Consider the following 72089-nt stretch of genomic DNA (forward strand, 5'->3'; position numbering starts at 1 on the left):
CATAGTAATCAAATGGACAAAAATTAAAGACAAAGATAAATTATTAAAAACAACAAGGTAAAAAGACAACATATAAGGGAAAACCCATAAGACTGTCAACTGATTTTTCAACAGAAACTCAACAAATCAGAAAGGAATGGAACAATATATTCCAAGTTATGAAAGGGAAGAACCTACAACCAAGAATACTCTACCCAGCAAGACTGTCCTTCAGATTTGATGGAGAAATCAAAGGCTTTCCATATAAGCAAAAGATAATTCAGCACACTAAACCAGTTTTGCAACAAATGCTAAAAGAACTTCTCTAGGCAAGAAACACAAGAGAAGGAAAAGATCTGCAAAAAATAAATCCCAAACAATTAACAAAATGGTAATAGGATCATACATATCAATAATTACACATTTTGTCAAGTGCACATGGGACATTCTCTAGGGCTGACCACACGCTGGGCCACAAGGCAAGCCTTGATAAATTTAAGAAAGTCGAAATCTTATCAAGCAGCTTTTCTGATCATAACACTATGAGATTAGAAATAAACTTCAAAGAAAACTCTAAGAAACACATGGTGTCTAAACAATATGCTACTCAACAACCATTTGATTACTGAATAAATCAAAGAAGAAATTTAAAAAATACCTAGACACAAATAAAAATGAAAGTACAATGGTCCAAAACTTACTGGATGCAGCAAAAGCAGTTCTAAAAAAGAAGTTTATAGCTATACAATCTTACCTCCAAAAACAAGAAAAATTTCAAATAAACAACCTAACCTTACACCTAAAGCAACTATAGAAAGACAAACAAATCCTAAAGTTAGTAGAAGGAAGGAAATCATAAAGATCAGAACAGAAATAAATGAGAGACAAAACAATGACAAAGATCAATGAAACTAAAAGTTGGTTCTTTGAACAGATAAATGAGATTGATAAATCTTTAGCCAGACTCACCAAGAAAAAAAGGGAGAGGACTCAAATCAGTAAAATTAGAAATGAGGAGTTACAACTGACTCCACAGAAATACCAAGAATCATAAGAGACTACTATGAACAACTATATACCAATAAAATGGACAACATGGAAGAAATGGAAAAGGTACAGTCTTCCTAGACTAAACCAGGAAGAAATAGAAAATATGAACAGACCAATCATAAGACTATAGGGCTTATTTCTGGGTTTTCTATTCTGTTCCATTGATCTATATATTTTCATTTTTGTGCCAGTACCATACTGTTTTGATGACTTCAATGAGATATCACCTCACACCAGTCAGAATGGCAATCATCAAAAACTCCACAAACAACAAATGCTGGAGAGGGTGTGGAGAGAAGGGAACCCTCCTGCACTGTTGGTGGGAATGTAAATCGGTACAGCCACTATGGAGAACAGTATAGAGATTTCTTACAAAACTAAAAATAGAGCTACCATATGACTCTGCAAAAAACTGAAAATAGAGCCACCATATGACCCTGCAATCCCACTCCTGGGCATATATCCAGAGAAAAACATGGCCTGAAAAGATACATGCACCCCAATATTCATTGAAGCACTGTTTGCAATAGCTACGACATGGAAACAACCTAAATGTCCATTGACAGAGGAATGGATAAAGAAGATGCGGTACATGTATACAATGGAATATTACTCAGCCATTAAAAAGAATCAAATAAGGCCATTTGCATCAATATGGATGGACCTGGAGAGTGTTATACTGAATGAAGTATGTTAGAGAAGGAGAAATATCATATGACATCCTTTAAACGTCGAATCTAAAAAGAAATGATACAAATTAACTTACTTATGCAACAGGAAGAGACTCACAGACTTAGAAAAGGAACTCATGGTTGCCAGGGGGAAAGGATAGTTAAAGAATTTTGGAAGGCCATGTACACACTGCTATATTTTAAATGGATAAGCAACAAAAACCTATTGTATAGCACATAGAATTCTGCTCAATGTTATGTGCCAGCCTGGATGTGAAGGTGGTTTGGGGGAGAATGGATACATGAATATGTACAGCTGAGTCCCTTCACTGTTCACCTGAAACTATCACAACCATTGTTAATCGGCTATACCCCAATACAAAATGTTTTTGGTGTTAAAAAAATGAATAAATAAATAAATATTTCCTTACTGGAAAGGAAAACAAAACAAAAAACTTTACAGTGTGATCTCCTCAGAGGTGAAAATTGTTTATTTCCCCTCTCACTCCCAAAATAAAATAATATTCAGGTTGGAAATAATTATTTACAAAAAACAATATATAGAAATTAAAACATTTTAATATAATATAAACATTTACAGAATATAGACTGATTTTTTATCAGTACTTTTTGAGAGAACTCTTTAAAACTATATATCATCTACATTTATTATAGACTGTTTCATTTCCCACTTTCAGAACTAGAAAATACAAAAATACACTGCAAATTATATTTAACAAATGAACAAAAAATCAATCTAAATTGCTTCACGTATTTTCCTTGGAGAAAACCAAGAAACATAAACAAACATAACAGCAATAAAAAATACCACCAACACTAACACAACCCAAACAGAGGATGGATTCTGATGCCTGCTGATTTTCTCATTTAAAATTAATTTTCTCCCATAGGTAAATAATTCACTATCAGAGCAACTGGATGAACAGGAGCAGAGATAGCCTCATCAAGATAAATTACTTTATACGCAGGAAATATGTAATTTTTCTTTCATGTTAAGAAATGAGGAAAAATAACTTGAGGAAAAGGCATATTGAATACTCTTACTTCACTTGGCTTTTGTTAACGGTTAAAGTAACTGTTCACTTAGGGAAATTCAAATAACATGAATTTCATGAAACCAAACTCTTCAACTTATTTCATCAATTCAACCTTAAAGGAACACAACTGAAAAGTTCAAAATCCAAGAGAAGACTCGTCCTAAAGCACTGACATGTTTATCTTTTAACTGGCTTCCTTTTCTCTTATGTTCTGACTGTGTTCTTTTGTTCTTCTCTCTCAGAGGTGAGGTTTAGGCTTGTCTGTCTCTTCTTTCAAGTCAATTTCAATTTTTACACACAAAAAACTAAGCTTTCTTGAACTGACACTGACTGTACTCACCTCTCTTTTTCTTCATTGGATGTTTCTGTCTTTGTCTAAATTCCCCCATTCTATTTCTCTTGGGGTAAACAAGGCTAAAAGTTTAAAATCCAAGAATAGACTCATCCCAAAGCATTTCCTCTTCCGTCTTTTCTTCAACAGATTTTTTTTTCTCTTTCTTGTGCTTACGTTCTTCCTTCTCAGAGGGTACACCACGGCTTTTTTTCTTTTTTCGATGCTTAAGCCTTCCTGAACTGACTCTGAATTTATCTCCATCTCTTTTCCTTTCCCCAGTGCCCTTGTGCTTGTCTAGGTCTGTATCCGCATAACTCTTTTTTCTTTTATGCTTGGACTGCTCCTTCTCTGGCCTTTCTTCACCTTTCTCCATGTGCCTTCTTCTCTTCTGATGTTTCCGCTTATGACCTACTTGATGCTCACTGGTATCGTTTTCTGAGGAGAGGTGCTTATAAACTTCAGATTCTACACTGTATGTGCCAGAGTTATTATCCTGCTGACTAAGGCTCAGGGGTACTGGTTTTTCTGGGAAACAGTCTCTGGTGGGTTGACAGTAGGTCACAGAGTCTAATCTCTGTTTGCTGTCATGAGTTGGTAAAGGATGAGGTAACTGGTTTTCTTCTGCCTGTGAAATACTGTATGATCCTGGGTGAGCCTGGAAATGGAAAGTCTCAAATGGGAGTTTTTGCTCAAACATTCTAGGTCTGGGTCTGGAATCAACCATTTCTCTGTGCTTATGGGTTTCTACAGAGCTATCACTTATCTTTCTGAAAGAAGTCTTTGGCTCTAGTCCTCTGGCTTTCTGCACTTTGATATAATCCTCAAGTTCATCTTGGAAAGAGTTATATGTCCTCTTCGAAGGAGCTGGTAACCAGTGATATACTTGGCTTTCCACTGGTGAAATAGTGTATGGTCGTTGGTAGGTTTGAGAAGTCTCAAATGAATATCTTCGTTCACACATTCTTGGTCTGGGTCCAGAATAAATTTCTCTGTACCCATGGGTTTCCACAGAGCTCTCTCTTTCCTTTCTGAAACAAGTCTTTGGATCTAGTCCTCTGGCTTTCTGCACTTTGATATAATCTTCCAGTTCATCTTGAAAAGAGTCATATGTTTTCTTTGATTGAGCTGGTAAGCAATGAGGTAACTGGTTTTCCACTGTTTGTGGAGTATTATATGGTCCTGGATATGTCCAGAAAGTCTCACATGGGGATCTTTGTTCAAACATTCTATGTCTGGATCTGGAATCAACTGCTTCTCTGTACCCACGGGCTTCCAAAGAACTTTCTTCCATCTTTCTAAAACAAGTCTTTGGTTCTGATCCTCTGGCTTTCTGTACTTTGATGTAATCTGTAGATTCATCTTGGCAAGAGTCTGGTGGCTTCCTTGATTTCTTCACTAGATTGATAACAATGGATTCTCTGCAAATAAGACAGTAGAAAGTTCTTGTTACTAGATTATTTTATTTGGAATATTTGCTTTGCTTTCAAAAATACTAGTTTGAAAAAAACAAATACAACAGAAGCCCAAGCAAAATTTTAAAACCTACCTTAATATAAAAGCTATAAATCATGACTTTGTATGTGAAAGAGAAGAAGCAGGAATAGTGACATATCTCCTAGGCACCTCACAATTTTTTATACATAAAAAATTTTCACACTTGGGATGAAAGGGAAGATAGGTACAAAGAAGCAGACATATCTGATACTGTTGTAGTACTTAAAAATGTAAGGCATGTTGGGATGTGTGGGAAAGGACCAATAATATTTAATGCCCTAAAGGTGGTCTGATCTGCATGTCACATTGCTGTAAAAAGTTCTAATTATCAGTTCCTTGTATAGATCTATAAACGTGACAGCTATTTATTCTGGAACTCTGAAATTTTACGAAGAGTGTAAATGAAGGTTAATTTGGTTAGTTATACAATTTAGCTACCTAGTATTCAGACTCAATAATACAAATATTTTCTACCAGAATAATGTAAGTTATACTAAAAGCAACAAAATAAATATACAATTCTTAAGTTCCCCTCTGTCCCACTACTTGACTTATCCAGTCCCCAACTGTAGAGTCAATCTTCTCCTCCTTAAAATAACAGAACAAATTGGAATAAATGTGTACTAAGCTCCTACAATGGGACCTTACCCATATTTTTATACTTCATTATAACCACTTTATGTTAGGGCTGTCCAAAGTTACTTGGTAGAAAGATCTGGTATTCCAGTTTGGTTCTGTTTAACAGCAAGACCTTTTTTCTTAACCACTATACCTCACTGGAAGGATGACAAATGGATAGCTGAATCTCTGGAACTAGCCAACCTTCCAAGGATTACAGGGATTATTTGAATTATCTGGCTAGCCTGAGAATGATCCTTTAGCATCTTTCCAAAGATGTCTGGACAGGAGGGTTGCCTGTGAGCCAGCTCTTTCAGCACACTATCATGGCTAGAGAACTCCCTAGGAGATGGAACTAGCATACAGTATGTTACAAATACTACCAATCATACCCAGGATCAACTCTTAGGGAAATAAATGTCTAGAAAGTTTGTAAAATACATGTAAAGATACTTGACAAAACCCCTGTTTTTTTGGTATCATAGAAGCACTTTGGTAAGAAATTCTTACTTAAGTTGATGTTCACTTCCTTGCATATGAGACCGGAACATTTCTAAAGATGTAAAGGTGATATTACAAATACGACAATCGTAGGTTCTCATACTAAATGCTGGAAAAAACAGAGTTCAAGTTAAAAAGGTCAATAGGAATATACTTAGAATCACATAGCTGGACAGTTTACTAGAAATCATCTACTTGAACTTTCCCAATTTAAAGATAAGGCCTAGAGAAGGTAAATGATTTGATTGAAGTCAGAGTCAGTTAGTAACAGAGATAGCTTCTCAGAGCCCATGTCTCTTAAAGTCCAAAATTCTTCACACTACACCAGACTGCCGCTCCAGCCTTGGTCTCTTTAAGAAAATGCTATCTGTTTGTTTATTTCTGTTATGTGAAAGCACAACAGACACTTCAAATGTAGTGTGCCTAATCTATCTTTGCCTCTTAATCCCTTGACCAACCTCTTTTTGTTTGTCCCTAATTTTCTTTCTACCCAACTAAAACTTGAAACATCCCAAAATATTAAAGATGAATAAAGGCAAATGTTTACTCTCTTACCTGAAATCACTGTAATGCATTAGTTTACCAAAAGTGATTTTCATAGCCAGATTTTAGAGAGTTTCAGTGAGCCCCACTCTCAAGATAAATGCTGAAAGTAAAATTCTAAAATAAAACTTAGTTACCACTTCATAAGAGTCAAGAACTCTAGAATAGGTATGCTAGTTACCTCTCTATTCTGACTGATAGAACTGGAAGCAGGTGATAGGTTAAGTTTTATTTTCTTAATCTTATCATCCCTCCACTTTCTCTTCAGTCAGAAGATACAAATTAATAAATTTCATTATGCTAAATATAAAAACAATCTCACTCTAAAGAAGAGGCAATAAATTCATGGCTGCAGAGATTTTAGGGTCCAGCAAGGCTATCTTCTTTTAAATCAAACAGCAAATTGATAATTTAAAGGACACTAAATTAATCATTAATAGGTGTATTGGCCATGTCCAAGCAAAGATTATTCATAGAAACAGGAAACTACTGTCAAAGGGAAAGAAAGATCCTGACTTTGAAGCACATGAGGACTATGTTCACTATTGATGTATTCTCTGCGGTGGGCCCAGGAGAGCTCAGCCGGTTACATCAAAGTCTGAATAAATGATTCTTCAAAACTATCCTCTCTTCCTGTGCTGACTTTTGCATTTGCCAAGCCACTTCTGATTATAATTTGGTTTCCTATATTACTGATACCAAAAAGAGGATAATCTAAATGATTTTTTTTACAAACCTGGGAACTGAAATATCTATTTATGCTCCTACCATAAATCAATAACAGAAGACAGTGAATTAAATTGCAATGTTTCCCAGACTTCTCTGATAAGAATCAATTGGAGTGTGAGCTAAAAATATAGGCATTGAAACATGTATAATATCATATATGAAATGAGTCGCCATTCTAGGTTCGATGCATGATACTGGATGCTTGGGGCTGGTGCACTGGGACGACCCAGAGGGATGGTACGGGGAGGGAGGAGGGAGGGGTTTCAGGATGGGGAACACGTGTATACCTGTGGCGGATTCATGTTGATGTATGGCAAAACCAACACAATATTGTAAAGTAATTAACCTCCAATTGAATTAAATAAATTTATATTAAAAAATATATAGATCCCCAGACCCCTTCCTCTAGAGAATATGATACACTGGGACAGGGAATTTGTATTTTAACAACACCCCAGCTAATTATTGTCAAAGAATGGGTGGAAAAAACCTTAAAGGAGTGTCTTTCCAGTTCCTTCGTTATTTATCACCATCTTGCAATTTTGTTTTTGGTTTGGGAAGTCCTTCATTTAAGGCTAATCACCTTTGAAGATTCTGGCCTTCTTGCAAAGCTGAGAAGTGAATCCAGGACTCTGCATGCTTATAAAATCCCTTTCCAGAGATTATAGCTAACGTTATTTACAACTGGGAAAATTAAGGCTCAGATTCACTTGGATATGTATTCTGAGGGCACCCAAGTTATGCAAGATAAGTAGGACTCCTGGTTGCCCCTAGACTAGTGGTCCTTAATGTTAGTTACACATTAGAACCATGTGGAGAACTCTAAAAATATTCATGTTACAGCTCAACATAAAACCAATTTAATCAGAATCTCTAGGGGTAGAACTAGGCTTTCTTACTTTTTGAAAGCATTCTAGTTGATTTTTCTGTGCAGACACTGCTAAGCACCACTGCCTAGATGATCTCCAATGATTATAATCAGATTATATTTCAGAGGTTTTATACATTTGTCTAGTGCTTATAGAGTATATATAATGTTCTTTTCAGTTCCTCCTTGGTTTCTTCACAAGTTATATCAGAAGATTATAATACAGGCGATATAGTAGTATAGAGGAGCTTCAGGTCACATATGAAAGACCTAGAAGCAGTTCTGGAAAAGTATGGTCTTCTTCTATTACCTTAGCCCTTGTCTTTTTAACACATTGATATTCTTTTTCTAGGATACAGTCTTCTGAGAAGATAACATGTGAAAATGGTGTAAACCCTTTCTGTGAAGACACGAAGCCTATGTATTTGTCTCAAGATAAAAATTCCTGGTCTAACCCTACTGAAACCTGCCTCTACTATTTCTCATATAGTAGAGTCTGTTCCTTTGGCCTGTCAAATTTTGCTCCCCTCAGCCCTGCTAGGATTCCTTGTTTCTACTTCACCCAGAAACTCAAGTTTCTTTGTATCTGGTAACTTTCAAAATCATCCATAACCTAACACATGAGGGGTGGACTTTTCTCCTAATCACAGTCCTATCTTATAACTCCCTGGACTAATGTCTTTTATTTCAAAGGAGAGATTAGGGGAATGCATGTCTTTATAGTCTAACATTATGGTTCTCAATCTTGGCTCTATATTGTAATCACTTGGGGAGTTAATAAGAAAAAGAAAACACTAATGTAGTCCCAGGGATTCTAATTTAATTGATTTGAGGGATGGCCTGAGCATCGGGATTTCTAAAAGATCCCTACATGATTTTAGTATGTAGTCAAGAATAAGAATCATTGGTCTAATATCTTAAATGGGGAAAATCAATTGAGAGCTACATGTAAGCAAAAGTGCAACTTAACATGGCATTTAGCTTATGAAGAAAAATAGAAAATGTACAACTTATATGTTTTAAAATTATGACAGGGAAACAGTATTTTAAGAAAACTAACATTTGTTGAGGATCTATTCTGTGATGGGTATGGTACATACTGCTTCATTTCACCCTTTTTTCAATCCTGTGAAGTAGCTTTATTTTCATTTTATACCTGAGGAATCTAAGATACAACTGGGCAAGTGACTCAAACACCTCTCCAAATCTATGTTTATCCCACTACACGACTCTGCCTCTCAATAAACAACTATCAAATATTGAGGAAAAATATTCATTGGAGTATAAAGCACTGAGAAATATATTTCAGAATAAAATACAATCCCTATCTCAAGGGGCCAATTCAGTTAAGAGACTATAACACAACTGTCAATGAACAGTGAAGCCTATGAGAAATCAGAGGAAGGGGAGAACACCAAGAGTGAGAGCAGTGAGGGAAGGTGTGATGGACTTTGGAGGAAAAGGATTTGAATTATAGGGAAAGCAGGTAGGGCATTCTAGGGGATGAAAATAATATCAGATATGGGAGAGTCAGAAATGAGCATACAGGGACAGGAACGCCGCTCAGCCGTGTCCGACTCTGTGCGACCCCATGGGCTGCAGCCCACCAGGCTCCTCTGTCCATCGGATTCTCCAGGCAAGAGTACTGGAGTGGATTGCCATTTCCTTCTCCAGGGGATCTTCCTGACCAGGGATCAAACCCAGGTCTCCCGCATTGCAGACAGACGCTTTACCGTCTGAGCCACCGGGGAAATGAGCATGGTGTGCTAAATTCAAATAATCTGTTCAACAAACACTAAACACTAAACACCTCTGTGGCACCAAGTATCATGCTAGATGCTAGGGGTACAAGATGAACAAAATGGGCAGGTTGCTCACAAATTCAAATGAGAAACAGATACATGAACAGAGGGTTTCAATCTCATTTCATAAAAGAGAAGAGAAGTATGCTTAAGAGGTATGGGAATTCAAGGAAGCAGACACACTTAGTATAATACGGGAGTCTGAAGAGTGCTACTGAAGGAGATGAGGCCTTAGTTAAATTTGGAAAAATAGTTAATGGTGAAAGGAGTTGAAAAGAGCATAGAAGTATTTATAGGAACTTACTGAACTTTGGAATTGTAGAATAAAATAAAAGGGGACGGCATGGGAGAGGCAAGAACATGTCAGATCAGAGACTTCCATATTATGCTAAGGAGTCTAGCAGGTGGTGCAGTGGTAAAGAACTGCTTGCCAATGCAGGAGATATGAGCGAGCGGTTTTGGTCCCTGGGTTGGGCACATCCCCTGGAGTAGGAAATGGCAACCCATTCCAGTATTCTTGCCTGGAAGATTCCATGGACAGGGAAGCCTGGCGGGCTACAGTCCATTGGGTCGCAAAGAGTTGGACATGACTGAGCAACTGAGCACACAGAGCACAAGAGTTTAGACTTTTTATTCTGTGGCTGGGAACCCATCAGGTGGTTTAACCAGCATGTAACACGGTCAACTGTGTGTTTTAGAGAAATCTCTTCTCTAACTGCAGTATGGAAGGTAATTTTGAGAGGAGCAAGCCTGGAAGTAAGGAGACCACAGTTACATAAATATACCAGAGCAGGCAAGAGATAACGAGGCATGGGCTAGAAAGGTCACAGTAGGGACTGACAAGAGCAGAGATATTGGTGAAATATTTACCATTAAATCTAACAAAATTTAATGATTGATTAAATATGGGAGATAAAGGAGAAGGAGGAATCTAGAGAGGTCTAAAATAACTCAGCATAGTTTGATGACTGAGTGGGTGATGATCCTAACTGAACTGGAATTTCATAAGGAATACTGTTTAAGGACATGGGAGAATAATCAATGGTGAGTTTGAATTTGGACAGAGTCTGCTATATCTCTGAGATTTCCATATAAAGGTGTCCAACAGGCAGTTAGATATGGGAATTTGAAAGGGAAAGGATAGCTTAGAGTGATTTTGGAGAAATCTGAGGATAAAGGGTAGTTAACACAGAGTGGATAAGATCTCTTGAGGACAATGGGTGGGCACAGGAATAGCAACATAATGATAAAAACCCTGGATAGTGTCACTCTTTAAACTAGATGGTAGAGGAGGAGGGGGTCCGTGAAAAGTCAAGAAGTAAAGGACAGAGTTGCAAGGATGAACAGGAGAAAGTGATGTCAAAGGAGCTAAGGAAGTAGAGATTTTTAAAGATGAATGTTTAGTGAATGGAGCAAAGATGTCTATTGGATTTAGGCATTTAGAAGTCACAACAACCCTGCGAGGAACAGTTTCAGTGAAATAGTAGAGTGGTGGTGTGGAGGGCTGGGGGGATGTGTGGCAACAAATGGCAGTGAGTTGAGGAGCGAATATCAGTGAGGACAGTAAGAGCATATCTGAAAAATAAGGACACAACAACAAAAACCTTGGCTAAGATAACAAGGGGCAAGAATCATAGTGAAAGGGAAACTCAAGGTTAAAGGATTATTTGGTTAGGGTAAGATGCTTGGTATCCACATGTGATGATCACATTTTTCTTGATGGCATAAGGAATAAGCTTGTCTGAAGGATGTGAGGAGGGGGAGTGTTGAATAGTAGAAGAAAGTGTTGGAAGGTGGTGTAGGTTTAAAAACTACTGCTGAAAGGAAACTGAAGGAAAAGGAAAAGTACTAAGTAGGACTGAAAGGTCACAGAGATTGGATACTAAGACTCTATAGAAGTATCCAATCTCTGGCCTTATCTAATTTTCCACAGCATCACCAAGTATTCTGAATGTAAAAGTAGAACAGGTAGACTGTGGAATTGATCCTAGGTTGAAATCTTGCTACTAGGTAGTGAGAGAATAACAATGAGGTGTAAGGAAAGCCTTCTAGAAGGTGGTTACAGCATTAAAGTGATGGTAGTGAAAATGCAGTGGAAGGGTACAGGTAGGAGAAACAGTTCTAAGAAGACTTGATAAGACTGTGGATGGATAGGATACAGGGGAATTTTGTCAAAGATGCCCTCGAAGATTCAAGTGTAGGTGACTAAAAAATAGTGCTGCTACTGGCAAAAACAAAAAACTTGATAAATTCAAGACGGTTTTAGGGAAGATTATTAATTCAATGTTAGGTATGTTGAGTTACAGGTGAAGGTGAGAAAGTAAGTACAACAATGGGGCTATAAATTAATAAAATAAAACAAATACAATACATAAAAAATACAGACATACTTTAGCTCCATATTGTTATGGTAGCCATTCCTGTGCTAATAAGATCTGGGCTGGATGAAGGACATGAAGAGAGCAGTAAGAATGATGAAGAAACAGAGAAAGAGATTAGATAAGTAGAAACACATATAAACAATAGCAGACAGAAGGCAAAGACAGCAAGAAGGAAGAAAATAGGTGAAGGGTAAAAATAATTAAAGTGGCACATGTTAAACTGCTTTTGTCTTACTGCTTGCTCACTTATATGGGCTTCTGCTGTTGCTGTTCTTTGAAATTCTCATCAGCTAATTTAAATTCTCCAGCTAGTTTTTTTTTTAATTTTTTAAAAAATTGGAATATAATTGCTCTACAGTGTTGTTAGTTTCTGCTGTACAACAGTGCTCCAGCTATTTTTTAATCCTCAATGTTTACTGTAATCAAAATGAAATAGCCAAGGCAGGGTTGAAAATCTTTTGAGCTTCCAGCTTCAGAGGCTAATGTAAAATGACTTCAATGACTGGATTTAATTATGCTGATGATCAGCAGCCCCCCTCCCTGGCCAGATGAAAATTTCCTCTTTCTCTCATTCTAATAATCTTGCAACTTCAAAGTCTAAAATAACTCTCCTTTCAGAAGTGACCAGAGTACACATATCTCTCAGAGCTGACACACTTTTCAGTTCCAATTTACCCAATGCCGCTAAACTAGAAGCCACTTATTTCAGAGAACCCTCTGCATGGCAACAGGAAAAATAACCTATCAAGTCTGTCGTATCTTCTAACTTCCATGACTTTCAGGAGCCCTACCACTTCTATTTCTACATTTGTCTAAATCGACATTCTTTAAAATTCTAGATAAAAACACAGATTTCTATGTGACTTTTGGTGAGATGTTGAATCACAATAAGCAGCAAACTTAATAATACAAACACAGGGTTAGCATTCAATAAATAAAGGTTAATAGTTCACGGATTCATATATTAAACTAATCTCTATTGAGGTAGGCCTACTCTGTGCCACTTTCTATCTCTAGGAATGGAAATACAGATGAATTAGATGAAATCCCCTTCCTCAAAGACCTTACATTCTAATGGGAGATAGACACAGGAAGAGATAATTATATATGCAGGTTAAGGAAGCAGAGAAGACAAGCCTTGAAGGAAGTAAAAAGACTTACAGGGAAGTAGCGTGTTAAAGTATGAGTAAGAGTTGGGTCAAGAAAAGAGGGACATGAAGATGTTCCAGGCAAAATGGCAGCATGAAGAGCACAGAGACAAGAAATGGGGTAATCGTTTCTGGAAACTAAAAGCATTTTGCAGGTTCTAACCTACATAGATCACAGCAGGAAGTAGCAGGGAATAAGCCTGGAGGAGGAAAATGGGACAAGATGGTAGAGAACTATGAAGCTTATATTTTTATCCTTAGAAAATAGAAAAATAAGGATTTTTAAGCAGGGAAGTGACATAGAAAGATATGCACTTTAGGTGAAATACTCTAGTGGTTAAGTTGAGGGTGGATTTGGGGAGACAAAATTGATGGATGGAGAATAGTTAGGAGGCTGTGTCAATATTCTTGAACAATGCTTCTCAAAATTTATTGTGAGTACAAACCACCCAGGGAATCTTGTTAAAATGCATAAAATGCAGATTCAGATTCAGTAGCTCTGCAGTAAAGCCTGAGATTCTTTTTTGTAATAAGCTCTGAAGTGGTGCTGATGATGCTGACTACAAACCACACTTTGAATAGCAAAGCTCTATGAAAGATATTGAGAGCTTGAACTAGTATAAGAAAAGAAGAGCAGGAGATAAGGTAACAGTGATATTCAGAAGGTAAAACAGTCATGGCTTGGTGCTTCATTAGATACAGAAAGTGAAGTAGATGGTGTTGGGGGATTTAAAGTTAACTACAGGTTTCTACTTGGAATGACTGAGTGGATTTGAAATGGCTATGAGGTGTCCAGGTGAAGAGGTAGCTGCTCTTTGGATATATGAGTCTAAAGCTTTACAGAAAGGTCATAAGCATATAGATGAGATAAGAAATCAAGGGAATGGATTAGATTATTTTACACTTTAAGGTCAAGAATGGAATCATGGGAATGCCTACATTTAGGCAATAATATTTTAAAATTAATTAATTTTTAAGAATTTATTTATTTTAATTGGAGGCTAATTACTCCACAATATTGTAGTGGTTTTTGCCATACATTGACATGTAGGCAATACATTTTTAAAAGAGCCCCCAAATAAAACAGAAAAGAAAGAGAAACACAAGAAAAGAACACATGCATAAAGAATTACATAAAGCAGAATAGAGCTTCAAGGAGGGAGTAATGAACATTTTTGCATGAAGCAGAAAAGTCTAGTAAGGAAAGAATTGAAAAATAATAGTGAGCAGAGAAAAAGAAGTGGGTGGAAGAGAGAATATGAAAAGGGAATAAAATACACTAGTAGTGAGAATGTGCCTGTGGGGGATAAATGAAAAAAAAAAAAAAGGTTAGACAAGCAAGTGGATCACTCCAGTCAGGATCAGAATCTTTATTGTGCCGGAATTCTTGCCACTCTTCCTAAGTTCCTTTGTTCATCCTCTCTCCTTCCCACTTCTATCAATGCAAATCATACATTTCCTTTAAAAAGATTTTTTGAGTCATTTTATTTCACTCCTCTAGTTGTCAAAAATATGTACACAAAAATAAATGGCTGCAGCCTCTTGCAGTGAAGTGCTATTAACCCAAGTAGTTTATAGACTTGCCCTTATCAGGGAAAGTGGTGTATCTTCATTTGTATTCCCAAGAATGACTAGCCTAGCACCCAAGAGACACTTAAGCCATACTTAGTGATTGAATGAAATAACTATATAATACTAATTTAAAATACTTTCTGTAAGTACCTATAACATGAAACCATGGTAATTCCTATATTTGATAAATAAGAGTCATTTAAACCTTTCTGGGTCTCATTTTCCAGAAAACCACAAACCTACATGGACTCAAAAGTCCTTACTTACTGAAAATTCTATGATCCCATGAATATTATCAACCTCCTATTCAGTAAGAGTAAAATGGTATATATATATATGCCAGTATGTTTTATAAACTATAAATAAACTTCCTAAGAAAGAAATTTGGGATATTCTTACTGTTTACCATTTGGATCTGATTTTGCAGGAAGAGGTTTCTCTCTTATCTTGTCTACAAACTTCTTTCTAGCTTCATTTCTTTTGTGTTTTTTCCCAACATAATGTTGTTGGGCCATTAATGGACTATTAAAAGAAGCAGGACAGAGCTTGCAATACTTGTTTGGATTATTCAAATCCAAAGCACTGCTGGAAGAGGAAGGCATAATCTTGTCTTTAATCCCACCTGGAGGAGGCTTGACAGCAAGGGGCTTCAGAAAAGTTGACTCTGCAGAGGTAGTAATAGGCACACCTGCTGAAACAGTCATAATGAAAAGTGATCCACATGTTTTTATTATAAAGTATTAGAGAAAGTTAGAGTTCTTTTAAAACCTACTGTCTCTGGACTTTTTCCACACAGCACTGTTGGAGAAAGGTATTCAGGCTAAAAATTATTGAATATAAGTCTGTCACCAAGTGTGTCCAACAAAGATACAGGAAGCAATATTCAGCAATCAATGAAGGCATGAGAGCTGTATTAGGATGGCCCTTGAAATTAGTGAGGGTAAAAGAGACAGGTACCAACTTCTAAGTTGATGTCTTTCTTGAGTAGCATAGTAAGTAGATCATCTATTCAGTGACATTTGTATCAAAATACAGTTTATGCAGTTGTTCAAGGCTATACAATTATATGTTCCCACAATTACAGTTATTTCAGAGCTCTTGCATGTAGTCTCCTTTCTGAGTCCAAATTTATGAATTTGGGGGACTAAAGATAAGGCTTTACAAGATGCTTTCTTTTGTGTGGTACACTGATTCTGCCCCTCTTAACTGACAGCTGCTGCTGCTAAGTCACTTCAGTAGTGTCTGACTTTGTGCGACCCCATAGACGGCAGCCCACCAGGCTCCCTCATCCCTGGGATTCTCCAGGCAAGAACACTGGAGTGGGTTGCCATTTCCTTCTCCAATGCATGAAAGTGAAAAGTGAAAGGGAAGTCGCTCAGTCGTGTCCGACTGTTTGCGACCCCATGGACCGCAGCCCACCAGGCTCCTCCATCCATGGGATTTTCCAGGCAAGAGTACTGGAGTGGGTTGCCACTGACAGCAGAAAAACAAATATAAAAAATCAGAGAGACTAGAATAAATTTAAAAATAATTCATTTCATTTATTAAGAAAACAATGTTTTAATGCTGATGTGGCCTATGCTATGAGTTGGAAATTAATGTAGGTAAAATTGTGATGCCAGGCATGCTTTATTCCTAAAATGTTGAAGCTAGTGAGAATATGGTAAATTATTTACTCCAGAGGATTAATCTTTATTTTTTGTTCTAGCACACAACATTTTCAAAATACAGGCTGGAGCATACTCTGCCACTTCAGGCCAAAAGTGAGATCTGTGGGTCAGTTCTCTTATGAGCTGGTGGCCCAAAATCACTGGAAGGAGGACAGAGCAACATGTTATATAGTTCTCTGGATCTCTGGATCTAACATAAAGTAAGTTTTCAATAACTGCTGATTGATATAGCTAATGGTACTTTTTCTTTACATTCATGGGAAGAAAGGAATGAGCTATCAGGGTAGAAGAAGATTCCATACCACTTTTTTTTGTCTACAGTTAAAGTCAGAAAATGCTGCAACATAACTATATTATGGTGAAGACATTGGTCTGAACACACATTATGAGATAATGTTTTGCAAAGTACTAAAGCAAAAAAAAAAAAAAGAATGAGATAAATGCCAAGGGGAAGAAGTAAGAAGAAACTATGACTTAATAATTTTGATTAGAAACTGGAGAGCTCAGGTTGCTTATTGTTGTTTCTTTATAGCAAACATGTTTTTATTTGGATTTAATAAACTGAAAAGGAGAGGTCACAACATTTCTTAAAATTTAGCTAGCAATCATGATCTCTATATTAGATGTCAAGGGCACAGAAAGAGATTAACTGAGCAGAAGAACCAAGTTATTGTGGCAGAGTAAAATTCTCTCCAATAAAAAATGGATAGCAGAGATGGGAAAAAATTATAGAGAGACTCTGTATTGAAGCTAAAGAGGTGAATGTCATCTTACCCGTTGCTGGCTGAAATCTTGATGGAGATACCTGATCATGCTCCTCCATTAATTGCTTCAGTTTTTTAGAATGGACTTTCCCCACATAGTGAGACTGAGCAACAACTGAGGAGCTAAAAACCATGTGGCAGAGACCACAAAATTTGTTTCTGTCCACTACTTCACTTCTATGCTCCTGAAATAAGCACAATCTTGTTAGAAAGATTCAATAACTAAGTTTTGAATAACAACACCAACATAGGCCACTCACCTGAAAATTCCTCACATCCATCTTCATTTTCTTACCAGGCACTTCATTTTGTTCCCCAGGCATTTGAAAATAAAACCTAACATTTTGAGCATGTTTTTCACTCTGGAAAAAGATACAATATGACTTTGTTTATTCAACAACACAGGCACCTCAAATTTATACCTCTTTGACTCTGAGGACAGCACCTGTGACTTGGAATATATTTAGTGTGTACCTAGTTTATAAAAAGGTTTTGCATGCTTTCAAGGCCCTAAATCTCAGTTAAAATGAAAATAACACAACAATTTAGAGACCAATAACTTTTAGTTTTTGACAGAAACTCCTGCTGCTGCTGCAGCTAAGTCGCTTCAGTCGTGTCCAACTCTGTGCGACCCCGTAGATGGCAGCCCACCAGGCTCCTCCGTCCCTGGGATTCTCCAGGCAAGAACACTGGAGTGGGTTGCTATTTCCTTCTCCAATGCATGAAAGTGAAAAGTGAAAGGAAGTCGGTCAGTCGTGTCTGACTCTTCGTGACCCCATGGACTTCAGCCTACCAGGCTCCTCTGTCCATGGGATTTTCCAGGCAAGAGTACTGGAGTGGGGTGCCATTGCTTTCTCCACAGAAACTCCTAGTTTTTGTCTAATACCAAATTTTTCTTCTTCCTTAGTTACACATCTTAGGCAATACACCCAGCTAAAAGACTGCATATTCCAGCTTCCCTTTCAGCAAGATGTAACCATGTGACTATATTCTAGCCAATAAGATGTAATCTGAAATGTAGGGTAGAACTTCTGGAAGTCTCCTAACAGAATGGGGGATGAACTCGTCTCATCTTCTTCTCTCCTCCTTCTGGAATTAAGATGTAAAGGTCATCTAGGACAATGGGGGCTCTTGAGGACAGAGGCTAGTTCATCTGAGTAGAAAGACAGAAAATGCCTAGATCTCTGATAGTGTAATGAAGCTGTCACATCAGCCCTGTATTGCTTACCTCTCAAATTCTTTTCTGTGAGGAAATTAACCTTTCTAGGTTAAGCATATTAAAAAGAAATCTCTGAACACATATATAACAAAATACATAATAACCAAAACGTTGATGTCAATAGAAGGGACACATTAATATGCCTGAGCACATACTGTGAGGCAATTACTCTATCTATAGCATTTTAAATTGTGAAGTGTGTGCAGGAATGTAGCTGAAGTACATACCCACTGCCTAGTTGTAATAGATTTTAACATTTTTCTCTATTTCTTTCAGATCTCCTTTTCAAAAGAGGTAAAATTTTACACAAGAAAGTCCTAGCTCCTCATTTCAACAATCGCCTCCTCCTTGGTCTCTCCCCAGCAGGTAACTACTATCTTAAAGTTGTTTTGTATCAGTTCCTCTTACTCTTTCACCAGATATGCATGTACCTATAAACAGTAATATGTACTACTGTCATTTAAAATTTTTTATGAAAATGGAATCAGCCTATTCCTATCCTTTCAACTTTTTATAACTCAATATTCTCTAAGATTTGCTCATATTGATACATATGGCTCTAGTTCATTCATATTACATGCTGCATAACATTCTACTCCATATGCTACCCATCAAATCCCCTAATGAAGCAGTTATGTTTCTGATTATTTTCTTATTACAAACATCTCTGCACTGAACATATGTAAATGCGCCTCCTCATATAATGGCCAAGAGTTTCTTTAAAGTAGATACATAGATATGGACTATCTGGCGTATATGAGGGTTTTCAGCTTTAATAGGTACTATAAAGTTTATCTCCAAAGATGCTGAAGCAGTTTACAACTCCAAATGTAGCATGTATGAGTGTTTTTGACTTCCTATAGTTTCTTAAGTGTTCAGTGCTATTAGGTTTTAATTTTTGCGAGTGTGATGGTTTTGATAAGATAGTTCATTATCATTTTAACCTGAATTTCCCATATGATCACCTCTGAAGTTAAGTATCTCTACTCTAGCCTGTTCATATCATTTTCCCATTTTTCTATTGGGTTGTTCCTTGTTTTGATATATAGTTCTTTATATAGTCCAGATACTAATCCTTTGTTAGTTATTGGAATATAAATACCATTCAATCTATGGCTTGTCTTTTAACTTTATAATGAGTTATCTGTCATATAAATTCCCCTATCAAGTATCACAATATATTTTAAAGCTACAGTAATAAGGTGAAATTATTTTAGAGACAGGCAAACAGAGTAATATAATAAAACATAATAAGAGAATAAAGTATATATGAAAAGTAGTTTATGATAGAGATGCCACTACAAATCAGTGGGGCAAAAAAATAAATAGTGCTGGAACACCTACTATCTATATGGAAAACAATGTTATCACCTTGCATATATGAAAATAAATACTAGATGGATCACACACATTAAACCAAGAACTAAAACTTTTAACAGTATTAGAAAAGAATAGAAGGAAATATTTATCTGGCAAAAATACAGAGAATGGTTTCTTAAACATTTATAAACATAAATACAAAAGGAAATATTAATAAGTGCAACCTTATTAAAATTCAAAAATTTTGCAGTACTATCTTATATGCACAATAAATACTATGCTGAGATAGTCTGACAATATTAACCAAGCTGTATATTAAAGAGAGAAAAAAATCACCTTTACAAGTAGGATATCTGTAAGGAGGTGCTTTCAAATATAGTTTGAAAGTCATGTATAGTTTGAGTTGGTTATTTAACAAGCTTAAACACTAAATTTATAGATGGCACTGGAATTTAAATAAAAAATATGCTATAACATTATATAACATAATGCTTTATAGTCATTATACTATTATAGAAAAGTAAAAAGATGTAATGATAGGACAAAGTGTTCAGAATATGCTCTTATATGAAAGAGCAAGGGCAAAACAACATATACAATTCTCTTTTGTAAAAATGTATATGGGTTTAGAAAGCATACTGGAATCATATAAGCTAAAGAGAAGTTAATTAAATGATGCTTACCCACAAGTGACAGGCTTATGATTGATTCACATTTTCTCAGAATTTTGTGCATTTTCTACACTGAATAGTAAGTACTTCATAAGCCCATAAAAGCTATTTTTCAAATTTAAATTCAAATGGTTCCAACCATGGTTATCACAGAGCTCCTTGATTATGTGTTTCTCTTTATTAACTCTTTGAGCTTTGGGGTGCCAGGATGTGCTAGGCACACTCAAATGTTTGATTTCATTTAATTTTCACAAGAATAGTAAGAGAGATTTTATTTTATTTTATTTTATTTTAAGATTTAAAATGTTTTATTTTTTATTTTTTTTAAATTTTAAATTCTTTAATTCTTACATGCGTTCCCAAACATGAACCCCCCTCCCACCTCCCTCCCCATAACATCTCTCTGGGTCATCCCCATGCACCAGCTCCAAGCATGCTGTATCCTGCATCAGACATAGACTGGCAATTCAATTCTTACATGATAGTATAGCTTCCATTTTGCAGCCTGAAGAAACATGCTCAGAGAGGTAAAGTGACTTGGCCAGGGTAAAACAACAATGGCTTGACCCTGGTTGAGGTGGTTTACTCACTAAGTCATGTCTGACTCTTGCAAACCCATGGGCTATAGCTTGCCATACTCCTCTGTTCATGGGATTCTCCAGGCAAGAATACTGGAGTGGGTTGCCATTTCTTTCTCCAGGGGATTTTGCCAACCCAGGAATCAAACCCAGGTCTCCTGCATTGCAGGCAGATTCTTTACCGACTGAGTGAACCTAGGTCCTCTCAATCCACAGGCAACACAATCTCACCATCTATAATTATAGTATTAATAGTGGAATCCAAATCAACATAAGGACCGAGATATAATTGCCAATAGGATTAGTACTGGGCAAAACAAGATCAGGTGTTTCTAGTCTTTAAAGTAGAACTGGCATTATATTTCTTTTAAGTAAATGTATCTGGTACTTTTGTTAATACAGATACCACATATGACAAAAAATCCAATAGTTGATAACATGATGTAGAAATGGGAGACAACACTAAATGAAAGGAAAGAACACTAGATATGAAATCAGAGGAGATCGTCTTTAAGCTTAGTAATGCCAAGATTAGCTATGGTTAATCACTATTCCTCTGGGTTTCAGCTTTCTAATCAATAAGCTAAAGAAGTAAGAACATTAAATATTCCTTCCTTTAGCTCTAGAATTCCATGGTATTGGGCTTAAAAATATGTAGTTAAATCAAGTGTAAGACTAGTTCATTTTGTTTTTATCCTTCATTTACTGTAAAGGAAAATTCTGGAGTTCAGTGAGATCCCTTGATTCACATTAATAGTTTCCTATAGCCTTATAGTTTCCAAGCCTTATAAAACTTTCCTTATATTTACTACAAGGACATGAAGCATACAGTGACTTGATAGATAGAAAGGGAGGCAGAATGATGTGAAGAAAATAAAATATGCTTTGGAGTCAAAAGAGACTGAGTTTAAACCCAAATTTCCCAACTTAAGCTGGTAAATGACTGTTCCTCACTGAGCCAGGCTCTTCATCTATCAGAGGGAAATAATACACAGGATTCTCGTAAGTATCAAAACCAGATAACATATGAAGTTTATCTGCTGCATTTAAAAATCTATTTTATACTCCATTCCCATTGTTTTTAACCTACCTCATAATGTGAAATCCTTTGTGATTCAAACTGAAGCACCACTCCACATACATTACAAAAATTATCTGCAAAAAGTTCAGTCTTTTCCTGTTCATTCCAAGTCATATCTATGAATAAAATAAAGGGAAGTGAGACATATATCACATCAATGAATAGTTAGAATACATATCATTTCATGTGATGAGATGAGATGAGTCGCTCAAGTTGTGTCCGACTCTTTGCGACCCCGTGGACTGTAGCCCACCAGGATCCTTTGTCCATGGGATTTTCCACGCAAGAATACTGGAGTGGGTTGCCATTTCCTTCTCTGGGGGATCTTCCCAACCCAGGGATCGAACTCAGGGATCGAACACCACTTCAAATCTGAGTCCTTGTGAGGTCACAGTAAAAGCATTTTGCTTATTGAGTATGCAATTTAATACGAGCATAATAAGCATGCCTCTAATGCAGGATATAGCAAGAGTTATTTAATATGATAAGTCTGTGTGATTTTTAGGTAACATTGGAGCCATAGCTCCAGATAAGTGACTGTTTTATAACAAAGCCTTTTTAACGATTACATGGGTACTTGTGCATGCATGCTCAATCAGTCATGTCTGACTCTTTGCGACCCCATGGACGCATAGCCTCCTCTGTCCATGGAATTTTCCAGGCAAGAATACTGGAGTGGGTTGCCATTTCCTACTTCAAGGGATCTTCCTGACCCAGAGATCAAACCCTGTCTTCTGCATCTCCTTCATTGGCAGGCAGATTTTCTTTTTTTAATCACTAAGCCACATGTGAAACACAAAATTCCAAGGGTTGGTTTCTTAATCCTGCCTTTCATTATTGGTGCCCCAAATCATTTTATGAAGCTCACGAAGTTACTGGTACCCCCATAACTTCCCTGGTGGCTCAGTGGTAAAGAATCCATTTGTCAATACAGGAGGGGGGGTTTGATCCCTGGGTCGGGAAGATCCCCTGGAGAAGGAAATCGCAACCCACTGCAGTATTCTTGCATGGAAAATCCCATGGACAGAGGAGCCTGGTGGGCTACAGTCCACAGGGTCGCAAAGACTTGAAAAAGTTGGACAAGACTGAGCAACTGAGCACTCACATACATAATCCTTAAAAAGGCATTGTTATAATACTGTCACTTATCTGGAGCTATGGCTCCAATATTATCATATTTCCCTGGTGGCTCATACGGTAAAGAATCTGCCTGCAATGTAGGAGACCCGGGTTTGATCCCTGGGTTGGGAAGATCCCCTGGAGAAGGGAACAGCAAACCACTCCAGTATTCTTGCCTGGAGAATTCCACGGACAGAGGAGCCTGGTGGGGTAGAGTCCATGGGATCGCAAAGAGTCAGACACAACTGAGCAACTAACACAAAATCACATGGAACCACAGAAAAACTTTGTCCATAGTAGGCAAACATTTTCCATTGTTATACAAACATTGGCACACTCATTTGGCCAAACAAGTCTCACACAAGACCCCAAAGTATTATTAATAACATCCACAACTTATGCTGCATTTTTCACTGTAATAACACAAGTCAAAAATTTCTGTATTTACACTTGAGGTCCACATTTCAGTCTAAGCTTCCTAACAGCTACAATGTATTCTGCCAAAATTTATTAGTGTATCTACAAGGTATAAATCACAAAACATCAAAATTTTGCTTGCTGTTTGGCTATTTAAATGAATAAGCCAATACTACACATACTTTCATTGTGAAATGCCCATGACATATCAAATGGACAAAAAATTGTAGAACAATGAATATAATACATTCATTTCTAACACTAAGAAAAATTAAATATACATCACATATAAATATGCGGAAAGATATAAATTAAATTTTAAAATGATTAACTTTGGGAAGGAGGGCCAGAAAAGGATGAAAGGGAGAAAATGTAACATTTTAATTTCTGTACAACTGTTTTAATTTTTGCAAGAAGTACATAGGACTTTCTATTTAAAAACCTTTAAAAGTATTTATTTTCAAAGTTATATTGGATATCTTCAACTGAGCTTTAGTTTTCAGTACCACTGTATGGACCAAAAAGGCTTACTTAAATTACAGGTTCAAGATAATAATAATTGTAACAAGGAACATGTCAAAAACAAGTTGAACAGTTATAAATTTATGCCTATAATGTATAGTATCCCCTCTGAATTATTTTTAGGTTGTTCTAAAATATATCATTTCTCTAATTTTGACTGTAAAGTCAGCAAGGTAAAGAGTTAAATATATTTCAGGACTTCCCTTAACTACTATATGCAATGAGCACAGTAATAAGATCTTGAACTTCCTACTAAAATTTGTAATAATAAGCAAATATTATCATTTGGTGGCAACATAACTTGTTACAGAGGGGAAGTTTCCATTAAGAAGGCAAAAGGAAACTACTAATTTAGAGGTTCAAGAATTCCTAAGATTTAACATTCACTTCTTTCCTAGATCAAACTTTAATTCCAGATTTCCCTACTTCTAATAGTCAAGGTCTGATAGTGACAGTCAAGTTGGGAAATATGAAGGCTGAGTTTTTTAAACAGTCTTTCATTACTGGTGACCCAAATCATTGCCACGAAGCCCATGAAATTACTGGTACCCCTACAACTTTCCTTTAGAATGGTATTGCCTAAACTTACTGCCTTTGACTCATTTTCTCAAACAAGTTCTTGGTCTGTATTTCTTTATTAAATGGTATGATATCCCAGACTCAAAATCTCAGCCATTATTCGCCACAGCAAATCTCTGTTTCTTGTCCATTCTAACTCATGTTATTTAATATCCATCTCTTCCTTTAAATTTCCCATAACACTACCCGAGTGCAGGCCCTCAATGTTGTGGGCATCATTAAGATTTATTGTTATTTACTGAGGTTAGTTTCAAAATACTATGGTACACATTTTGGAAAAAGATAAAGAAAAAAATAAAGAGTACTTATTGATGGCCTTTGTGTGTGTGTAAACAAGATAATAGCTTACTCTTTTAGTCCTTAAAACAAATCTGTGAGGTAAGTGTTATTTCCCAAATTCTGAAGGTTAGGAAATTAGGATTCACTGAAATCAAGAAAACTTATCACATGCGTTATTCCTTGGAGCTGGAATTTAACCTTTTTATCTTGACCTTTTCCATTATACATACAGAACTGTCCCACATGTTGGAAATGATGCAGCAAGTGAATAACTATTAATTTCAAGAAATTTACAATTTATCAGGGAAGATGTGTATAGAAAGAACTATGATCCAAAGATCAAAATGTCATAAGTGATATAAGACATAAGGTACAATGTATTCCTGCTGAGAAGTTTGGGGAAAGCTTTCTAGAGGAAAACAGGCTTTGAACTTAGCTTTAAACAATGTATAAAATTCAGATAGAAGAGTGGAATAAAGGTACTGGGGGGGGTCAAGAATATGATTTCATATTTCAAATATTTTGTTGTTCAGTTGCTCAGTCAGGTCCAACTCTGCGACCCCATGGACTTCAGCACACCAGGCTTCCGAGTCCTTCACTATCTCCCAGAGATTGTGCAAACTCATGTCCATTGAGTCGGTGACACCGTCCAACAATTTCATCCTCTACTGCTCCCTTCTCCTGCCCTCAATCTTTCCCAACATCATTGCATCAGGTGGTCAAACTATTGGAGCTTCAGCATCAGTCCTTCCAATAAATATTCAGGGTTGATTTCATTTAGGGTTGACTGGTTTGATCTCTTGGCTGTCCAAGGGACTCTCAGGAGTCTTCTCCAGCACCACAGTTTGAAAGCATCAATTCTTTGGCCTTCAGCCTTCTTTACGGTCCAACTCTCACATCCAAACATGACTACAGAAAAAACATAGCTTGGACTAGACAAACCCTTGTTGGCAGAGTGATGTCTCTGCTTTTTAATAAGCTGTCTAGGTTTGTCATAGCTTTTTTTCCAAGGAGCAAGCATCTTTTACTTTCATGGCTGCAGTCACCATCCACAGTGATTTTGAAGCTCAAGAAAATAAAATCTGTCACCGTTCCCATTTTTCCCCATCTATTTGCTATTAAGTGATGGGACTGGATGCCATGATCTTTGCTTTTTGAACATTGAGTTTTAAGCCAGCTTTCTGTCTCCTCTTTCACCTTCATCAAGAGGCTCTTTAGTTCCTCTTTGCTTTCTGCCATTAATGTGGTGTCATTAGCATATCTGAGGTTATTGATATTTCTCCTGGCGATCTTGATTCCAGCTTGAGCTTCATCCAGCCCGGCATTTCACATGATGTACACTGCATATAAGTTAAATAAGCAGGGTGACAAAATACAGCCTTGACGTACTCCTTTCCCATTTTGGAACCAGTCCTTTGTTTCATGTCTGGTTCTAACTGTTGCTTCTTGACCTGCATGCTGGTTTCTCAGAAGGCAGGTAAGGTGGTCTGGTTTCACATTTTCCAGTTTGTTGTGATCCACATAGCCAAAGGCTTTCGTGTAGTCAATAAACCAGATGTTTTTCTGGAATCCCTTTGCTACTTCTATTATCCAACAGATGTTAACAATTTGATCTCTGGTTGCTCTGCCTTTCTAAATTCAGCTTGAATATCTGGAAGTTCCAGTTCATGTACTATTGAAGCCCACCTTGAAGGATTTTGAGCATTACCATGCAATTGTGTGGTCATTTGGACATCCTTTGAAATATTTTAGGATGTTTCAAATCCTAAAAGATTATGCTATTAAAGTATTGCAATATTCAATATGCCAGCAAATTTGGAAAACTCAGCAGTGGCTACGGGACTGGAAAAGGTCAGTTTTCATTCTAATCTCAAAGAAGGTCAATGCCAAAGAATGTTCAAACTACTGCACAACTGGGCTCATTTCAGATGCTAGCAAGGTAATGCTCAAACTCCTTCAAACTAGGCTTCAATAGTACATGAATCAACAAACTGCAGATGTATAAGCTAGATGCAGAAAAAGCAGAGGAACCAGAGATCATATGGCCAATGTCCGCTGGATCATAGAAAAAGGAAGGGAATTTCAGAAAAAAATCCGCTTCTGCTTCATTGACTACTTGAAAGACTTTGACTGTATGGATCACAACAAATTGTAGAAAATTCTGAAAGAGATGGGCATACCAGACCACCTGACCTGCCTCCTGTGAAACCTGTATGCAGGTCAAGAAGCAACAGTTAGAACTGGACATGGAACAATGGACTGGTTCCAAATAGGAAAAGGAGTACTTGAAGGTTGTATTTTGTCACCCTGCTTACTTAACTTATATGCAGAGTACATGACGTGAAATTCTGGGCTAGATGAAGCTCAAGCTGGATTCAAGATTGGCAGGAGAAATATTAATAACCTCAGATATGCAGATGACACCATCCTAATGGCAGAAAACAAAAAGGAACTAGAGTTTCTTGATGAAAGTGAAAGAGGAGACTGAAAAAGTGGCTTAAAACTCAACATTCAAAAAACAAAGATCATGACATACAGTCCTATGACTTCATGGCAAATAGATGGGGAAAAATGGAGACAGTGAAAGATTTTATTTTCTTGAGCTCCAAAATCACTGTGGACAGTGACTGCAGCCATGAAAGTAAAAGACACTTGCTCCTTGGAAGAAAAGCTATGACAAATCTAGATAGCTAATTAAAAAGCAGAGACACTTAGTCATGTCCAACTCTTTGCGATTCTATGAACTACACAGTCCATGGAATTCTCAAGGCCAGAATACTTGAGAGTGGGTAGCCTTTCCCTTCTCCAGGGAATCTTCCAAACCCAGGGACTGAGCCCAGTTCTCCCAAATAGCAGGTGGATTCTTTACCAGCTGAGCCACAAGAGATTCATGTTGATGTACGGGAAAACCAATACAATATTGTAAAGTAATCAGCCTCCAATTAAAATAAGTAAATTTATATTAAAAAATAATAAACAAAAAGCAGAGACATCACTTTGCTGACAAAGGTCCATATAGTTCAAACTATGGTTTTTCCAGTAGTCATGTATGGATGTGAGAGTCGGACCATAAAGTACACTGAGCGGCAAAGAACTGATGCTTTCGAACTCTGTGCTGGAGAAGACTCCTGAGAGTCCCTTGGACAGCCAGGAGAGCAAACTAGCCAATCCTAAAGGAAATAAACCTTGAATATTCATTGGAAGGACTGATGCTGAAGCTGAAGCTCCAATACTTTGGCCACCTGATGCGAACAGCTGACTCATTGGAAAAGATCCTGATTTGGTGAAAGATTGAAGGCAGGAGGAGATGGGGGCAGCAGAGGATGAAATGGTTGGATGGCATCACCAACTCAATGGTCATGAGTTTGAGCAAACTCTGGGAGACAGTGAAGAACAGGGAAGCCTGGCATGCGCAGTCCATGGAGTCATGAAGAGTCAAATACAACTGAGCAACTGAACAACAAGGATATGAAGGACAATAATTCAAAGCTTGGAATGAGGCTAACTCATAAATGGCTTCATTAAGGCATTTAGACTTAATTCTGCATTCAACAAGGGAAAAGAAGTGACCTAAAATAGGGCTATGAGTTAGGAATCAGTCGCAGGCAAAAGGTCATGAAGTTAAACCAGAAGTGGGCAGTAGGCATAGAAAGGAAGAAGCGAATATAAGAGGTGCATGTAAGCTAAGTCACATATGACTCTTTGTGACCCCATGGACTGTAGCCACAGCCTTGTCTAACTCAATGAAACCATGAGCCATGCCATGTAGGCCACCCAAGATGGACGGATCATGGTGGACAGTTCTGATAAAATGTGGTCTACTGGAGAAGGGAATGGCAAACCACTTCAGTATTCTTGACTTGAGAACCCCATGAACAGTATGAAAAGGCAAAAAGGTATGACACTGAAAGATAAGTTGGTAGGTGGTTGGTAGGTGTCCGATATGTTACTGGAGGAGAGTGGGGAAATAACTCCAGAAAGATGGAGCCAAAGCAAAAACACCACCCAGTTGTGGATGTGACTGGTTATGGAAGTAAAGTCTGATGCTGTAAAGAACAGTATTGCATAGGAACCTGGAATGTTAGGTCCATGAATCGAGGTGAACTGGAACTGGTCAAACAGGAGATGGCAAGAGAGAACATCGACATTTTAGGAATCAGTGAGCTAAAATGGACTGGTATCAGTGAATTTAACTCAGATGACCATTATATCTACTACTGTGGGCAAGAATCCTTTAGAAGAAATGGAGCAGCCATCATAGTCAACAAAAGAGTCCAAAATGCAGTTCTTGGGTGCAATCTCAAAAACAGCAGAATGATCTCTGCTCGTTTTCAAGGCAAACCATTCAATATCACAGTAATCCAAGTCTATGCCTCAACCAGTAATGCTGAAGAAGCTGAAGCTGAACAGTTCTATGAAGACCTACAAGATCTTCTAGAACTAACACCCAAAAGAGATGTCCTTTTCATTATAGGGGACTGGAATGCAAAAGTAGGAAGTCAAGAAACACCTGGAGTAACAGACAAATTTGGCCTTGGAGTACAAAATGAAGCAGGGCAAAGGCTAATAGAGTTTTGCCAAAAGAACACACTGGTCATAGCAGATGCCCTCTTCCAACAACATAAGAGAAGACTCTACACATGGACATCACCAGATGGTCAATACCAAAATCAGATTGATTATATTATTTGCAGCCAAAGATGGAGAAGCTCTATACAGTCAGCAAAAACAAGACTGGGAGTTGACTGTGGCTCAGATCATGAGCTCTTTATTGCCAAATTCAGACTTAAATTGAAGAAAGTAGGGAAAACCACTAGACCATTCAGGTATGACCTAAATCAAATTCCCTTACAACTATACAGTGGAAGTGACAGATTCAAGGGATTAGCTGTGATAGAGTGCCTGAAGAACTATGGACTTCAGGGATGGAGGTTCATGACATTGTATAGGAGGCAGTGATCAAGACCATCCCCATGGAAAAGAAATGCAAACAGGCAAAATGGTTGTCTAAGCAGGCCTTGCAAACAGCTCTGAAAAGAAGAGAAGCAAAAAGCAAAGGAGAAAAGGAAAGATATACCCAGCTGAATGCAGAGTTCCAAAGAATAGCAAGGAGAGATAAGAAAGCCTTCCTCAGTAATCAATGCAAAAAATAGAGGAAAACAATAGAATTCTATTGTGCAATAGAATGGGAAAGACTAGAGATCTCTTCAAGAAAATCTGAGACACCAAGGGAAATTTCATGCAAAGATGGGCACAATAAAGGACAGAAATGGTATGGACCTAACAGAAGTAGAAGATATTAAGAAGAGGTGGAGATAATACACAGAAGAACTATACAAAAGAGATCTTCATGATCCAGATAACCACGATGGTGTGATCACTCACGTAGAGCCAGACATCCTGAAATGAGAATTCCAGTGGGCCTTAGGAAGCATCACTATGAACAAAGCTAATGAAGGTGATGGAATTCCAGTTGAGCTGTTTCAAATCCTAAAAGAATATGCTGTGAAAGTGCTGCACTCAATATGCCAGCAAACTTGGAAAACTCAGCAGTGGCCACAGGACTGGAAAAGATCAGTTTTCATTCCAATCCCAAAGAAAGGCAATGCCAAAGAATGCTCAAACTATCACATAATTGCACTCATCTCACAGGCTAGCAAAGTAATGCTCAAAATTCCAAGCGAGGCTTCAACAGTACATGAACTGTGAACTTCCAGATGTTCAAGGTGGATTTAGAAAAAGCAGAGGAACTAGGGATCAAATTGCCAACATCCACTGGATCATTAAAAAAGCAAGAGTTCCAGTAAACCATCTACTTCTGCTTTTCTGACTTCGCCAAAGCCTTTGACTGTGTGGATCACAAAAAACTGTGGAAAATTCTTCAAGATGGGAATCCCAGACCACCTAACCTGCCTCTTGAGAAACCTGTATGCAGGTCAAGAAGCAACAGTTAGAACCAGACATGGAACAACAGACTGGTTCCAAATAGGAAAAGGAGTACGTCAAGGCTGTATATTGTCTCCGTGCTTATTTAACTTATATGCAGTGTACATCATGAGAAATGCTGGGCTGGATGAAGAACAAGCTGGAGTCAAGATTGCTGGGAGAAATATCAGTAACCTCAGATACTCAGATGACATCATCCTTATGGCAGAAAGTAAAGAAGTAAAGAGCCTCTTGATGAAAGTGAAAGAGGAGTGTGAAAAAGTTGGCTTAAAACTCAACATTCAGAAAACTAAGATCATGGCATCCGGTCCTATCACTTCATGGCAAATAGATGGGGAAACAATGGAAACAGTGACAGAATTTATTTTGGGGGGGGCTCCAAAGTCACTGCAGATGGGGACTGCAACCACGAAATTAAAAGACACTTATTCCTTGGAAGAAAAGCTATGACCAACCTAGACAGCATATTGAAAAGCAGAGACTAATTTGCCAACAAAGGTCTGTCTAGTTAAAGCTATGGTTTTTCCAGTAGTCATGTATGGATATGAGAGTTGGACTATAAAGAAAGATGAGCGCCGAATCGATGTTTTTGAACTGTGGTGTTGGAGAAGTCTCTTGAGAGTCCCTTGAACTGCAAGGAGATCAAGCCAGCCAACCCTAAAGGAAATCAGCCCTGAATATTCATTGGAAGGACTAATGTTGAAGCTCCAATACTTTGGCCACCTAATGCAAAGAACTGACTCCTTGGAAAAGACCCTGATGCTGGGAAAGATTGAAGGCAGGAGGAGAAGGGGATGGCAGAGAATGAGATGGTTGGATGGCATCACCAACTCGATGGACCTGAGTTTGAGCAAGCTCTGGGAGTTTGTTGATGGACAGGAAAGCCTGGCGTTCTGCAGTGCATGGGGTTGCAGAGTTGGACACAACTGAGCGACTGAACTGAACTGAACTGAATTGGACTATAGTCTGCCAGGCTCCTTTGTTCATTGGATTCTCCAGGCAAGAGTACTGATGTGGGTTGCCATGTTCTCCAGGGGATCTTCCTGACCCAGGAATCAAACCTGCATCTCTTATGTCTCCTGCATTGGCAGGTGTGTTCTTTACCACTAGAGCCACCCATATCTATGGGAAACTAAAGGGTATTATAGCCTGAGCTTAAAACTTGCCATGAATATGGTAAGCCTTTAGATCTATTGCATTTAAGCTTAAGTAATGCTGTTGCTGATGCAAGATGTAGACCTCTGACCTTTTATCCAATTCATTCATCTACAATTACTTGTCAAAAGCAAATTCTCCTTTTGGGTATAATATAATGAATATGTTAACTTTAGTGAATCAAAAATTAAAACAAAAAAATCTAAAATTCAAAAAGAAGACATCAGAGTGATGTTGCATATTAGAGTGTACTTAAAAGGTGTACTTAAATAGCACACTTTCCTAATTCAAAGATGATTAAATCTACATTCAAAATTTCAGAAACAAACCTTCAGGTAAGAATCATTCTGAATCAGGGTTTCACATCAAATTCACAGGCACAGCTTCAAAATCAAACATGCTGAATCAAAATAAAGCTCTCTGTGGGTGGTCCCATCCACCCACAAGCCATTCTCATGATCAACCATGCTCGATAGGACAAGCTCAGATCCTTACCCATAATGACTGTACAATATCTTTTTAGTAAATAAGATGATTTATACAAAGGTTGGTCATCTAGAATACTTATCAAGCTAACAGAGTTGTAATGTAACATGAAGAGATTTTTTTTTTTTTAATGAAGGAAGGAAGACGGGATGGAGGAAATAAAAAGAAAATATCCTTTGGCACTACTTCAAATCTATTTAAATCTCTAGGATTGAGGACCAAGAATCTGTGTTTGTAAATAGGATCCCTAAGTAATATCTTTAAACAGCCAATCTAGTGATCCTTGTTGAGTCTTCCACCAAGGTAGTTCTCAACCCAGGCTGCACATTATAATCACCTTGGTTGTTTTCAGAACACACTAATGCCCAGGCTCCATCCCAGACCAATTAACTCAAATCTCTGGGAGTGGTTCCTGACCATAGTTTCGTTTTTTCAAAGCTTTGTGTGTGACTCTGTTGCACAGCGAAGGTTGAGAATCACTGCTATCTTTTTTAGCAGCCAAATTTTTACTTCTTTTTGTTGAACTGAAATCTGTTTTCCTACAGTAGGGGTTCTCAAACTTTAGTATGCTATCAGAATCACCTGGAAAGCTTGTTTAAAGAGATTGTTGGACCCCATTCTAGGATTTCTGATTCCATAGTCCCAGGATAGGTGGCTCAAGGATGTACATTTTAAAAAAGTTCCCTAGTGATGCTGATGCTGCTGGTCCGGGGACCACACTTTGAGAATCACTATCTTAGAGCTTCCACTAGTCCTAGTTCTATTCCTTTAAGTCACTGAAAGCTACACTTTCTTCTTAAATATTTTTAGAGAACCATAACATCTTTATTCCTTCCCTTCCTCTTGAGCCTCTTTGTGAGTTGACCCCAGTTCTGTCATGCAGCATGATTTGTAGATCTCTAACTAGTTTGACTAAATCCATGTCATTCATAAAGTGTAACACAAACACTCAGAACAAACTAATAAAATGAAATCACCTTAATCTTCTAAACTGTGGTAACAAAAAACCCATATAACATAAATTTTACCACCTTAATCATTCTTCAGTGTACAATTAACTAATATTAAGTATATTCTGCTCCTTATTTTGAATATTTCTTCTAGTAGTTCAGCCTAATATTGCTTTACCATCTTTGAGTGGTCAAATCATACTGTTAACTCATGCTATTTTTTTTACTAAAATACAAACTTCTTTTCCACCTGAAAGTGAATAACCTCTGTACCTCCAGGACATAGTTATATAGATAGGAATTTTTCTGGACCCCCAAACAGATCCCGTATACATTCAGATTTATCTCAGGAGGATTGTGGAAGATGGCTTTTTACTGAGGGCAATTACAAATGATAGGGTATTGTATTTCAGAGGTCATGCCATACTACCAATTCTCCTCAAGCTGCATTTCCCCTAAATCTGACACAAATGTAATATCTACTTTCTAAAGGTGCTATGTGAGGCTTGGAGAAGTCAAGCAATTGTCACAAAGTCACACAGCTAGTAAGTGAGAGTCAGGATTCAAACCTAAGTCTGAAAAAAAAAAAAAAAACCTAAGTCTGCCCAATATTTCCCTGAGAGCTGGCTCTTAAAAAGACTGAAGTCTTGAATGAGAAACTTCCTCTCTAGGTTTGGCATATATAAGAAACATTTGTTTGATTCACACAGGATGCTAAATAAATATTCCTTTAGGCCCTGCTTTACCCTAATCCCCACTCCTTGAGACATGATTTTGGGACATCCAGAAAAAAACGGCCTATAGCCAGCTCTGAAAATAGGAGAGAAAATTGGTGATAGTACAGATGTTTTTCAGGGGGAAGGCCAACTTCAGGAAGCAGATGTTAAATTAGGGGTCAGATGAGTAAATGACATTGGCTGTGAGGAAGATGGCTGAGAGAGAAACTAATGTTTACTTAACAATCACTACATGCCAGGAACTGAAGTGTTCTCTCAAAGAACTAGACTTCAAGAGCTGGTTCTGATAGGAAGCAGGACCAAGGTATAGCTGAAGAAACCTGGAGATTTCTATCTTCCTCTTTTTTCTTTTCTTCATTATACTCTCACCATGTCTTTTTTAAACTGGTTAGAATAGGAAATAAATGTATTTTTATTGGTTGATTGCTAAAATATGGGCTTATATAAATTTTTAATTCCAAAAGCAATAAGATTGTAAAAAGCACTAGAAAGAGGGAGACTGTATTACAGACTTTACCCTGTGACTAACTAGCCATATAACTAAGAACATATCACAGACATACCATGTATCAGGTTACCATTTCTGTAATTTCTTTTGTACTTGACTATATCATGGGTTGATGGTCAAGGGAAAAGACTGTATTTTAGAATACATACAGAAGCAAAATTTTGGTGGGGTACTTACAGAAGGACCCAAATATCTTAGCTTTTTCCAAATAATAAGCCTACCAGGAAAGCACAAAAGATGATTTGAAGTATTAAGCAGCTATTCAGTTCATACACACTTTATGGGTCTAAAACTTCAAAAGGTCCCAGTATTTCTTCCCCTAATCCTCCATTATTAGCATCTCCTTGTCTATGTCCTAACCCAAAAGCTGGTTCTTTCTCAAATATTTCTTGGCAGTACACACATATTTCTGAGTGTAAGGTCTTAGTCATTATAGCTAGTGTCAGAAAGAAAACATCTTCTTAGCAAACTGAAGTATTATTTTAGTTATAATTTAGGTATAAGTGGCTCAGTTTTCAATTACAAAGAATACACCATATTCACGGCAGATGGTCCTGCATCTTTCAATCTAATTTGGTTGGAGAGCAAGGATTAAAATATATATAGATTACATATTAGAATATCAAATGAAAAATACTGAATGCTGTGAAATGTGATTTCCTCTTCTGTATGCAGCAAATAAGATGCTTTAAACATAGATGGTAAACATCTCCCAGTTAATCTCAAGTATACTGTTTTAATATTCCTAACATAGCACTTCTGAGATGTTCTTCATTCCCTGACATATTTTGCCTGCTGTCATAATCCTGGAAAAAATATGCATCAGTTCAGTCGCTCAGTCACGTCTGACTCTTTGCGACCCCATGGACTGCAGCACACCAGGCTTCCCTATCCATTACCAACTCCCAGAGCCCTGCTCAGACTCATGTCCATCGAGTCGGTGATGCCATCCAACCACCTCATCCTCTATCGTCACCTTCTCCTCCTCCTTCAGTCTTTCCCAGTATCAAGGTCTTTTCCAGTGAGTTGGCTCTTCACATCAGGTGGCCAAAGTATTGGAGCTTCAGCTTCAGCATCAGTCCTTCCAGTGAATATTCAGGGTTGATTTCTTTTAGGATTGACTAGTTTGCTCCCCTGGCTGTCCAAGGGATTCTCAAGAGTCTTCTCCAACACCACATTTCAAAAGCATCGATTCTTTGGTACTCAGTTTTCTTTATAGTCCAACCCTCACATCCATACATGACTACTGGAAAAACCATAGCTTTGTAAGATTTATACTTTGAATCAAAGCACACCTTAGGGCAGATTGGTAGTGAGATGTTAATGATATATTGGTATACTCTCAAATATGGACTGGGATATAGTGTCTTTGAAGCATACAGGAATTTCTGATGCTGATACCATTTCTTTGTTTTAACATAAAACAAAAGCAATGGGGAATAAAGAAGTACTGTCAAAAACTAGGTTCAACATGGGAAGAGAACCTAAGTCTGATAATGGAGTGAGAGCTTAAACTCATAGATATGGAAAAGATTAAGAATAACTTTTAAATATCTGTTTTTTCCAGAATCAGCAAGTTCTATAGAGTGTAGAAATACAGTCAGGTAACAAAAGTTTCAGTTTGGGGCAATAAAAAAGTTCTGGACATGGATAGTGGTGCAGGTGGCATAACAACATGAATGTCACTGAACTGCACACTTGAAAATGCTCAAAATGGAAACCTTTATATTATGCATATGACAATAAAAAACAAAATATTGAAAAAATTCAAAGCATCCTTCTTCTCCCTGAACTATGGCATGAAAGGCAGTTGACAACCTGCAGAGCCAACCCGTCACTCAAGAAACTGCATAAACAAGTAATAAACCTTTGTTTTGCTAGCAGTAGTGTGCCTGCATGCTAAGTCGCTTCAGTCGTGTCCAACTCTTTGTGACCCTATGGACTGTAGCCTGCCAGGCTCCTCTGTCCATGGAATTCTCCAGGTAAGAATAGTAGAGTGGATTGCCAGGCCCTCCTCCAGGGGAATCTTCCTGATCCAGGGATTGAACCCACGTCTCTTATGTCTTCTGCATCGGCAGATGGATTCTTTACCATTAGTGCCACAAGTGTAGCGTAGTGTTAGTCGCTCAGTCGTGTCTGACTTTGTGACCCCATGGACTGAAGCCTGCCAGGTTCCTCTGTTCATGGGGTTCTCCAGGCAAAAATACTGGAGTGGATTGCCATTTTCTTCTCCAGGGGATATTCCCAACCCAGGGACTGAATCCTGGTTTTCTGCATTGCAGGCAGATTCTTGACCCAAATGATCTTCTACTGAATAACATTTATGAAGGCTATTTTAAATGAAACAGTGATTTTGTGACAAATTATAAATGGGATCTTATAAAAAAGAGTTCGTGTATTTGATGCTCCTACAAATTCATTATATTTATGTATAGTTTAGCCTTTGGTTACAGAATGAATCAACCAATTTTCTATTAATGAATGTGCTTAATCTCTTTACTTCCTTCCTACAAGGAATGTTTACATGACTTTAGAAAATAAAACCTTCATAATAACTTGGAATGGGAGAAAAAACCATGACCTACAGTGCTAGGTAGTAGAAAAACAATAAGTAGTAGAGCATTGGGTAGTAGCAAAAAAAAAAAAAAAAAACAGCTTTTGAGTTGGTCACACAGATTCAAATCCTATCTCTACCCATAACTATATAAACTTGAGAAAATTATTTAGTCACTCTGAGCCAGTTTTTTCATCTAGAAATATATTACCTCTCTCAGGATGTGATGAATATGAAATAAAATAAAAACATTTTAAGTGTTTAATACACAAAGGCACTCAAAGTATGCTTGTTTACTACTCCAGGAGCTTTGAACCTTTTACTTAATATTACATATAATTGCTTTATTTCAGATCAGAGTAATTTGAGAGATAATCTAGTCTAGAGTTTCTCAATCTTGGCACTATTTTCACTTTGGGCCAGATAATTCATTGTTGTGAGAGGCTGTTCTATGCATTGTAGGATATTTAGCAGCATCCCTGGCCTCTACTCTGGAGAAGGAAATGGCAACCCACTCCAGTATTCTTGCCTGGAGAATCCCATGGACAGAGGAGCCTGGTAGGCTACAGTCCACAGGGTCACAAAGAGTCAGACACGACTGAGCAACTTCACTTTCTTTCTTTCCTTTCTGGCCTCTATTAACTATAATAGAATTTGGTAGCATTCCCCAGTTGTCACAACCAAAAATATCTCCAGATATTGCCACATGTCCCTTGTGGGGCAAAATTATCTCTAGTTTATAACTGATTTAGTCTAATGTCCTCATTTCTAAATGATGAAACTAAGGCCCAGGAAGATTATAGGAAATAAAGGACTAGAGAAGTTAATATTTTAAAGATATGATTCTAGATACAGGTGCATTTGGACCATGGACTTGAGCATTACTAAAATTCCCTGTGTTGACACAAATATATGCAATTTAGATTGTACCAATATCTGCCTTTGCGGGGGGGGGGGAGCAAAGAGGATTCATTTGCCAGAAACTCATTTTTAAAGGGACTTTGTTGGATTGTGTCTACTCCAGATAGCTGCAATATTATGCTAAAGTTCCTGTATACAAAATGCAACTGAGTGTGAAATCCAAATGATCATACTTGAAATTTCCTTCTAGTACTATTAGACAACACCAGACAATTAAGGATGAAATAGATTTTTTTGTGACAAAAGAATAACATGGCTTGAATCAGAAAAGAATAATGAAATCTGTGCTTATAATTTGGTTCATTCTCTCTAATGGAATTAAAAACCTTGCAAAGAATTTCTCTTTCCTCTGAGGAAAAGAACCAGATCATCACATGTCTTTAGTTCTAGGTAAGAGAAACTCTGTTCACTCCAATTAAATTTTCTTTGGTGATGAGGGTGAAAGAGGAGAGTGAAAAAGCTGGCTTAAAACTCAACATCCAAAAAACTAAGATCATGGCATCTAATCTCATCACTTCATGGCAAATAGATGGAAGAAAAGTGGAAACTAACAGATTTTATTTTCCTGGGCTTCAGAACCACTGTGGATGGTGACTGCAGCCACGAAATTAAAACATGCTTGCTTCCTGGAAGAAAAGCTATGATGAACTTGCTGCTGCTGCTGCTAAGTCGCTTCAGTCGTGTCTGACTCTCTGCGACCCCATAGACAGCAGCCCACCAGACTCCCCCGTCCCTGGGATTCTCCAGGCAAGAACACTGGAGTGGGTTTCCATTTCCTTCTCCAATGCATGAAAGTGAAACGTGAAAGTGAAGTTGCTCAGTCGTGTCCGACTCTTAGCAACCCCATGGACTGCAGCCTACCAGGCTCCTCTGTCCATGGAATTTTCCAGGCAAGAGTACTGGAGTGGGGTGCCATTGTCTTCTCCGATGATGAACCTAGATAGCGTATTAAAAAGCAGAGACATCACTTTGCTCACCAAAGTCTGTAGTAACAAAGGTCTGCTGACAAAGGTTTTTCCAGTAGTCATGTATGGATGTGACAGCTGGACCATAAAGAAGGCTGAGCAGCGAAGAATTGATGCTTTCAAACTATGGTGCTGGAGAACATTCTTGAGAGTCCCTTGGACAGCAAGGAGATCAAACCAGTTAATCCTAAAGGAAATCAACCCTGAATATTCTTTGGAAGGATGATGCTGAAGCTCCAATACTTTGGCCACCTGATGCCAAGAGCTGACTCATTGGAAAAGAACTTAATTTTGGGAAAGATTGAGGGCAGGAGGAAAAGAGGGCAGCAGAGGATGAGATGGTTGGATGGCATAACTGACTCAACGGACATGAATTTGAGCAAACTCTGGAAGACAGTGAAGGACAGGGAAGCCTGGCATGCTGCAGTCCATGGGGTCACAGAGTCAGACAGGGCTTAGCAACTGAACAACACCACAATTGATAAGAAGTTTATGCTTATTCAAATTAGGTGACTAATTTATAATTGGCTATATTTACTAAAATGAATCTTACTTGCATTTATTACATGACAATAGATTTAGTTGTACAAAACATCAAATTTCCTCAAGACAATTCATCAGATGTTTATGGCAAGAACTAGCTACTAACTTTTAATGCTTTGCTGAAGTAAGAATTTCATAGTCCAATTGATCTTGATGCAAAAAAAAAAAAAGCAGCATTGTAAAGAATGCCTTACATGTTCTATTTTAATAGGGACAAGAATGCAGCAAACCTCAAAAGGGTTGGCTGCAATATTATGAACATATATCTCATTCTTAAGTCACAGATTTGAAATCAGGAGCCATTAAGAAAGCTAAGAAGTAAACATTTTAATTCTACCAGGAGTATATGCACTATATTCTCCATGACTGTACCTTTAGAAATAATCTTTCTCAAACATTCTTGATTAAAATGGATTTTTAAGAAATAGCTGACTTGACCCTTGCAATCTTTAAATACCATCATTATCTTAGGAAAGAATGAGCAGAGCTCAACACTAAGTTGTAGGACACCAGGGAACTGATGTTAACCTTGCCAAGGAGTTTTAACTCTTTATTTCCCTAAAAGGCACACTCCATTTAGGGAGTTTTCAGACAGATTAATTGTGCCAGAAATGCAGATCTGTACCTGTCAGCATTATGAACACTCATAGCTATAATGCTATCTAGTACCTTTACTTTCTCAGATTATAAAATTAGTACCTGACCTATTGGCAAGGGTGGCAAGTTTGGCAAGTTTTATTTACACAGATTATCATAATAAAAAAATAATGAAGGCTTTCTCAGGGCATATTAACAATTATAAAATGTAATGGAATTAACAAAATAATTGGGAGTGCTTGTTGTATGTTTAATATTTATTGAATATTGAAACTAAATTCTTGACCTTCAAAATCATAAGCACTCTGTGGCTAGCTAGCCCAGCAGTCATGCTTATGAAGTTAGAAACTGAATTCAAGTCCTGTCTAAATTCACTAATTTACTTGATCCATGAAAACTACTTTGCATCAGAAAGTCACCATGCCCCTCATTCCAATAAGTTAGTAAATGAGAATGGATCTGCAAGACTGGTTTCAGGTGGAAAAGAATCAAAGTTCATATCCTAACAGATATATATGATGAATATAATATTAATAAATGTTTATGACTTTAGATGCTTAGTTAATATTTTCACATACTGACACTAAAGAAGAGGATCAGAAACTTAGAAATGGTCATTAACCTCTCTCCAGATATTCCCACCCTGCCAAAAGCAGAGAATTAAAAATTAATTCTAACAGTTGGCTAATTATTCTTCCTTAGTACCAACATTAGATGTATCATATGATTTGCTTTAGTGTGCCTATAATATTTGAGACAATGTGGGCAAAGTACAGATTTACAATGAACAATGGCACAGTCTTGACAGCTTAGAAGTCTGACTAGTTACACTTAAAACTGTCTTTTCCCCAATTATTTTATTTTTACTTTATAATTTTACTATCAAGCACTACTATTGAGCTCTATAATATAGCTACATCTAGGGCTCTATAATATAGCTACGTCTAGTTTGCTTGTATATTCTGGGCACTGAGCCAAGCGTTCGGCGCAGGCCGCACACACACGCGCACACACACACACACACACACACACACACACAGCATTCAATAAATTATTCCTGAATAAATGAAAGAAAGGCTATTAACTAGGTTTTCTCATGCTGGCCTTGAAACTTTACTTAAGAACATTAAGACAAAGGAAAGCCTTGTTAGGTAATTGCTATGCAAACAGATCATTAAGTAAAATGCCAGGATGTCCTCCAATTTAAAACAGAATCTATTTAATAATTTCTTTTTCTTAAAAGGAAGAGGGAAATAAACAAGAGGGTTTCTGTTTATTTTCGTTTAGATTTTTACTATGATCACATGGTAACATCAATCCTGGATGAAAACTGTTTTGAGCCATTCATACATTTTTGAAAAAACTTCACTGAATGAATTATGAAGGGTCCTAGAAAAATCTCATGACTTGCCCCTTTCCATGAATTTGCTTCTTTGTATGTGTTTTTTCATACGTGTTCACTTGGCATTTATTTGTTGATTTGTTTTTAAGCTGATTGTCCAATTTCCCACTTGGAGCCTTTCAAAGCTTCTAATCTTCCCTGCTTAGCAATTTCTAATCTCCACTGACATTTGCTCATTACCAACCCCAAGACAGATGAAAGCCTCAGGAGTATTGACTATAGTTGAAAATGGATCAACAAAGGTTTTATCAAATAACTTTAATGGTCCTATCTGTAGTGGATTTGTAATTATCTGCTGCAGCTGCTAAGTCAGTCTGAATCTTGACAATTCTTTGCCACTTGTTAGTTATCTAACTAGGACTTCAAAAACAAAACAAGCAAAAGATACTGGCACACCACCAAGAAACATTTTTCTCTCCTCTCCTTTATCCACTATCATAACTGGTGACAATTTATGGCCTCTATAAATATCTAAACAAAAATAACTTGATATCTAAATAGCATTTTGGACAGTGTATCAACTATGTATCATTTAAGTGAAACATCAGGAGTTTTGGTTTGGACTGAACAGTTAATGAAGGATATTTACCCAAAATGAAATGGTAAGAGGTAATTTTTAGGTAGCAATTATATTTGGTTTCTCATATCCTAGTAAACTGTTATCAACACTAACAACAAAGATTGTATTACTCACTGAATGTCAGGTCGTAAATCTTGGTCAAGGTTTCTATAGTTTATGAACCACTGTTCTAGTGCACATCCATGGAAATGCTATGGAAAGAATATCAATGCAGAACTGCAAAACCACGGTTCATACTTTCAGATCTGAAATTGATCTACAGTTTGGCTAGTTCAATACCTGTATTTCATAAATGTCAAGATCCAAATCCAGGAAGCTTGAGATCTGTTCAGGGTCAGAAAAATCTAGCAGATAAACTAACACCAGAACCTAGATTCAGCAGACTCCTATTTTAGGGCTCTCCTCATTTTTACCAGCTAGAAGTAGTATAGACAGGGTATTGCCACTACTTTCTTAATTTATAACTCTTAAAGTCATTAATACCTGCATATATTCAAAGATACTGCAACCAAGTCAGTCACAGAGCCAGGCAAAAAGCCATCTTTTCCATAAGATGCTGGTCCTAAACCTTACTGTGAAAAGGCCATGTGAATCAAACTGAACTGTGATCTTGACTCCTGAAAAGCTGCTCTCTCCTTCGTGTTGCTTATAGATAGAAACTTTGGTATAAAAACAAAAATTCCAGGAGGTTTCATACTTTGATCCCTGAGCAACTGTGTTTAAGTTCAGGATGACTGAGGACACTAAATAAAAGTCTTTCAAAAGCTGCCTTCAGTAAAAGAGATCATAAATTTAAAAAACATCATGTACAGTGTATTTCTAACTTCTATATTTAGTAAGTGCCATTTATGTAATGTGTCTATGACAAACATTGTAAGGGATTTTCTTCTGCTTTGCCATTCCTCCAAACTGAAAGATGTCATAGGTTACGGGATACATCATTTAAGAATGTGAAAATTATTTTTATGGAATACTTTTATTTCTACTTCTAGGAAAAAGTAACTTTGATTATTTTACTCTATTTTGGGGTCCACAATCTTTCACTTTGGAGGCAAATTAGCAGCAAACGGTAACACAGAATATACTGGAAATTAATAACGAAATTTACGATGGCAAAATGCTTTACAGAGATCTTCTGTGGTGGACTCGGTCTTACCCAGCTAAGAAGCATTTCCAAAATTGCTTTAAAACACAATTCAATGGCAAATTTTACAGTTTGCTATTAGTAGGCTGTTCACAAATATATAGTACTTCGTGTGAACTAAATACCACTTCGGCCGAAATAGTCACGAAATATGTTAGGAGTAATGTGTGTTGGTATGTACATTATTTGCTAAAGCCAAAACCACCTTAAAGATGGGCACGAAAACCTTGCTTTAGAAGGTTACACCCTCAAATAGTCAGAGAAAATTCTGAAATCTGTGCCTCTGCCACTTTTCTTTCCTCAGTACAACCCCCTCCACCAGACCCTACGACTCTAAAATCCAACCGATCCTACCTTAAAGCTCAACATACACTCTAACCTCCCGAAATGTCTAATCCCGGCTCTCCTTAAATACGCTACTCTAAGTTTCTACACTGAAGGATGCTGAATTTCCCCAAAGGGAAATTTCCTCCCTCTCGTTTCTTTGGCCGTTTCTCTGTCACCTCTGGCCCCTGTCGCCGTCAGTCCCCCTTCCCTTTCCCTGACCTTCTAGTTCCAGCGCACTTTCCTACCTTGCCCTCTCTCACCAAATCACACCTCGGATTCCTAGAGAGAGCACACTAAAGCGCCCTGGCTGGGAGAGAAATTAAGTGTTTGGGTTTTTTTTTCCTTCCCTTCGAACTCCTGGCTTGTGAGTACCTGCGTTCCTTTTCCTGGGGGGCCCCATCCTTTTCGGGCAGAAGGAGGCAGGGAAGCCCCTCTCTGCTTCGTCCCTCTGGCACACTCGGGGCTACAACGGCGGGGCGGGGCGGGGCGAGCTTGGCCTTTACTGCGCCACAGCAGGTGGGGGGTGGGGCGGTGGCGGACCGCGCCCAGTCCGCTCTGGGACAGGCAGAAGAGAGGCAGCAAAGGAGACGGGGCCTCCCCCACACCCCGGGACGGGAACTCACCTTCTCTCAGGCAAGGGCGGGTGTCTACTTTAAACCTACTGCCCCCCCTCCCCGCCGCCGCCATAGTGGAGCCGCCAAAGCCGCCGCCGCCGCCGCCGCCGCCGCCACAGTCACCGGCAGGCGGGCAGGCAGACGTGGAGGTGGCGGAGGAGGCAGGCACAATCGCTGCCGCTGCCGCCGCCGCCGCCGCCGCCGCGCAGGCGGTGGCGGTGGAGGAGGAGGAGGAGGAGGAGGCGACAGAGACGGTAGCTTCCTGAGGGGAAGACTCCGCTGCCAGCGGTGTGACAGCGCTCGGCGCCGCCGCCATCGCAGCGAGGCGCCGACAATTGCCCTTGCGCCTCACTCCTGTTAAGCTCCTCTCGCCCCGCCTCCCGCTTAGCCCCGCCCCTTAGCCCCTCTTTTCCTTGCCTCGGCTCCAGCCTCTTTCTCGCTCCTTCTCTCCACCAATAGGAACGCTTCAGACCCGCGGGCCACCCCTCCCTTCCCCCCACGGCTTGGCGTAACCAACCTCCCTTTGGAGGGGAAGCGACAGCGGCCAAGGGCAAAGGGCAAAAAGCGCGGGATGTAAAAGCACGTGGTCTTCACACAGTGATGTCTTTTCCGTTGGAGAAGCTAATCTAAAACCAATTTAAAGAAAAGAATGTCTGGAAACCAATTTACTCCATCACCAAAATCGCTCTGAAATATATCTTCTCCTGCCTTTCTTATAGCCCTCAGTGAACAGAAAAATAGCAGAAGCCTTTGTCACGATGCATTTTCATCACGAGCCCGAAAGTCCTGCTTAACTATGGATCTACCCATCTAAATTACAATTAAAAAACTGGAAATCCAGGACCCAACCATAAAACGAATATTACCTATTTGAATCTCCTCACCATCTTCCCCCTAAATTCCAAAAAAATAATTATCTTGATTCATATTAGTTATTATTCCCATACTCTTTTTACATATGTTCCAGTACATAGATATATGCCTAAACCATGTTGTTTAGTTTTGTTTCCAAATTTGACAAAAATTTATGTATTTTTCTACGTAGCATTTTGGGGCTTGTTACTTTCGCTAAAATTTTGTTTCTGAGATTCGTCCATGTAGCTGTAGTTCACTCACTGTCAATGCTGTAAAATATCCATCCATTTCTCTGTTGGTGGGTATGTGTCATGGTGCATCTGTGTAAAAGTTTCTCTTGGGTAAGCTCTCCTTTGCATTTTCACTTCCACAGCCCTATTTCAAATCCTCATTGTCTCTTGTTAGAACTATGGAATTTGCCTCACTGGTCTCCTTTCCTCTGATCTCAAGCCCTCCAATCTAGTTCCATATTCCTGCCATTTATCACTGTCTCGCCTTTGCTTGTTAGATAGTCAAAGGACACGGTTTTGGACTAGTAGTCTCTCCCTTCACTTCCTATTCTCTTCCCCTTCCACTGTCCCCACCTCCTCACACTGCTTTTAATTTATTTAGCAGTATTAAAATCTTCTTACAGATTCCCATACAAGCTGTTATTTCATGATGTGATGCTATTGTATATATTGCGTCTTCTTCCTGAAATGTCCCCTTCCCCTATCATTAGGCATCTTCCTACTGAATCCCTATACACCCCTTGAAATCCAAATAATATATCACTTCTCCCAGGTAACATGTCCTGTCCCTACTTAGCCTTAATTCCACCCTCTTCTGTGCTACACCTATATCATGTGCATATTTTGAATGCGTGCCTCTCTTCTCCATAGACTGGGACCATTTAGAAACAAAAGATAGTTTATTTCTGATTTCTCATGATCCAGTACAGTGAAGTCCTAGGCAAAGGTCAAAAATCAATAGTCCCTAAACCTAGGTCCCTAAGTCCTTAGGTCTGGCCCACAGATGTGTTTTAACTGCACAGTTATTTATTTACTTCCCTGTCAACAATTGAAACATTTGGCATTCCTTACAAAAGAAAAAAAAATCTCTTAAAAACATTTGAAGTTTTAGCAGTATTTGTTGTGCATTCCTAACTGCCAACAACTGGCTGGAGCTGAATAGCAAACTCAGAGACTTGGAGTGCTAGGCTCTTAAGGACATTTTTATGTTGTTTTTGTGGTTCAATAATTTACCCAAGATTACCTGAGTCATTGGGTTTCTCTAATGTTCTTTCCTGTCCTTCTCTAAGTTAGTGCAGCATTTACTCACTGAAGAAATTACTGGAAAGATCACACACAAGAAATATTCCGCTGAAACAGCCAGTAGGACAAGGCATGCATAAAAAAGAGTGTAATATATCCCTTCCAGTATGGGAGGGAGAATCCCTCAAAAGCATTGTTTCTCAAAATATGAATCACAGTTCATATGTAACTATATAACTGTATAAGAAATATTCAGTCAATCTGGGGAGTGTGCATCCCTCAGGATTCAGTCAGCAAAATAGAAATTGCACTAGGTATTTCAAACAGAAATTATTTAATATAGAGAATCAGGTATTTTTAAAAAATCAGGAAGGTTAGAGTAATAAAACTCAGATGACTTTCCCAGATATTGTCAACTAGTCTTGGACAGTCTTTCCATCCTCTTCTGTGTTCTCCTCTGTGTTGCAGAAGTGGGACATTTCCCAGACTTTTTGGTCAGCAGGATTCTGAATATGGTTTAGGATTCTGAGTATGGTTTAGGTCTCACCAGTGGTACACATTATAGAATAGAATGGAGGCCATTCTTTACATGCACTCAAATAGATGAAAACATGAGTTTTTGTAGTGGTCTCAACATTCTGCACAGCTTATACCCAAAGGCTTTGGAGGACCTGTAAGGTTAGCAGTGATTTACTTGAACCTGCTGACCTCTGTGTGGTAGTTAACAATTTCCTGTCTTTGGACTATAGCAGCCAACAAATACTAATTAAGATACAGTTACTTCTTCCTTCTTAGGCACAATGGAAACTTTTGTGTTTTCTGTTCAATCAAACAGTAAAAAGAGGGGAGAGGATATTGCATGACATAAAAGAAAGTAGTTAGTTTTCTCCCCATTCCCCAACTCTGTTTGGTGACATGCAGAAAAGAAAAATGCCACCGAATCTGAGTAATACACTATGACAATAAGCACCTACTTTCCTGTCTTCCTCTACACTTCTCATTGTTCTCTGTGACTGTTATGATATTAAGTGAATGGCAAAATAATTTCTTTCAAAAGAGAGAGGAGGTGGAATGTAACAGAGTGACAATTAATGAAAGCCTCCTATGGGCTAGACTTTTCCCATAATTTCCCAGTCATCTCACAACAGTGATGTTGAATTGGGTTCATTAACCTCATTTAAAGAATGCACTCAGATTCATGGATATAACTAACTTTTCCCTGGTTTTCAATTTAGTGATTGAAATGGTCTGCTTATATCACTGGACCACAGGGAGGGGGACAGTATTGGCTGAAATGAGTTTTAACTACTGACTCCTAAAATCACAGACAGAAGATGGGGGTGTGGGGGTGTGGAAGTGGGCCTAAGGTGTAGGTCAGAGTTGCCAAAAAAAAATAAATAAAGGAGTATATCTTTGAATATTTGAGAAATCAATAAAGAAAAGCATACCAATAGTTATTTCACTATTTCTATGGTGAAACATAATATGCATTGTTTAGAATAATATGGGGAAATTAGAAATTCTATTGCCAAACACAATCACTTAAAGATATCATAAAATGGAAGAAATAATTAGAATACAATTTGGTGGCACATAACTAATGTGATTTACATAAATAGAACGTGACTCAGAACAGTAATATTCAAATTTATCAACAAATAAATCAAAGGTGAAAAACAATTGCAATCAAATATCCAAAGTTGCTCAGTACCAGTAAAATTAAAGAAAAGCAAATAGACACATTGATATTTACACATAAGAGAGACATAAAATAGCATGAATAATGTAACAAAGTTTTAAACAAAAATATATGCATATGAATATACAGATATAAGAATTGAATTATATACAAACACACATACAATGTATCTGCAAAATACTAAGAGTATTTTAGATTTCTCCATTGTTGAAGCAGTAATATAGATAAAATTATGACAGCACAAGATGTATCTCATTAAGAATTGATGTTATATGATCCAATCAAAAAATGGGCCAAAGAACTAAGCAGACATTTCTCCAAAGAAGACATACAGATGGCTAACAAGCACATGAAAAGGTGCTCAACATCACTCATTATCAGAGAAATGCAAATCAAAGCCACAATGTGGTACCATCTCACGCTGGTCAGAATGGCTGCTATCAAAAAGTCTACCAACAATAAATGCTGGAGAGGGTGTGGAGAGAAGGGAACTCTCTTACACTGTTGGTGGGAATGCAAACTAGTACAGCTACTATGGAAAATAGTGTGGAGATTCCTTAAAAAATTGCCATATGACCCAGCAATCCTACTGCTGGGCATACACACTGAGGAAACCAGAATTGAAAGAGACCTGTATGCCCCAGTGTTCATTGCAGCACTATTTACAGTAGCTAGGACATGGAAGCAACCTAGGTGTCCATCAGTAGGTGAATGGATAAGAACACTGTGGTACATATACACAATGGAATATTACTCAGCTATTAAAAAGAATGCATTTTTTCAGTTCTAATGAGATGGATGAAACTGGAGCCTATTATATAGAGTGAAGTAAGTCAGAAAGAAAAACACCAATACAGTATATTAACTCATATATATGGAATTTAGAAAGATGGTAAAGACGACCCTATGTGTGAGACAGCAAAAAAGACACAGATGTAAAGAACAGTGTGTGTGTGTGTGTGTGTGTGTGTGTGTGTGTGTGTGTGTGTGTGAGAAAGCGAGGGTGGGATGATTTGAGAGAATAGCAGTGAAACATGTATATTACCATATGTGAAATAGATGACCAGTCCAAGTTCAATGCATGAACAGGGCACTCAAAGCTGATGCACTGGGACAACCCAGAGGGATGGGATGGGGAGGGAGGTGGGAGGGGGATTTGGGATGGGGGAGACACATGTACCCCTGTGGCTGATTCATGTCAATGTTTGACAAAAACCACCACAAAATTGTAAAGTAGCCTCCAATTAAAATAAATTAATTTTAAAAAGAATTGATGTTATGGAATTGTATTTTTATTAACATGAAAGTTGTCAAATATCCATACAGTTACATGAAAAGGAAGTTATACAGAGACTTTACAGAAAATATATCTGTTTATGTCTAATGTCTTGGTCTCACAGTATACACTTTTGTGTATTCTCATTCTTGTTCTTTGCTCCTTACCCCCATCACATAGATGCACACACACACACACACACACACACACACGGAACTTTCTTGTCAGCCTAGAGAGGGTCTGAGAGGAATATCCTACCATGTGGCAGCGTCCAGATATGTAACAGAATCACACAATGCTCTTTATGTTACATAAACATCTAGAAAATTTCAGAAGATTCTCACTGTTTGAGAACTATAGGGAAGTGTTTTCCTAAACCTAAGTTTATCTTCCAGAGAAGGCAACAGCAACCCATTCCAGTACTCTTGCCTGGAAAATCCCATGGATGGAGGACCCTGGTAGGCTGCAGTCCATGGGGTCACGAAGTCGGACAAGACTGAGTGACTTCACGTTCACTTTTCACTTTCATGCATTGGAGAAGGAAATGGCAACCCACTCCAGTGTTCTCGCCTCGAGAATCCCAGGGACGGGGGACCCTGGTGGGCTGCCGTCTCTGAGGTCGCACAGAGTCGGACACGACTGAAGCGACTTAGCAGCAGCAGCGGCAGCAAGTTTATCTTCTATGATTGGTTAAGGGAGGAGCAGCTTAAGTGTTGGTCGCATAACCACACAATGGAGTTTGGAATCAGGGACAAATTTCAGCACCCCATCTCCACTTGTTTCCTGTGTTTTCCTGACTTCTGATTTTTATGTTTTATATTATCCATCCTCTTTACATTACCATGCAGTTCTTGCTTTAAGAGACATCAACTGACCTCTTAGGTCCTATTTAGAGTTGTTCTTTCAGTATAGACATCTCAGGATTAAAATGACAATGGAGTTTTAAAAAATTAATTGCATAAGTAATATTAATAGTGTATGCTAGCAAATTTTTAAATTTTAATACTAATCTCACCAGCCAGCCAATAGTTGTTTTATGGATGTAAAGAATGTCAGAATAAATGTCACTGCTAGCCATTTTTTGTTATTACTAAAGGGGGTATTCCATGTGGGCACTTAAAAAAATATTTAGTATTATTACAGAGAGATTTTATGCTGCAGGAAGTGTCTGAGAATTTACTTGATGATACCTACTATGCGTGTGTGTGTCTGTGTGTGTACTAAATAGACCAGATCCAGTCTTTGAATTTCTCTTAAACAGAGCCACTCACCACAAGTCTTTTCTTCAAGAAAGATTTTCTTTTAAAATAGCTACATTGTATAAGTGTTTGGATGAGGATCTGAATATCTTTACAGCGTCTTGTAAACTACTCAAAGCACCATAGGACATTTACTTCACTAAAATATTGAGTTGACATTTATTGGGTGTTGGACATGACAGAGGATGTGACCTACCTCAGGTCCTACAGAGGCTTATGGGTTGGACTATGGGACACACACCTGCTGACTCTCACTTTAACACTCAATCCAACAGACCTACTCCCCTGAGTATTTTGTCTTGTAAGCCTCTAGGGACAGCACAGATGTGAGGTCCCCAGAAGGAAGGATATTGCAACTCTATAGCAAGTTTATATGGTAATAGTTCACAGAGTCCTTCCCCAAAGGGACCTATAGCCTTTTACTTAGCTAATTGTACATTGGGGAACAATTACCCAGGCATATTTAGCCTCTTGGACACTGAGGTCTATTTGACATTGATGCCTGAAAAACCTAAAGTATATTCATGGCTGTCTGAGGGGGAACATATAAGTTATCCCAGATCTGACTTACTGTATTTCTAATAAGTCTATCAGACAAACTGCTTGTCATCTCCCTGATCCACAAATATATAACTAGAATATATATACATGGCAGGTGACAGAATCTCCATATTGGTTCCTTAGCCTGTAAGGAAAAAGCTATCATTCTGGGGTAATCCAAGTGGAAGCCTCTGAAACCGCTACCACTCTGGCCAAGAGGGTAAATTTAAAAAGAACATACAAAATCCTGTCCCCACAGTGGCAGAAATTTGTCCCATCCTTAAAGGTCTAGAGGATGTAGTGGTAATAATGTCTATCATTTTCCCTCTTATCAGTCTGAATCATAAAAAATCAAAAGGGATTAAAGAAGACGAGAATAAACCACCACAAACTCAAACAAGTATTAGATCCATTTGCAGCTGCCATATTAGTTGTGGTATCTTTGCTAGAATAGATTTTAAGTACAAAGGACATGGTCACTAATCTAACAAATGACTTCTTTTCAACCTTATCATGAAGAACGTCCAGGCACAGTTCACATTCACACGATTTGGACAACCGAATTAATGTGTGGCTTTGTCCCAGAGATATGTTAACTTTCCAATTCTGTTATAGTTTGAAGAGATATGAAACATGTGGACATTCTGCAAAATATTGCTTTGGGCCACTATATAGATGGTATCAGGTTAACTGGATCAGATGAGAAAGCTACATTTGAGTCCTTAGTAAAACACATAGTGGGAGATAAAACTATCACAGATTCACATCAGTGAAGTGTTTAGGGATCTAGTCATCTTGGACATACACAGACAGTCATATGAACACACAGGATGCATTAGAGCATTTTTGGCCATCCACCAGTCAAGTAGAATGGATGAGACACCTGATAGGCCTCTTCAGGCTATGGAGGCAGCACATTCCAACTTAGAAATACTGTTCTGACCCATTTACCAAGAATGGTAAATGCAATGCAAGAATACCAACTTTGAGCGGGCTTTAATTAAGAAAAGGCTCTGTAGTAGGTCCCAGCTTGTGCGTATGCAGCCTTGCTGCTTGGCCCATATGACCCAATGGATCCTATTGTATTAAAGGTAGGTACATGTAGAGGGAGTAGATGACATGTGTAATTTATGGCGAGCCTTGGCAGGAGATTTACAACATAATCTCAATGTCCTGAAGCAAAGCCATGCCACCTGCAATGAAGAATTAGATACCATTCAAAAAAGACCCCAGGCATGTTATCGAGCCTTGATAGATACATAGCACCTGGTCCTTTGACACCAAGTGAATATACAGCTAGAATTTCCCATCATGAGCTGAATACTGTCAGGCCCACAAAATCATAAACTTGAGTGGGTGCAGCAATGATTCATTGTAAATTGGAAGTGGTATGGCTGGTATTAGGCATGGGCAGCTCACAAAAGCATAGTTAAACTACTGATGTGGGTGCCAAGGCTCCCAAGTTGTCAAAACTGTTTCATCAGAGCCTCAAGTCTCAATTCATAGTTGTGGCCATGGAAGATTCCTTATGACCAGCTTGATGGAGAAACAAACTGATTCATGGATGGGTTGGCCCAGTATGTGGGTAGAAGCTGAAAATAGAATGCTTCTGCACTATGCTTTGCTCTGACGTAGCCTTGAAAGATGTGCATTTTAAGGGTAAATCTTCCCAATATGCAGCACCATGCGGAGAGTATCTTGGTCATTCCTCTTGGTTTAAAAAGAATTGGCCCAGGGTAAGAATATATATGAACTCAGAGGCAGTGGAAGTTGACTTGTCAAGTTGGTCAGGGTCCTGGAAGGAGAAAGCTAGAATATCCAATACAAGAAATTCTGGAGAGGAGGCATATGGATGACGGATGAATGAATGGGAGCAGGCCCAAAGTGAACATCTTTGTATTGCACATTAACACCCACTAAAGAGAGCTATGACAAACTTAGACAGCATATTAAGAAACAGAGACATCACTTTGCCAACAAAGGTCCATCTAGTCAAAGCTATGGTTTTTCTAGTAGTCATGTATGGATATGAGAGTTGGACCATAAAGAAGGCTGAACACCAAAGAACTGATGCTTTTGAACTATGGTGTTGGAGAAGACTCTAGAGAGTCCCTTGGACTGCAAAGAGATCAAACCAGTCAGTCCTAAAGGAAATCAATGCTGAATATTCCTTGGAGGGACTGATGCTGAATCTGAAGCTCCAATACTTTGGCCACCTGATATGAAGAGCCAACTTATTACAAAAGACCTGATGCTGGGAAAGATTGAAGGCAGGAGGACAAGGGGATGAGGGAGGAAGAGATGGTTGGATGGCATCACTGACTCAATGGATATGAGTTTGAGCAAGCTCTGGGAGGTGGTGAAGGACAGGGAAGCCTGGCGTGCTGCAGTCCATGGGGTCACAGAGAGTTGGACACAACTGAGCAATCGAACAACAACAAAGACCAAGTGGCGCTAGTTGTAAAGAACCCGCCTCCTAATGCAGGAGACATAGGAGATGCAGGTTCAGTCCCTGGGTGGGAAAGATCCCCTCTAGAAGGGCATGGCAACCCACTTCAGTGTTCTTGCCTGGAGAATTCCAAGGACAGAGAAGCCTGGTAGCCTGCAGTCCATGTGGTCTCACAGAGTCGGACACAACTGAAGCAACTGAGCATGCATGCACACAAACACAAACAGCACCTACCACAGAAGAGATATTAAACAATCACGTAGACAGAATAAACAAGCCAGTTGGCCCTAGCCAGTTCCTGTTAGAAGCCTACTATAGTGAAGGCAAAATGGTTACTTGAAGGGGGTATTAATATAATTAATGAATTAGATTAATCAATGAATATAGTTAATGTTCATTAATAAAAATGATGTTGGTTATGCATGGGCCCAACAGTATTTGTCTCCTGAATCCATTTCTCTGTTTACCAGCCCCACTATGATGCTCTGTCTCTCTGCACCATCTTTTGCTTTTGGAGATCAATGGGAAATTTTCTCCTAAATCATACTATACAATAAAATCAGGGGTTAGGAAAAAACATGAAAGAAAAGAAAATGATAAAAAATCATTCTTTTCTTTACCAGTTCACATTATTTTCAACTGGGACTGGAATGCATAATTGTCTGACTTCAAAGTCTGAGACTTTAACCACTGCACTAGGTTTTCTCTCTGTCTTTTCACACACACCCACTCACACACACACACACACACACACACACACACACACAACTTCCTTAAGAGATGAGATACCATTTAGCAAAGAACAAAACCAGTAGAGAATAAAACCAGTACACTGGCTGCTGGAGAGGCCATTGGAGTGAATTCAGGAGAGCTCTCTAGCTCCTGGTACCAGCAGCTCACCTTGTAACTCTTTAACAACCTTGCATAAATCCCATCACCTCTCTTCTTACTCCACCTATCAGTATGAATTTCACTTGTCATGCTTCTCATATATCCAGGTTTGTGCAGGAGAAGAACATGAAAATTAGTTGAATGATTTTAATTAAATGCCTCTAGTTCATGACATTGAAGCATGGTGGCACCAAGAGGCTGATAGGGAACAATTACTACCAAGAGCAGAGGCCTTGGGTTCAGTAGCTCTGGTAGGGCTCCACTTTATGAGAAAAATGTGGAAGTGGTTTAAAGCACCATGAATTAACATACCGGTTATCATTTTCCTACAAAAATGAAATCCAGTTAGCATCGTATCCAGTGAGAGTCCACCCAATTCCCCATCAGATGATGAGTGTCCATTGCCTTAAGAGCCATCAGCTTCCCTCCTGGATTATATATGGTATCTTCCTTCTTTCAGCTAGAATCCCTTTCACTACACTCAAGTAACAATGAAGTGAAATGAAATGCATTTCTGTCCTTCTTCACCAAACACCAGAATTTAACATGCAAACCAAGATTGCTCTTCCAAGCAGGCTTCCATTCCCATGATACCACACACCCATGCAATAAAATTGTCATTAATCAAGACATCGATCCCAGGACAACCAGTGTGTGACCCACACAGGAGCACCAGGATCACAAAAACATAGCTAATCCACTCAACCTTTTTTTCAACTGTTTTTCCAACACAAAACCAAACTGTATTTTCCATTTCCAGAACCCATATAATTTATAGAACACAATGCCTTTTCATAGTCCTTTCTCTATTAATATACTACCATATTAGACATTTATGTATATAGCACAGATGACTTATGGAGTTAATTCTCAAATTTTTATTGCTCGTACCTTAGGAGTTCTCTTCAAAGATAGAGCCAAGCTAAAGGCAATAGCATTGAATATAATATCATAAAGACCTGGATTATGATATCAAGTTTTTCATACAGTGACTATGTTCCCCAAGACCTCATCTAATGAAGGGAAATGCTAACACTTCACATCACTGTTATGCTGTAGGCAATAACTGGGATGATTTTTGTCAAGGAGCAAGCACAGTGCCTGGCATAGAGCAGTCATGTAGAGTGCCCTGGTTTTCCCAAAGTATATGGACCATGTAAACTTTCTTCAACCCTTGCAAACACCAGTGGGCACTTATTTAAAGATCAACCACCACAACAAAAATAATTTTAAAATACTACTACTTGTTGGCATTTATTGTGAAAAGTCAGTAGGATAGAAAGAAACAAAAAGAAACATGGTGATTTTAAATCATGTCCACAGACTCTTTGAGGTGGGGTTTGTGGTCCTTCTCCCTGAACCTGGGCGTACTTATAACCTACTTTTAATCATTAGAATGTGGCGGAAGTGACAGTGACAGTTTCTGGGCACAAATCTTGGGTTACTTGCACTTGGAACCTAGTCGCCATGCTGTGAAGAAGCTCAGGTCAGTGCAGATACCACATGCAGATGTTCTGATCAGCAATTTCTGCTCAGGTCCCATCCCACAGCTAGTCTCAACTAGATGAGCTCAGATGACACCAGCCCCAGCCATCAAGTCACCATGAACCTCTGAATTTTTACAGATGAGCCCTTAGATATTGTGGAAAAAGAAAAGCTGTCCCTGTTCTGTCCAGTCTAGATTCCAGACCCACAGACTTAGTGAGCAAAAGAAATATTTAATGCCATTACATTCTATGACAATTTGTTACACAGCAACAAATAACCTGAACAGTAGGTATTAAAGTGACTTTGTTATGTGAGGAGAAAGCAGAATGAAGACAGTTTCTGAATGTGCCCAATGTGACAAACCTTAGGTTTTCTCATTTTCTCCTCCCAGTGGTCAAAGAAGGAAGGTTCTATTGCTCCTATTTTAAAGATGGGCAATGCCTAAGTTACAGGAGTTAAATTACATTTCCTGGGATACACACACACACACACACACACACACACACACACACACACACACACACACACACACACTCCCTCTCTCTCTCTCTCTCTCTCTCTCCTTCTCTCTCCCTCTCTCTTCTTGTTAGCTGAGAGAGGATCTGAAGTATATGTTTCGTCAAGTGATTTAGTGTTTGGGTGCTCTGCCTGATTTCCTTTACCCCTTCAGTTCAGTTCAGTCACTCAGTCGTGTTTGACTCTTTGCGACCCCATGAATCGCAGCACGCCAGGCCTCCCTGTCCATCACCAACTCCCAGAGTTCACTCAAACTCATGTCCATCGAGTCCGTGATGCCATCCAGCCATCTCATCCTCTGCCGTCCCCTTCTCCTCCCACACTCAATCTTTCCTAGCATCAGGGTCTTTTCCAATGAGTCAACTCTTCACATGAGGTGGCCAAAGTACTGGAGTTTCAGCTTTAGCATCATTCCTTCCAAAGAAATCCCAGGGCTGATCTCCTTCAGAATGGACTTGTTGGATCTCCTTGCAGTCCAAGGGACTCTCAAGAGTCTTCTCCAACACCACAGTTCAAAGGCATCAATTCTTCGGTGCTCAGCCTTCTTTATAGTCCAACTCTCACATCCATACATGACCACTGGAAAAACCATAGCCTTGACTAGATGGACCTTTGTTGGCAAAATAATGTCTCTGCTTTTTAATATGCTGTCTAGGTTGGTCATAACTTTCCTTCCAAGAGTAAGCATCTTTTAATTTCACTTATTGGTCTAGGTATACAATCTCCAATGTAACAGTACCTTCAAATTAATGACATGTCCCCATTCTATTATCCCTTTTCTATCCTGGCACAAATCGTGCTGCATTGGGTCCTGGATGAAGGGCAAAGAATAGAATGAGGCCCACCAAAAATTTTCTGCCCCTACCCAAAAGTTTATTCTGTATGCCACAAGAATGCTTTCCACAAGTCTGCTGTCCTTTCCCAATATGGTGGTTTTAAAGTTTGGTTAACTAGAGGCTTCGCTTTCCCTAGCGGGAATAGAAATCTCCACACCTGATACAATACTTACAACTGTGTGGATCTTTTGGTGAGGAAAAAAGATCTTGACCTGGTTCTTGGGCCAGTATTGTTAAATAGGATATCAACTCTGGATTCACTTCATTACAGTGATACTGAATGAGGAGTCACCATAGGATCTGGGGTGACAATGCCCGCGACTCACATTGTATTAAACAGGCACACGCAGCGCACCAGAGACTATAGGCCGAAGGTCCAAAGTTGTGGAACATTCTAGTTCTGCTTGTTCTGGCTGTTCTTTATTTAGCTCATGGTTTGGATATGGGATTCCACCACTTCAGCTCATTGTCAAACTGAGCACCTTTTTATACTACTTGTTTGGAGTATTCAATCAGTTCCCAGTTTCTCCATAAGAAATTACTCTGTAACACCTGGAGGGCAGAAGACAAATATACATCCAGAGATGTATACGTGAGAAGGGAAAAGCTACCCACTCCAGTATGCTGGCCTGGAGACGTCCAAGGGCTGTATAGTCCATGGAGTCACAAAGAGTCAGACACAACTGAGCGACTTTCACTTCACTTTATAAAACTTTGCTTTAAAGTTTTGAAGGTAGCTCAGGGTTCATATCAAGAGCTCCTGGTCCCTCTGCCCCATTAGGGTCCTTAGAGGTATCACTCACAAGCAGGCAACAGATGAGAGCATAGACTACAAACCATCATCTCAGAAACAATGGCCTCATCTCAGCAGCCTATCACTTTCAAGAGGATGACCTCTGCCCAGGAGTTGAACACATTGCAAATGATGATCTCAGCACATTGTAGCAGCCCAAGCCTTGATGCTGACACGGCCAGATGTCCTATCACCACAGTCCGATGCCAAAACCCACCCAAAACATTCTGACCAGACTCATTTTCTCTGTTCTGAGACTCAATCCCTGACTCTTCCACTCTACCTGAATTTCCTATGATTTCCCCAACTGCCCTCTCTTATCTCTCTCCTCCTACCTTATCGATCAGTTTCAATCTATGCAGGCCTCTGTTCCCTACACAGATGATGTCAGTGGCACCATGGTTACTGTCCACTACTTAACTGAAGATCCTACCCATCCTACTTACCTGCATCTCTAAGATTTCATATCCTCTCTTATACCATGTAATGACAGCTTGCAAGGAATGAAAGCCTATTGGCAGGCCCCAGTATCTATCCTGCTGCATCAAGGAACTACCCATAGATTATTCATATTTGTCCTTAACCCACTCTTTTCCATCTTCATGCACTGCCTCTTGGTGTAAACTAGCATTCTATATGCTTTCTGATATATTCCTATTGGTGCCACCTCATTTAGTTTCTCCTCTTGGGTACCTATTAGTAACGATGGCTCAGTGGTAATGAATCCACCTGCAGTACAGGAGACGCAGGAGATGTAGGTTCCATCCCTGGGTTGGGAAGATCCCTTGGAGGGGGGCATGGCAACCCACTCCAGTATTCTTGCCTGGAGAATCTCATCGACAGAGGAGCCTGGAGGGCTACAGTCCAAAGGATCACAAAGACTCGGACATGACTGAGCGAGCAAATGAGCGAATCTTGGGTACCTAAAACCTGAATTGGGATCCTCACGTCCACTATCTCTCCACAAAGGCCTAAAACTCTACCTACAACTATGCATTTCATTTGGTAGCTGGCCATGATTCTTGTCCCTGTAATTGTTTCCACATCATTTTCCATTGTAAACTCCACAACTGCAGTAGTTATGATTTTCCCTTGTCCAACAACCCCGCACTACATGCTCCACTATTTTGCAGTCTCATCATACCCAAGGCCTCCTTTCTGTGACTTGCTGGATAATATCTGTGTAACATGTTCCCTAAGAGCTGACCCTCTAACAATGCTGGGCATACTAACTGGTGCTCCAGCCTGAACAACCACTCCTGCAACTAATCCCTATCCCCTTGGAGGTGTTTGATGTCCATATTGACTACTCATCATTCTCTCCTTATCTGCCCCCTGCATTTCTTTCCAGCATTCTCTTAACCTCATTAAATTTCCATTCATGGACCCCATATCCCTCCTGTCTCCCATCATCAATCAATATTATAGACAGCCATGCCCCTTCATTAAGACAATTTGACCCTCACATGTCTACACTGATTTAAACTTTCCCATCAGAAACTCTATCCTCCAAGCCCCTTGGGGCTACTTGTTCTCCTGTGGTATCACACCTATTCAGTAGGGTAGCATATTCTATTCTTCCATTCCTCCCCCTTCCATGGTATGCAATTTGACCTTTGTTTTATGCATATTTAGTCTCTGATCTCCCTATATCCAACTAGAAAATTAATTTCTCTCATCTAGTTTTCCTACAAAAAGAAATAGCAAATTACCTTTTTACCTATTATATTGGGCCTCTTTGCAATCACTAGTATAAGAGGCACAAATTTAGGTATTTTCAATTGATTAGCACAAACTTAATACATATAGGCCACCCAGACAATGATATCACTTCCTTAGAAGCCCTTAATATGGCATAAATCTCTCTAGCTGCTATGGTAACTAATAAAAGTTAGCACTGAACTACCTATTGCCATATCAAAGTGAAGTTTGGGCCTTAAATGTGGGCCAATAGTATAGGAAAGGTCTTCAGAATATTCCAACAGATAGAACAAACCAAAATAATAAATAATATTACAAAAGTACTTAGATTCCCTGGGCCCTGGTTGATTTCTTCTCCTGTCTCTTTCTGTCTACAGTGACGATACTCTACTATCTTCCAGGGAGCTGTAATAATTGCTTGTTGTTCTTCAGTCGGTCAGTCCTGTCTGACTCTTTGAGATCCCATGGACTGCAGCAAGCAAGGCTTCCCTGTCCTTCACTATCTCCCAGAGCTTGCTTAAACTCACATCCATTGAGACAGTGATGCCATCCAACCATCTCCTCCTCTGTTGTCCCCTTTTCCTCCTGCCTTCAATCTTTCCCAGCATCAGGGTCTTTTCCAATGAGCCAGCTCTTCACATCAGGTGGCCAAAGTATTGGAGCTTCAGCTTCAACATCAGTTCTTTCATTGAATATCCGGGGTTGATTTCCTTTAGGATTGACTAATTTGATCTCCTGGCTGTCCAAGGGACTCTCAAGAGTCTTCTTCAGCACCACAGTTCGAAGGCATCAATTCTTTGGTGTTCAGTCATTTTTTTAATTGTCCAGCTATCACATCCATACATGACTACTGGAAAAACCATAACTTTGATTATATGGACCTTTATAGGTCAAGCAATGTCTCTGCATTTTAATACACTATCTAGGTTTGTCATTGCTTTTCTTCCAAGGAGCAAGTGTCTTTTAATTTCATGGCTGCAGTCACCATCCACAGTGATTTATTTTGAGCTGGTTTTACAAACTTGATCTCTCAATAAGTTTATTTACAAGAAACGTGGTAGATTGCTGTGCTAACTCAGACATCAGGGATGCATTTTTAAGATCCCTGGAGAAATTTGTGTCCTCACTGATATGTGATTTAGTACCAGCATTCTCTTGGCCACATTTCCTACTTGTGTCTGTTGCCTCCTTCAGCATCCTAATAAGGCTCACCCTTCACACACCCATAATCCTGTCCTTCCTCCAACTGGTTTGAGTCTGCCTAGGCAAGCAGGAGCACTTGCCCTGTTGAATCCTACCAGGGGCCCCTGCTCCCACCCACTGTCACCAGGCTCCTTTCTATCTCATTCAGTGTTACAAATCTGGAAAGGGAAACCACCATCATTTCACATACACATCCCTTTAAGCCACAAAGGCAGAGGAGGAAGAAGAGGAGATGGGAACTCTGAGAAATAATAAAAAATGTTATAATCTGAAAAATCTGTCTTTTTGGAGAGGAAAACCAAATAAGGGAGGATTCTGTCCTTTTGGAGACAAAAGCCAAAAGCAAATTCATTTGTTTAATTCAATACACACTTGCTAAATGTAGTTCCAGGAGTGGTACTAGATGTTGGAGGAATAAAGGTGCCTAAGAGAACATATTATTTGACCTCAGAGAGTTTGTAATCTGATGGAGCAATCAGGCTTCCAATACATGTAAAGAGTGCTATGAGGATATCCCAGGATGAAAGGGGAGCAATCCTTGTTGGGTGATTAAATGAATATAGGGGATTCACTGAGGCTTCACAAATAAGTGACTTCTAAATTTGTGTTTAAGGATGAAAAGGAGAGGAGGAGTTTGAGGGTATTTTAGATATAATATTTCAGAATTCAAAAGAGACAAGCATGTATGATGTCAGGAAGACATGGGAAAATGTGACCCATTCAAAGGTCAGTGTGTGATTGAATTTAGCTGAACTATAGGGATTAAATAGCTTCCCAGGTAGCTCAGTGGTAAAGAATCTGCCTGCCGATGCAAGAGACGCAAGTCCAATCCTTGGGTTGACAAAATCTCCTGGAGGAGGAAGGGGCAACCCACTCCAGAGTTCTCGCCTGGGAAATCCCAGGACAGAGGAGCCTGGCAGGCTATGGTCCATGAGGTCGCAAGAGTCAGATACAACTTAGCGACTAAACCACCACCACCACCATAGGGAGGAAACAGAGAAGAAGCTAAAGAAAGAAACGTCATGAGTCAAATCATGAAGAGTCTTGGATGATGTGTCAAGGGATCTGGATTTTATTCTTTGATTGGTGGGAGTTCCTAAAGAGTTTAAAGCAAGGAAGTAATAGAATCAAATTTGTTTTTGAGATATAGTACTTTGACAACACTGTGGAGGTCAATTCAAGTAGGAGAGGCTGGTTAAAAGAATTTAGCAGTAATCCACAGTTTTATCAGACGGTAAAGCGTGTGTCTAAAATGCGGGAGACCCGGGTTTGATCCCTGGGTCAGGAAGATCCGCTGGAGAAGGAAATGGCAATCCACTCCAGTACTATTGCCTGGAAAATCCCATGGACAGAGGAGCCTGGTAGGCTACAGTCCATGCGGCTGCAAAGAGTCGGACACAACTGAGTGACATTCCTGTTCCACAGTTTTATTGATGCAACAGTACTAAAATTAAATCATTGACAATAGGAGTAAAGAAGGGAGAACAAAACCAAGTGATAATTAGGAGGTAGGACCTGGCAGCTAAGTGGATGAGGGAGAATAATGAGAAGTGACCAAAAATAACTCCAAAATTTCTGACTTGGACTATGTGGACTGATTGTTAAGATAGGAGATATGAGAGAGAGAGAGAGAGAGAGAGAGAGAAACATTTCGTGGAAGAAGAGGGAAGAAAAAAATGGGAAGACTTTTATATTGTATATTCAGTTTGATAATCTCTGAAGAGTGTCTTAGAAGCAACTGAGTGTATGGGTCTACAGTTTAGGAACAAGATCAAGACACTGAGATATTTGAATCATCAGCCTATAGATGGCCATTAATTAAGGCTAAGAACCTGACTGGGCTCATGTAACAAACTCATATAAAATGAAATGAGAATGGGCTAAAAATAAAGCTCACCACAGGAAAGGTTAATATGTTAGGGGTAGTTAGAGAAAGAAAACCAGCAAGGGAGATTGAGACACACTAGCTACATTGCATGAGAATCTCAAGAAAATAGTGTCACACAATCAAAGGTAGGAAGTATCAGTTGATGAAGAGTTCAAATAAGATAAAGACTAAAAAGTATCTGCTGGAGTTAGCTTTGGTAAGAGCTATTTTACTGGAGGGGAAGGGGGCTGTATTCTACAGTAGGTTCAAGAAGGAATGGGAAGTAAATGTGCAGACAATTCCTTTTAAAAATATTGATTGTGTAAACAATGACCAAAGAACTGCCATCTTTTTACTGACTGCAATGAAAAAGCCAGTAGATGGTGAAATGTCAAAGATCCAGGGAAGAGAAAGGACAATTTAAGGAGGAAGGTCCTAATGTCACGGGAGGGGAGGGGAGTTTCAGAGCACAGATGTAGGATTTAGTTTTGAAAAAGGTTTCCCATTCTACTAAATTTCTACAGATGATGGTAAGGGTGAATACAGATATAGATACTGTCATGAGGGATGGAGGAGGAACTTTAGGGAATCCTATGTTTTGGACTCTGTTTTCTCTGCCAAGTAGATGAGGTCATTTGATGAAAACAGAAGGCTGAAGAACAGTAATGAATGTCTGAAATAACTACCGAGTGAAAGGAGAGACAGAGCCAGTAAGGGACACATAGAAGCATTTCTTTTTTCTTTTAAAAAATCAATCCGTTGAAGCTTTGGCTGGCACTGAAGGCCAAGTTGAGACTGTAGAACTAGAGCTTATAGAGGCACACGTGCTTGGAGATATGCTACTAAGGAAAATAGCAAAGAAAAGCTATGATTAGCACCCTTAGGTGAAGTAGGAAAAAAAAAAAACAGACAGTTAAATAAAATTGAGTTTGAATGCGTCCAAGCAAGGGGGTAGGATGGTCAAGAAGGACAGAAGGCCGAGTGTATTGGCAAGAAAGTGGTTAAAGTTATGAACTGGCAAGTTAGAGAAAATAGAATGTCAAATACTTGAGATCTCTATGAGATCGTACACTAGTTTTAGTGGGAAAAAAAGGAAAGACAGGTGAAAATGTAGGAGGTGGTAATTAGAAAGTAGCACTAGAGTTTAAAATGTTGGAAGTATGAATGATTGTTATGAATTATGACTGTGTCCAGGATGCAATCATGAGAGGGTATTCCTGGTATGGAAGAAAGGGGAAAACAACTGAAATTAAGTAACCCAAGAATCCATGATACTAGGGAGTTAGTTGACTTGTGTAAGAAGATATTGAAGTCAGGGAAGATGAGATAGATAGGATAGATGGTAAGGACACGAATATAAGGAAAATGATCAGGGGGTTGGTAGAGAGTAATAATCAAGAAAGGTAGCTGGTTATGTACAATCAGATGGTATGAGAGGAAGTTTTTATATGGAGGTATAAAAATAATGCTTTAGAAGTGGCCACTGGGTTTCAGAGACATCTCTAGGACTGTGGTAAGGGGGCTTGAAAGAACTACCAAATTTTCCATGAAGTGTTAGTGCTAAGTTGCTTCAGTTGTGTCTGACTCTTTGTAACTCTATGGACTATAGCCTGCCAAGCCCCTTTGTCCATGGGATTTCCCAGGCAAGAATACTGGAGTGGACAGCCATTTCCTTCTCCAGGGGATCTTCCCAACCCAGGGATCAAACTTGTGTTTCTTAGTGTCTCCTGCATTGACAGGCAGGTTCTTTATCACTAGTGCCACCTGGGAATCCCAAATCAAAACAGAGACTAGCAAAAGGTAATGGGTGAAAGACAGGAAAGACCAGCAGTCCATTAAATACACACAAGATATGGATGAGAATGGCTCTGGACTCATCGTTACCCTGTCACTTTTACTTATGGATTATTACTATTTAATATCTGTCCCTGGTGGCTCAGATGGTAAAGAATCTGCCTGCAATGCAGGAGACCCAGCTTTCATCCCTTGATCAGAAAGACCCCCTGGAGAAGGGAATGGCTACCCACTCCAGTATTCCGGCCTGGAGAATTCCATGGACAGAGAATACCAACCATGGAGTTGTAAAGATTCAGACACGACTCAGTGACTCCACTTTCACTTCTTTAACTCCACCCAACACACACATTAGTATACATCCTTTTTCACACTACCTCTCTCTGATGGCTGTTTCTACTTTTCTCAAGAATTCTTATAATGGATCAAGATAGTGGAATTTCTATAGAGCTTTATAACAGTAGTAGCTAGCATTTGTTAGGTGTCTCCCATGCATTATATCATACAACAATTTAATTAAAAAGTACTGTTATCCCCATTTTTTAAGGTCTGGAAACTGAGAGATCAATCTACAGCTAAGTAACACTATTAAGTGATGGATCCAAGACTCTCATGCAGATATCCAGATTGTAGCTCCTAAATTACCATACCACAGTATCTTTTTTTTACCTGCTTTTAATGGGAATTGCAAAAAGACATCATAGTATATCATTTATAATGCCCTTTCTACTTCTAACATTTTGTTAAAGACAATCAATTACTAATAAAATCACACAATTTTAGTGTTAAAATAGAAAGTGACAATTCTTTTTTGTCACTCCTTTTATAGACAGAGAAAATGAGACTATCAGAGGAAAAATGACTAATCCAATAACATAAAGCTCATTAGTGACAGAACTGAGAATCTAACCCATGTCTTCTCTACTGCAAAATCTCACAAACATTCACAAGTTGTTTCCTCCAGTGGCCTACTGCAGCGAGTGGAAGTGCATCAATAGTAACATCCTTTGCTATAGGGTTTTGTGTTAAACAATGTCTTTTTTTTTCTTTTACTGAAGTATAGTTGATTTACAATGTTGTGCTAATTTCAGGTGTTTATGTCATCTATCTCCATCATTCATTTGCACAAAGAGAAATCCTGCTAAAAAATGCTTTAGCTAAGCAATTATCTGATGAGACACAGGAAAGTTATTTTCAATGAGGTAGAGGAAGAAAGGAAAGATCTACGACTAGAGAAAGGCAGACCAGTTCCTGCCTTGAAAGTAAGGGAACAGAAGAGGGATATTGACCGACTGGAGAAATGAAGTCTAAAGAGGTACTAAAGAGAGTACTAGGGTGCTGATACAGGAAAGTGCTCGTGGATGGTAAAAATAAATCTCACCTACCTTTTAATATCATGAATAAAATTTGAAAAAGGCTTTGCTATTTACAAAGTGCTTTATGTAAAGCAGTTCCTGCAGAATCTGCCTCTAGTAGGCATTTAATAAATGTTAGCTTTATTTTTCTTTTCTTTCTGTCTTTCCATTCTTGAAGATATTTTGTGATTATATCAGGTTGGGCAATGTTGTGTCTGTTTTAACAGCAGGCTGTGTCTTATAGTGGGACAAAAATGGACTTTGGAGCCTGCCTGACAGGACTTGAATCCTGTTTCAATCACTTATTAGTTGGTGGTAAGCAGGTGAAATCACAATTCCATCCTAAGAAAGATATTCAGGTTATTTTACTCTGAATTTCAATTGTTTTCCCTGAAAATATTCCAAGGAGAGGGCTAAGAGGCTTCTGAGAGCTCCCAACATGCTGTTTCCAAATTCAGATGAAATCTTGGTGGGAAAAGAGCCCCCAGACTTTTGGACAGATTTGTATGTTTACCTTCTCAGTGCTACCTTGGCAGTGCTTTCTTGTAGCTCTTTATTTAATAACCTCTCAAAGAAACGAACCTTCTCGTCTCAACTATTAATAACACATTTGGCTGGAATGTAAGTTCACAGGCTGCTGTGAGTACAGGAATGCAACAGAGGAAAATGGAAGACAGAAGACATGAGGGCTGTGTTTTACAATTAGAACCGTTGCTGGCTGACAGCTCATACTTTTTAAGCAAAAGAAAGTACTATTGTTTTATGTGGCCTTTAGAAAATGAAAGGGCTTTCTATGTGATTATTAAGGGGAGAAGAAAGCTTTTACAACCCTTTAACATCAAGCTGGATCTCACTATAAAGAAATCAAAGCAGAAGATGTTACCAAAATGATGGATGAGCTGCAGATATTGAAAAGATAAAGCGTGGTTTGCCATATTTTCTGGTACCATATTCACTGGATCTAGCTGCTCAGGGGGCTCTGGTAAAAAAGGCTCAGTGGTAAAGAGAACCACCTTCAACTATTGATGCTACTATGGGTGTAAGAAGAAGTGCTATACAGATGTCATACAGTTGCTGTCTCTAGGATAGACACTTAAAGGTGACTGTCTAGGACCTATGATCATCACCTATCTATAACTCTCTGTTAAAAGAAAATTTTACATACCAAGACATAGGGAAGTCTTTCTGGCTTATACATGAGTTAGCTTGAGTTTTATGCTAACTAAAATAGTCTGTCAAACATGCATTGTACATCTGCTTTAATTATTAAAGAAAAGGCCACACCGATCAGAAGTAAAGAATGTCCATGTTAAAAATAAAGATTAAATGTCATTTCTGAGATGCTAATGCTGGTACTCCTGTGATGATAAGACTCCCTCCCTAGCTGCCAAGGCCATACCATATGTGCTGTCTGGATATGTGCTGGTCTGTCTTTTACAGACGTTGAAGAAATGTATCCCTGATTTGTTCAGTGTTCTTTGTTCTGACAAGATATAAAACTACCGAAAACTCTGCTTTTCTGGAGCAGGCTTCTGTGCAAGCCCTATTTGGCTCAAATAAAATTCCTTTCTATTCTTATTATTGACTATTTACTGATTATTTTCATAGACACATCTATCATCTTCTTGGTATAGTCTGAGACCTTCTCAATGCCTGGAGATAAGAGAAGCCCTCAGGAACAATGCTCAGGATAGGTAGCATATAGATGTTTGGGTGGCAAAATATTGGCTCCTGTGTCAGCGGGAACTTCTAACATAATTTCACAACCCAGATGAGTCATCAGTCTGATCTGCTATTGTTCTGGGGCAGATGTCTATCTGAGCATATTTGAGCATCATGATGACATGGAGCACTCATCTTGTTTTACATGTGGCAATGTTCTGAAAGGGTCTGAAAATCCCTACTTTTATTTAACTAAGATGTATTGCTGTTGTTTAGTCCCAAAGTCATTTCTGACTCTTTTGTGACCCCATGGATTGTAGCCGGCCAGGCTCCTCTGTCGATGGGATTTCCCAGGCAAAAATACTGGAGTGGGTTGCCATTTCCTTCTGTAGAGTATCTTCCCTGATTGGGGTTCGAACCTGCGTCTCCTGAATGGGCAGGCAATTCTTTACTACTGAGCCACCAGGGAAGCCCCAACTAAGATATAGTATATGTGAAATAAAAGGAGAGATGAAGCTAAAATGTCAGGGTAAGGAGTTTTCATGCAGTCCAGGATGCAGTAGGGAAATATGGAATGGTTTCTGAGAGATATGATAAGTGCCATGTTTTAAAAAATGAATTGGCATAATAATAGTAACAAACTCTATTAAGCATACTTTGTACCACTTTATAAAAAAATGTGTGTATTTGTGTGTGCGTGGTAATCCCACAACAACCTTAAGAATTAGATTCTTATTTTTTTTACAGGTGAAAGAAACTAAAAGAGGTTAATGCTTTTGCCCACTGTCACAGGAAGAGTAAATGACAGAGCCAGGCTTATGTCCTTTAATTTTTTTTAGAATTGAACTCAATAGTTGTTTTTAGATTTGCTACACATATTGCTTTTAAAGTTCACTCTCCAAACTACCAAAAAGTAACAAAAGAACAGGCATTATTTCCAATAGAATAGAAAGAATATTACTTTGTAGAGGAAATAAAAATCTTCTCTCACTTTTTTTTTTCTAGCTGCTGTAGGCCAGCCCTGTAATTGGCATTCATCGAGCAGAAAATATGTGAATCTTTTGATCAAGACAGCTTGCCTTGGTGCCAGGTCTCTGAACGTAGGGGCAATATATTTGCTCTTCAGCTCATCCCACCCATTTTGGCTTCTATAAACTTCCTCACTGTGCTTGAAATTCTAACTACCCTCTTTACCTTGTCTTCCTGTATTATGAGCCTCTGTAAATTTCTTCAGCATGAATGTACCTGTCCTCAGGATTACCCCATCATTCACATCTACCAATCCTATGTCTTTTGCTTGCTAGCTTCTGATTTGATCTTTGCTCTTTGATTTGCGGGTGAATTCCGGTTTCTAGCTACTTTCCTGCCTGGATCACCATAGCCTGTACCCTTGACTTCAAGCCCATTCTTTACCTGTGGATGTCTGTAGTACTGTGGAAATAAAAATCCTAATAATGCAGAGAATTCACCACAAAGTGTAGAAAGGAAAGAATGATGTTTGATTTTTAAATAAACACATGCTATTCATGTTATGTGCACATAGGCAGTTTGTATAAAACTTAAAAAGTCAGGCCATTTTCACACACATTTATATAGACACTTTGCAGCCATACAAAACACACATCCTTCAACTTTTATGGTATTTTTGTGTTCCCTACAAGAGGACATAACAGAACAATTTGTGTATATATATTTTTTTCGGTATAGTTCATCCTAAGTTCACTTAAGAATTGAGATAGCTATTTGCTCTAGTTAATTGCCGTCACCCATGGGAATAGTAAATCCTCTCTTATCTCTTCTATAAGCAAATGATTACAGCCTAAGACAGACAGCTAGTTAAACTATCTAGGTGCCAGGAAGACTCCTAGACGTTTACATTTCAAAGGTGATGAAATCCAGACCCGTGAAGAGAGTTATTTACATTCCAAATGTTAGATTAAGGACTCTGGTTGGATTGGGTCTCCCAAAGAAAGAGTCTTAGAAGGAGAGGGCAAATGATCTATTTGTCCATTAAAAACAGGCACAATTATTTTTATTTACTCTTAAATTTAGTTCTGTCATTGACAACACGGGGATTTCAAAGAGTAGTGATGGGAGCTGTCTAAAAGGCAGCATCGAGCTGAAAAGACTCAGGAAACCTCATCATTTTAATAAATCACTGAGCGCTAGTAAGAGTGCTCCTAAGTTCTCACAGCACCCCGGGGGACACACAAGTCTAGGAGCTACCTACTTTCCACCAGTGTTAGAGAATTCGTTCATGCTCCTAAGGCAACCAACTACTGGAAATGGGCTAAGTCCACAGGGGGAGAAAAGGTAAATTCACTCAACAGAGTATTGATTTAGCTTTCTGTTAACTTGGATCATTTCTTTTTTTCCCCCAAAGTTTAAACTTTTTACTTTGTATTGGAATATAACATTAACAATGTTACAGTAGCTTCAGGCGAAAAGCTGAAGGATTCAGCCTTGTTTGTTTCAGACAGTGAGTGTTTTTGCTTTCCTAAATTCATTTGTATTAAGGCCTTTGTCAAAAGAGATCATGCAGAGTGTTATGGTTGGTATTCTAGAAATGCTCTTCAACTCTGACAGTCTAAATGTTTACTTTATTTTATTTTTTAAATAAATTTGTTTTAAGTGGAGGCTAATTAATTTACAGTAAATTAACAGATGCTTACTCCTTGGAAGGAAACGAAATTCATTATTTTTGACTATTTTATACCAGCTTGAGTTAAAAAAAAATGAAACAAGTCAATTGCTGATGTTTCAAACAACCTAGCTGAGTGGTTGTTATTAACAGATAAAGAAGCATACTTTACATAGATTATACAAAACAGGCTCCTTCTCTGAGATGAGAGGACTCCTCTAGTTTGCTCCAGGTTTGAACTAGAGTAAGGGCTAACATTTCTTCTGATGCATGGACATGATTTAAAGGGTTCAGGCAGTGATAACTGGACTCTGACCAGGAGCCTCAAAACTAACAGAAGGAAAACAGGGAGGTGGGGAAGTGGAATCAAAAAGGAGTGGGGGAGAAGCCAAAGAAGGAGGAAGAAGGTTGATTTTTCAACTTGGAGGAGGTTGCACATGTGGAATGCATAGGTGGAAGCTTGACACAAATAGAAAAAAAAACACAAATGGCCTTAACACACAGAGGACAAACTAAAATTATTTACCACATCTATATTTACATGCACATATGTAAAGAAGTTTAGGGGGAAAATTGATGCCAATTTAAGATTTTGAATGAGTCAAAAATATTTTCATTTTCAGGGTGGGGTAAATCATAAGAATAAGAAAGGCAATGAGTGACACCACAGATTGTCACTGCCTGAAGGAACTGATAAGTTAGTCCAACTTTCTCCTTTTATGAATGAGAACTGAAGCCCCAAATGAAGAGATTTGTGGACAAAAACTGTTGCCTGTCATTTCTGTAAGCAACTGCCATCAAGTCATCAGCCACTACACTACAATATAGTATAAACAGATCTTTAATATGCATCAGGAAACAAAAAAATTCTTATGATTTGCTTTCTTGTGATATTCACTTTATTGAGGTGGTCTGGAACAGAACCTGCAGTATCTCCAAGGTATGCTTGGATTCCTGAAGAGTATACAGGAACATAGATTTACCCTCTCTCTTAAATCTTTGCTTATTCTCTGTAGTTTGAAGCTCAACCATTCTTGTCCCCTCCTTGCTCTTACGTTTTCCTAGAGTACAAGTCAGAGTACTGAGATAACTTAGTCATACTATACTTCAGGTCAGAAAACTTGGCTTTATGTGCAGTCTGAGATGACTTCTATGTCTGGGATTCTACCATCTTTCCCAGGACTACTTGCTTTGTGATTTTATTATATCAAAAAAAATGTTTGAGAGCAGGAGTGAAGAAGCAAAAAAATTAATATGATATGGTAAATTGCTACCTTGTACCTTGGGAGGGATAGGGCACTTACACTAAGGAGGTAGCTATGGAAATTAGAAGTCCCCTCTGGTTATTATCTATGACCCACTGTAGTGTCCAATCCATGACCCTTCCCTTTATCTGATATCTGACCCTCACCTCTCAGAGTAATGGGCCCCCGAGAAGTGTTATGCACAGTAAGTAACTTTGCCTACCTAGTCAGGGCTGACTTGATATGACTCAAGCTGGGCAATCAAGTATCAGTGGAGGCACCTTCTTTCCCTCAAAAAAGAGGAAGATGTTGTTATTAATGATTTGTAGTGTTAAAACATCCAGGATCTTTCTTTTGTGTGTCTGGGTAAT

General features: G+C 38.7%; 1 protein-coding gene across 3 annotated transcripts; it reads right to left on the reverse strand.

Moving 5' to 3' along the window:
• Positions 1–3160: 3160 nt before the first annotated feature.
• Positions 3161–22178, reverse strand: ZMAT1 (zinc finger matrin-type 1). Of its 3 annotated transcripts, XM_018044294.1 has the most exons (5): positions 22061–22178; positions 17443–17544; positions 17193–17367; positions 5715–5814; positions 3161–4510 (listed from the first exon to the last, which is right to left on the reverse strand). In XM_018044294.1, the coding sequence occupies exons 1-5, from the start codon at positions 22163–22165 to the stop codon at positions 3181–3183; spliced, it is 1812 nt and encodes a 603-aa protein (XP_017899783.1). In that variant the 5' UTR covers positions 22166–22178; the 3' UTR covers positions 3161–3180. The 3 variants fall into 3 exon arrangements, with proteins under 3 accessions (XP_017899783.1, XP_017899782.1, XP_017899781.1); XM_018044293.1 differs by lacking the exons at positions 17193–17367; positions 17443–17544; positions 22061–22178 and adding an exon at positions 15371–15894; XM_018044292.1 differs by lacking the exons at positions 17193–17367; positions 17443–17544; positions 22061–22178 and adding an exon at positions 15155–15894.
• Positions 22179–72089: the final 49911 nt, after the last annotated feature.

The sequence above is a fragment of the Capra hircus genome (genome assembly GCF_001704415.2).
Source record: "Capra hircus breed San Clemente chromosome X unlocalized genomic scaffold, ASM170441v1, whole genome shotgun sequence".
Taxonomy (NCBI): domain Eukaryota; kingdom Metazoa; phylum Chordata; class Mammalia; order Artiodactyla; family Bovidae; genus Capra; species Capra hircus.

What these genes read in the sequence shown, in the direction of transcription:
- ZMAT1 (XM_018044294.1), bottom strand. Translation starts at nt 22,165, where the DNA reads ATGACTTGGAATGAACAGGAAAAGACTGAACTTTTTGCAGATAATTTT. An exon ending in TGGATGTGAGGAATTTTCAG is followed by an intron (nt 17,368 to 17,442) that starts GTGAGTGGCCTA and finishes TGCTTATTTCAG; the next exon opens with GAGCATAGAAGTGAAGTAGT. An exon ending in GGAAGTGAACATCAACTTAA is followed by an intron (nt 4,511 to 5,714) that starts GTAAGAATTTCT and finishes TCTTATTTGCAG; the next exon opens with AGAATCCATTGTTATCAATC.